Below are 72,089 nucleotides of genomic sequence, written 5' to 3' on the forward strand. Positions count from 1 at the left end.
CAGAAGGACATCTATGGAGAGGATGCAGCAGCGAATTGGGCAGATCGCCGGCGGCGACCAGGCGAAGTTAGCCAGTTTGAAGGAGATCCTTACTTGGTTTGACAACGAGTGGGAGATTTCAAGGACGGTGAGGGCCATGTGGCAATGTATGCGAAAGAGCGAGAGGGCGGCGACGAGGGCGGTGATGTACTCCCTGGCGGCAGTCACGCCGCAGTCCTTCGAGTTCATCGAGTATCTCCTCTGGGCGATGGAGCAGACAGATTCGCCCGACCCAAAAATCAGACGGAGGGTGCAGTGCCAGCCGGAGCCACAGGAGTATTCGTTCTCCCACCTCAAGAGGAGACCGGATGGTGCGACATCGCTTCCCCGCCATTCTCCACGGTTCCCTCGCCGCTCGCCTCATTTCAACAGCGGCGGTAGGACTTAAGGTAAGCTTCACACTAACCTAGTTTTCCATCTGCTCATGCTTACAATCAGTGTGACGGCTAATGAAAATCATGCTTACAATCAGTCTTCGAGAACTACGCCAATCACCCTAAAATAGCTCTGGACCAAAAAAGTTGTGACACTGTGTATGAATAAAGAAAAATAGATTGGTGCTTCTTTCAGAAAGTACTCCCTAGAAAAGGGCCAATATAAGCTACTAGTATTTGATTAGAGGATTTGCTGTCGAGAAAGATCCATCCACAGAGAGCGCCACCCATCCCACTGGTGGTGGATGCCAATTCTTAGATGGAGCATGGTTGGTGTCGGTAATTTTTAATTGGCACCTTGCACTCTGCATATATGCCAGATCCATCCGTACATTTGTGCAGTTCCACCAAAATGCAGCTGAATAACCCTGTTTGCACAGATAATGAAAAAGCATGATTACATTATAGTGGCACTAGTTGATGAAACATACACTAATAAATAGAAGAAAATTCATTTTATTAATGAGAAAATATTGCGATAGTATCACAGTATGCCATGCTGCGAGGGCGAGATGGGCCCTGCGACCCCTCATACGGTAGGCCTCATACTGGAAATCGACCCAATTCTGCCCGATACACCTTCTGCCAGTGATGAACATCAGCGTATAGCGGTAGTACAAGGAGGGGCCTTGAGACATTCCAATCTCTATTTTTGTGCAGATCAACTAAAATTAAGCACCCTAGTTTGCAGAAACACTTAAACATTAACAACGGGACTAGTTGATGAAACATATACTAACAAAGAGAAGCATTTTCTTTATTTACATTAGAAATCAAATGATACAGAGGACACTCGGTCTATTTTAACTGTATTATTACTTCATTTTATTAGTGGCACTAGGGTCGAGTAGGTGGCAAGCGAGGTGTACCGTGCGTCGCAAGGATGGAGGCCGGGGGTGCTTAGACTGGGATACTAAAGCTGGCTCTTTCTATCCCTATCTCCCCCTGATGTTTTTGTGGTAGCATTTGGATTTTAATCCAAACTTGGTCAAGCTGGTGCTGCGGCCCCCTACCTGCCTAGCTTATGTGGCGAACTTGTCTCCTGCTAGTACTCAGTACATTCTAGTAGTAGTTGCATAATTGCCCGTTTACACTGAGATGTTGTCGGATAATGGTTCTCTATGGTTGGGTTTCTTTAATGAAATTGGAGGAAACCCCCTCTTTCGATATATAAAAAAAATCAGTGTCACTAGCGGTGCCGAAACATTGCCTCAAATTAAATGTGCCACTAGATTAAGGTGCAAAATAATAACATTACTGCTATATCATGGCAGTGCCAAAACATTAGCACAAGAGCAGAGTCAACATGCAGGACCTTTGGCAAATGGTCAGACCAAAAAGGAACATACCTCGTGATGGGAACCATATCTGCAGTCAACGCCGTCGTAGAAGGGATGACACCAGTCACCAACATGGATGATTCAATTCATGGGACCTTTTTGTGCAGTTCACCTAAAATGAAGCAATGTCCCATGAGCTAGCAGATTCTTCTTCATTAGTTGCAATAAAATTGAGCAACATCAAGGTTGGTCGTGAAGCTCACGGAATGTTCAACCATAATTTGGATATCATTTGTGCAGATCAAGCGTGAAATGTATATCTCTGTTTGCACAAAAAGGTGGAAAGGAGGGTGACTAACAAGTGATGAAACATACATCAAATGAAAATAAGCATGTTCCTTATCTGAATGGCAATCCTACAATGACAGTAGCATTTTCTATAGTAGCAACATTGCTAGATATTAGTGTGGGCAATAGGATTAACTATGAAAACCGTTAAATACGACATTACTTTAATGGTGCCATTGCTTCATTTTACCAGCAACATTACATTAACAACTGCTAAAGAGTTGGTATTTGGGCACGTGAGAGTAGGCGGACCAGGACAGTTGCATTTCTAACAAAAAGAAGCAACTTATATTAATGGGAAATTTAGCAGGACATGAAAAACAGTGCTAGTGATTCATATTACTAGAGGCATTACATTGAAAACAACATTGGTTTAACGTGTCCGTACTTTTAACAGTGGGACTACTACATTTTACCAGTGGCATTACAGACTGCTACATTTCACCAGTGGCATTACATAAGAGGGTCTTGGGGCAACAAACATCAGAACAGGATACCTGGGTTGGTCCCATTTTTGTTCGGTATAGCCACCTTATACTGTGTGAGGCTAGCAAATCTAGTGCTGGACATACTCTGTTGACTTGTCCCCCAGTCCCCACTTCCTTTCCTTTTTCAACCAATAGATTAGTTTATACTATGTTTCCCTTTATTTCCCTATTAGACCAAGAGACCAGTTGGATAACCAGTCTCTGCTACTTTTCGCCCCCATTATTTCCTCTTCGACCAAGTCCTAGATTCAGGTTAAAAAATCCCCACCCGCACCCCCTTTCTTCCCTGTTTGAACCAAGTAGTACTAGATTTGACTGCATGAAGTAGTTTTAACTCTTAAACATAAAAATTTAGGTGGCTTTAGAAAAGCCGATCGATCCTATCTACGAGGGGGCCTGAGAAATAGTAAAAGATACAAATGCAGCGACGTCAGGAGCTGGGGCAGTAGAGCGAGGCCGATTTCGAAGGAAGTTATCCTAAGGGTCACCGGGATGTCGCTAGGTGGGCGGCGGGAGGCCGGATCTGCCCACACTACGGCAGCGAGGAAGAAGGGGTCGGAGGCCCTCCCTAGCCGGCGCCACGTGGGAGAGAACAGTAAGGCACACTGATCGGGACGCGCCGACAGTGGGTAAGAGTCGTCCCCGAGGATGACCGCGTGAATGTTGCACCTTCTCACCTTCCCCGGCGGAGGGGATCCGGCCGGATCTGTGACCAGTGATGAGCAAAGAGAGAGAGAGAGAGTGTGGCCACCTCTGTCGTGTTTAGATCTGGAGAGGACGAGAGAGTGTGAAGAGAGCAACACTAGCAAGCAATCGCGGAGGCTCCTGCCTATATAGTGGAGTAGTTTTCGTTTATCTACCGTAGCCGGTTTAACCTCGTCAATGCCTGTCGAGAAGTCTTCATGCACGTGCCCAGGAGGCGCAGTTGTCGTCATTTTGATCTGAAGCACCGGATTAACATATAACACGAAAAAATACCACATGACAAGAAACCATAATCTCACTGCCCCAATGAGACAACATGAATCCCGACGGACAAACTAGACGAGGATCAAAGCTCAAATTAGAGACAAACTCATAGAAAAGGGGTTAATCGATAGATGTCCTAATTAACATAGCCGGCTTGAACTAGATGGCAACCGAGTAGTCTTCGTGCATGAGCCCCCAATGACCAGCACCTTGAAGGAACACAATTATCGCTGTTTAACCCTCGCAGTGATCCGAAGCACATGACACCTAATATTGTGAGATGATAAGAAACCTTTTTTTAGATTTCTCATCAGAACTACAACCCTGTACAAGACAGCCTGCATGATATGTAGATGATAGCCAATCCAGCTGTCTCCTGGAGTTTGGTCACATGCATGGATGAACCGATCTCCCGTGTCGTGTAGGGATCGTCCATGCACCGACGTGTTTACATCACTGCTCCAGTACTATTGCTCGTCTCTCTCTTCTATTAACTCAGCCGACTTGCGGGGGACAGGGGAGTGTGCCTATGGTCGGTTCTCAATTGCGGTCCCACATGTGTGTGCAAACGCAATATGACACGCATTCCATTCGGAGAGCGGCGTGCCAGACCAACCAACAATCTGGGGTGCGATGCGAACGCGACGGGCGTGCTGTATACATGTGTACCGCCGTTTTCTTGAGGCTTTGCTCCATGGCGCAATCCATGGATACAAAATTATATTTAAAAGTTGAGGACGGGGCTTTTCCCACACGGTAGGCGGGGCAGTTCCGCCTAGTTGGTTCGACAGAGAGGTAAGAAGATGAGGGAGTAGGCTATTGCAAACGCAGGGATGTGTGATTTGACGGCTCATTATTGCTAGACATGTGGGGCCCTATGATTTGACTTGCCATTATCATTATTACCGCGGCGCTACGACCGGCGTGACTCTCCCGATTCCTGACCACCTCCATGGTATAAAGGTGCCAAGTACTAGTACTCCTTAATCCTTGGCAAATGCAGTAAATACTACGAAGAAAGAGATAGAGAGAAGTAAAAAAATACTCTTTAGCCAACCTTATAGCTAACCTTGTTATATGAGTGACTAAGTGATGACTATGTATGACATGCCAACATCAGATAGCCGAACGCACCTGGATAGAGGAAGTAGTTTCATGCATGCGAAGTAGGGAAAAAATGCTCATATATAGCAGTTTGAGATCTCCAAGGGCGCGACCGCGCGAGCAAGGCGACGGTCGTGGTAGGCGCGACCATGATACGGGCTTTTGACAGCCCTTGGATCTGAGATCGAACGGTCGCATGCTAAGTTGCTGAAAATTTACAGAATAACCCTCCAAGATAGGATATTCACCCATAGGTCTAGAATCACGCCATGCAATCGTTCGATCTCAGATCCAAGGGCTCTCAGAAGCCCGTATCATGGGAGCATGGAAAGCTTCGTATCACCTGTAATTTTCCCAACGCTTGACGTGCGAACACGCAGATGCATGAAGCCATTTAATTGGGCGTCTAGTAGACATGACATCTAATTGGGCCCCCATAGTACTGTGCATGAATCCATTTATCCACCGGGCAAGCCAGTACCATGCCGTTCGCACGACCCACTCAAGTATTTTTATAATCGGAAAACATCGAGCAGTTCGCTCCTACTGGTCCTCGGTCGTCCTTTAACGGTAGTTCGCTCCTAGTCGTCCCGTCCTTTCACATTACAGCCGTTCCACTAATCCTAACCCTCCTCCCAAATCCATGGTGTCCCAAATCTCCATGATCGGCGGTGAGTACAAGGTTAGAACCATCACCGGCGATGAGTACGACGTCATCTACACCCGTTCTTCCGCGACGGTGAAAGTATGCCTTGCTCGCTTCAGACGCATGTTCGAAAAGTCAAATGGTGATGAGTGGGTCGCTGGGCTAGATGTTGAGTATACCATAGTCCTGGGAAAAGAGAAGAATCTAAAGGAGGAAGATAGGAAGAAGCCTGCCGTGATCCAGGTTTGTGTGCATAACTTGTGCTTAGTCTACCACATATGCCATGCCGATGTTGAGTGCCAGGATTTTAAGAACTTCCACGCGGGCCGCAAAGTCAAATTTGTTACTGTAGACTTTATGAACGATAGAAGAGTCCTGAGTCGAATAGGCCTCGTTGTAGGCCAGCCCTTCGACCTCCAGAAGAATGGGCTGGTGCCCTCCCGTCAGCCTTCAATGCTGACCGTGGCAGGAGCCATGGTTGATCCTTCGTACCGTAAACTAATGCAACCTCCGGCCAAGTTTCATCTTACATGGCAGTGGAATGTACTAGATAGAGACCACATCCAGTACGCTGCAATGGATGCCTACCTTTGTTTCAATATCTACAAGGGGTGGATGAAGAGCGAGAGCCAAGTGTGCGGTTCAAGCAAAGAAGTATCGGCCAAGAGGAAGAGGGACAAGGACGAAGTCGATAGCACGTGGACGAGGAGTCTGAGTAAGGTGGAAGTGTCATTGCTCATGGTGGTTCTAACGCAGTGTCTACCGGATTAGTTGCTTAGTTTAATTTCAGGGTGCTTAGTTTTATTTGAGGGGTGTGTTGTGCTGAGCCCCCAACAGAACTATGTTATGTTCCTTCTCATTACTTTAACTCTTCAGTATGTACATACTAGTATTTCTTACAGTTCATCTTGTAGTTGGAGTACTACCACTCGTTTCTTCACATTATATATGTAAAATATATATGGCCAACATCATATAGCCAGCAGTTGGCTATACTATTAACCACGCTCTATGCATGCCACATATGCAAAACAATTAAATGAGATATGTAATTCTAAAAAAACTGAAATGAGATAAGTTTACCCAAAGCATGAAGGAGTTTAGTTGTCACAGAATTAAATAGGTATGCTAATTTCTTTAATAGACTTTAGCACCCCATCTAAGCACGTACTAGCTTTTTTAATAGTCTATATGCATAATTTGGCGACGAGCGCTCTCTATATGTACAACCTTTTTTCTTTAATTTCATCTTGTTAGTTTTGCTTCATGGCGCAATCCATCGATACTACTACTATACAAAAGTATACATTTAAAAGGCTGGAGGGCAGGGCAGTCTCGCTTGGTCGGTTTCACGAGAGGCGAGGGCCTTTGTGATTTGACGGCTCATTACTGCAAGAAGGCGGGGCCTTGTGATTTGACTGCTCATATAAATGTTGCCGACGACCGGAGGAGGATCAAAGAACTGTGCGGTATACTCAAGTTTTCCACTGGAGTACTAGTATGACGGCGGAGCACGAAACACGGCAGCCCAGTGCAATACGGCGATAAAAAATGATCTAATTTGCTAGTCATCGATCCCAGGACACCGCTCATCATTAGCATTTTTCTATTCATGCCTCGCAGAGAACATGACACGTGCGGCGAAACACCCGAAGCAAAAGAAGAAACACAACAGCAAAAGAAGAAGGAAGATTATCCCCCCTAAAAAAGAAGGAAGACGCACACACAAGTCTGGGGCGCTGCTCTCTACTACATGAAGGTTTGCTGGCCGAGGAGTCGTCTACTTCTTCATCGCCTCCATGACCTCCATCTCCTCGCGCATCTCCTCTGCCATCTTCTTCATTCTGTCCATGACGCGGGATTTCTCGACGCGAGCCTTCATCATCTGTTCCACGGCCGCATTACGTACCTTGACAGCATCCGGGTGCTCGATGCGGAGCTTCGCCAACTCCTCCTTCTGTTCCATGACGAGGGCGTGCAGCATCTTCACCGAGGAACTACTCTTCTCATGTAGCTTCTTCCAACCGACATTCTCCTCCTTCAGCAGGCCGAGCTCATGGCAGAGCTTCACCTTGTCCTCCTGAAGTTGCAGGATTTCATCGGCCGCCTTCTTACCTAAGGCAATGCTCTTCAGCAGCATCACCAAGCCGGCGGTTAACTCCTCCTTCTTATTGAGCTCAGCGGGCATGTCGTCGAGGCTCTCCTTCAGCAGCTCCACCAAGCCGTCTATGAACTCCTCCTGCTTATTGAGATGATCGGGCATGTCCTCGAGGGATAACGACTCCAACACCACTAGCTCGGCATGTTCGCCTCCGCGTCTAGGGTGCTCCTGGGAGCCCCATCCTGCCCGTGAGAGATCTTTCGAGGTCTCCGTGAGGCAGTGAGCCCTCTTTTTTTCTGCGGCCTTGGTCGCCGCTCCCTTATTACGATTAGTTCTTGACCTAGAGCTCTGCACACCGGCCATGGCAAGGACGGACGAACAAGAAAGACTTATGAGGAGGAAGGTAGAGTGATTTTCGGCTAGGTAGTTCCCTTTTTATAACCTAGTACTAGCACTAGTACTAAAATCTGTATAGTGGGAACACGTTCAGGTTTGATATGTACTAGGTGTGAGCAGGTTTGCACTTAATTATAGCATGGCAGTACTACTTTGGAATGTGATGGGAACAAGCTAAAGATTAATTGATGGTTTTGGTTTCAAGGCCTGAAACGGCTCCCGGTGAGTTTCCTGGAACACAAATTTCAAGTACTACTGCTCAAATCCGGTCGCACAAGTCAGTGATGTAACTGGTCGTACATGTCAGACCAAGCCGATGCGTGTCCCTTCAGTGAGACGCGGGTCCGACCGACCGTCTGTTGGTGCGATCGACCGTAATTATTACGCGATGGAGACTTCTGGTTGTGGCTTCGGGTGATTGTCACGACCAAGCATTCAAAAACTAGTGATAAATCAATTACCATATTTTTTCAAACGACCAAGTATTTTCACAGGAATACAATACATATAGATGGTGTGATTGTCATGGTTGCAAACCGCCATGGCGCCGGAAGTTCACTGCTGCAGCAACCGGGTAGGTCACTGCATCGCTGGCGGGGAAGGAGGGCAGCTCACCTCGCCTACGATGCATGCCCGGCAGCGCCGCCGTAGCTAGTCCCGCGATTTGGCTTCTCCTACCGCCCACTTGAACAGTTGCACCAGCTGCTCATGCCATTCCGCAGGCATGCGCGTTCTTTCCTTCGCAGTCGACTCCGTGAATATGATCTCTGCCATTAGCCCCAGCTCAAAATCAATGCGACGCTGCCAGATGCTTAGATCCCTCAGCATCTCTCCCCTGAGATCGACTTGCGTCTCTACCTTGTGCTTCGCCAGGCGCAACTCCTTCGAACTTATGTCCAATCGATGCGACGCTTCCTCGATCCGATTTGCCCTTGCTGCCCACCACGTGAAATGCAGCCCTCGCATGCCTTCCAGCGCCACCGATCTGTGATTCTAGAGCAATGGATCCCCTCTGAAACACATGTGGGTTTCGCTCAAAGGCGGTAGTGTTGCGGGCCGCAGCAAGAGGGCAGCCCGCGGGATCCTGGGATCTAAGCGGTTATCCATGGCGGAATCCTCCATGGCGGGGTCTAGTGGACGAGGTGGGGAGGCGAGCGTAGGTGCCGGGAGAGCCCTACGAGGCTAAGATAAAGATAATACTACTCCACTCCGTCCATATTTAAATACAAAGTCCACCAATAGTTACCCATGCAAAAATTGATCATCCTGCCTGTGTCCTGGTTTATTGGCCCCTTTTTTATTTTGTGCCAATTTTTGACCAAAAAATTAACTAAGAAACTATTAATGCATGTCACCAAAAATTATATCATTGGAATCACATTTGAGCATAGTTTTCGATGACATTAATTTTTATGACATGAATAAATATTGTGTTACTTAAAATTATGGTCAAAAACTGGCACAAAATATGAAGGAGACCAATGGAAGTAGCAACCCATGATTTAACTACTCGCATGCATGCAGTGGAGTAGTAATGTCTTTCTCAACTATTTCCTCCCTCACGTCCACTCAATTTGCATGCACTGTATTAGTTGACCATCAATGAAGTGAACGACTTTACACGCGTCAAATTATCACATGGGGTGGATCTTCGTACAAAAATGCGTCCCACCGTGTACCCGCATGTCTGTCCGAGGGAATGAGTGCGTGCGTTCACATCTTCGCTTCATGCATGTACTGCCAGTGTGCGTGAGAGAGGACGAGTACATTCTTCTGGAACCAGTAGCACGTCACTGTGATCAATCCACACAAGGAGGTCGCGACAACGCCTCCACATGTGCCACGTGGCCTCATGGATGCCCCCACATCATTTTAATCAGAATATATTAACTGAAAAAGGGAGAGACACTGTGTAGCGTGCCATTGGAATTCTAGCTTACGTGTTTTGCATTCATACTGGAAGTACTAGTAAGGTACATGTACATTGCATGCATGAGATTTGGCAACCAAATTATGAATAAATACCACACTATATCATGTAGGGTTTGAGTCATATATGCATGATGTAGACGTTCGTTTAATTCTTATAGTTCACCTCATTCAAAATCAATTAGTTTTTATAAAAAAGTTAATCTATTTTATGATTCATGGAATTGTGCGTTGTAAAGCATAAAGTAAAAACAAATAATGGCAATTCAACTAGAAAAAAGTTTGGGCAATTATGATATGGAAGATTCTAGAACAAAGGAGAAGTACTTGTGTTTTGAGGTTTGTGCATTATGCTTAAGTTCAACCGTGGAGTCTTCTAGATTGTACATGTGGTAGAATCTGGTGGAATGTAGATGATATCCGATGGCCAGTAGTGCTCGGATTTGCCATCTCTGCACCGTCTGATTGGCTTCATCCAACGACCATCTTTCAATTTTATTCGCACTCAATATAGGGGTATAGATATGGATATAGATATAGATATAGATATAGAAGTATAGATATAGGCTAGTGGCACATCATCTAAAGCCTTTCTACATGCTCATTTTTTGTACAAGTGTGCTCCACCGTGCACCCGCGCGTTTGTATGTGGGAACGAGTGCCTGTGTGCACCTCTTCTCTTTCGCACATGTAGTCCGTGTGTGTGAGAGATACTAAGATATGGTGAGGAAATATGTGTCAATGCAATTTGTGTGAAGGAGAGTCCTATATACATACATGTATGTGCATGGGGCCGGGGTGATATACGAGAAGGGAGGGGAGGTGTCGACCGCGCGAGATATCGATAGAGATAGATAGAGGGAAGAGCTCTACGAGCGTACAAGCACTGGGATATGAGGGGGTGGGGTGCTGGAAGATGGTGCGAGGGGCCAATTGGAGGGAGACTATGAAGGATTGCACAAGTGCGAGATCGATATTTAAAGAGAGGGGGCGAGAACGTGCACAGTTGCGCGCAGTGGCGGAGCCATGAAAAATTACTGAGCTAGGGGGCCAAGCATTGCTAATCCTTTACGGGGAGGACCAATTCATGAACTTAAACCATTTTACCAACAATTAATCTACTGATCACATTCATATTAGCCTCAGTATATAGTGATGTTAGGGGAGGCAGGGCCCTTGCTGCCCCTGTCTTCGCCACTGTGCACGCGTCTGAGAGATGAAGCGGAAGGCATGGATGATGAGAGGGGGACGATGGATAGATAATGTGGGTGTATCAGCTATGTAATCCTATATAGAGAGGTATAGATTGATCGATGTGTATGTGGGAAAGAGGGTGAGACCTGACTAGATATATAGATCGATCGGTTTGTGTGGAAAACTGGGAAATACCTAGCTATATATATACACACATAGAGGAACATCGATCGTTGCGCATGCATGTGAGAGATAATGAATGCCCGAAGTGATGAAGAGGGGGAGGTGTGTGTGTGTGCATGCATGGGAGACCGACCTGAAGAAAAAGATTGCATGTGTGCGATGGATAATGCCGAGTGGTAGTGTGTGTGCATGCATGCACGAGAGAAAGTTAGTGGTACAATTATAAAGAGAACACGATTGTGTGGGTATAAAAGACTAGGTGAGGTCATAATCAATGTAAAGTTGAATTCAAATATTTGAATAAGAGATCATGATGTTTGAAACCCATGCTTGCATGAATATAATTGAGATATGCGTGGAGCGGTTTGGAAGTATACACATTGAACAAGGTCAGACTAATTTAAATTTGAGATACCAATGGCAGGCATCGTTTGGCCACATTGCGTCCTTGCATGGACACACCATTCAAATTGGAGATGATGGGCGGCTTTCGCATCACATATCTATACCCCTATATAGTGTGCGAATAACTTTGAAACATGGTCGTTGGATGAAGCCAATCTGACGGTGCAGAGATGGCAAATCCGAGCACTACTGGCTGTCGGATATCATCTACATTCCACCAGATTTTGCCACATGTACAATCTAGAAGACTCCATGGTTGAACTTAAGCATAATGCACAAACCTCAAAACACAAGCACTTCTCCTTTGTTCTAGAATTTTCCGTATCATAATTGCCCAATTTTTTTTCTAGATGAATTGCCATTTTTTTACTTTATGCCTTACAATGCACAATTCCATGAATGTTAAAATAGATTAGCTTTTTTATAAAAAACTTATTGATTTTGAATGAGATGAACTATAAGAATTAAACGAACATCTACATCATGCATATATGACTCAAAGCTTACATGCTATAATGTGATATTTATTCATAATTTGGTTGTCAAATCTCATGCATGCAATGCACGTGTACCTTACTAGTCTAAATGGTCTGTGTGTGTGTGTGTGTGTGTTGTGCGTGGTAAACACATTGTACGTAGTATCACACATGGTTTAGATTCCGAACATCTAGCTAGAGCATACATGTACTATGATTTGAATTAAACATAAAATGGATACATATATTTGAATTCGAGATCGTATGTACATGTAGTTCATATTTATATGGGAATTTACTACTCCTATATTCATGTCATGTGTTGTGAAGATAATATTTAGATGGTTGTATAACTAACCCGAGTACAATCCCATTCAAACAGGGAAAACGTATTCAAATTTAGTCCATATGCTACACAACACGTATTGTTTTTTTATTGCTGAGGGAAGTGCAAATTGATTTGGTACTATACACGTTAAGTTTGTTGTCCCAATTTTTTTGTTTTTTGTTGTTGTATTTGAATGCATTTCTAGTAATATAGTAAAAAAGGGACATGGCTCTCTCTAGTGAGGTGTGGATTGTCTTTTTTGTACACGTTAAGCTTGCTCTGCCAAAATTGCAAGCCGCGCCTTGTTATGCCGAAATTTCAAGCTAGCATCTCTGTCTATCATGCTGCGAAACTCCCGCCTCTTCAACCCGTGCCTTGTTACCCCGAAATTTTAAGATATCTATTTGTCTTGCTGTGCGCCGAAAACTCCCTCCATCTCAACCCGCGCCTCGCTATCCCAAAATTACAACGCGCGCAGAAACTCCCACCTCCTGCGAAATCCGACACGCGAAATGCCCGTGATTCCCCTGAACCGAAAGAACCGCCTATCTCAAATCGGTGGGGGTACTTTTGTAACTTTCCCCACAATTTGGACAAGCGCGTCCCTAAGCCATGGTTCCCCCTCCCATCCCATCCGCCCCCATTCGTACACTGAGGCCGTGAAAACCTGCGAAGCCCCACACCCTCCTCCGTCCGCCACCCAGCCGGACCCTCTTCCCCGACGACGTCATCCACAGCAACACCTCGACGTCCCTCATCCATCGCACCGGATGAGGATCCGTCATTGATCACGTCGTCCCGCCAGTTCAGCCACCCCGTCCTCCACCTCCAAGGAGCTGCCCCAACGTTCCCTCGTCTTTCGTGCCACCTCCATTCCCACATCGTTGTCTTCACTACACCACCGGAAGAGCAGCATCATCATCGATTCCTCGGATGAAGCTGAGCCCTAATCGGTGCCACCAAAGAGGTTCTACACTAATCGCTGCATTTTCTTCTTGAATCAATCTCACGGTGGTGCCGGCGCTTGGTCTCGAGCCGACATGGTGCGGCTCTATCTACGGCGGCGTCGCTGGCCACTTCCTCCATGGCGTCGCTCCCTCGGCGGCGACGTCCACATCAGTAAGAGCTGCTGCTAGTTTGGCTCTCGCTCGCGCTGCTGCTCTGCTCTTGCTCTCGGTCCCCTACATGGTCTACTCTTGCTCTTGCTCACGCTACTACTCTCGCTCTTGCTCTTGCTCGCGCTGCTGCTCTACTCTTGCTCGCGCTGCTGCTGCACGAGCAGAACGCGCTGCTGCTCCGGGCGCTGCTGCTGCTATTGCTTTTCTGCCACTAGTGCATTCAGTTTCGATAGTAAAATTTAGTTTCGACAACGCAATTCAGTTTCAACAGTAAAATCCAGTTTCGATAGTTAAATTCAGTTTCAACAGTTAAGTTCAGAGATGAGCGGCTGATGTATTTTACATCTACCACTTTGTGGTTATGTATTTTACATCATCTATAGGAGATGCTATTAGAATTCCACACACGTTAACATTGTCTCCCTTGTCTTGCTTCAGCCTCGCCGTCGTACAACTCACCGGAGCTGCTCCAACGACAAAACCCTCCATCACAGTGGAGCCGTACCCCCGGCTCCATATCCAGACGCCTAAGATCTTCTTCCCCTCCTCCGACAGCCAAATCAGCCGGAGCATCCTCACCGACCAAGCCAATCATGCTGAGATCGACATGGCTTCGCTAAAGAGGTTGTACACTTGTTGCATCGCTTTTTTACTCTACATGCTATATATATTGTCCACTGATCACACGTAGTAACGTGAAATATGATTAGTTTCTCCTACTATATGACAAGCAGTGAGGTACCAGGCAACTTAGTTATCCATGATGGACTCTGTTGAACGCCATCATTATTTATTTTTGTGCGTTTGAGTTGTGCATTTGTAGATGGACCTAGGAGTTGAGCTAGTAGGGCAGTGGCCTGGGTCCAAAGTAGTAGAAGTAGCACAAAAACATTTTTTGAGTGTAGGCTTTTCCCTGTTCAAGCCTGCCTACTAGAATCGCCAGTGCTTGAAAGGAAAAGTGAAGTAAAAACATAGGAATTGGAAAGTTTCGTATGGTACTACTATTCATGCATTTGGTACAAAGGAATGGAGCAAAGGAAAATTGTAGGATTTGTTCCTTTAGTATCTCATTGAAAGAAAAACCATAGGAATTTTAATATCCACTTGTCCTCCTTTTCAAATTCCTATTCATGAAGCACAAGACTAAGAGATAGTAGCATAATAGCATTATAACCGTACATTTTCTTGTGGTTTGACATAATCTCACCATGCTTCTTTGCATCCTGTGATCTTCCAATTCTTGTGAACCAAACACCCAGATTGGCAGAAATCCTGTGTTTTCAAATTCTCTGTTTTGCACGTGCATTCGTATTGTATTCCCGTGTATTTCCTATCCCTGCATTGTTAGAATCCTCCAATTCAAACAAGCCCTTACAGAATTACTTCTGTTACATATATGTGTCAAAGAAAACCCTGTGTGGTTTGTCCCGCTCCTGCTGCGCTGTGGTCCACCCCAACTCAGCTGCTCCAACGACGGACGGGTTCACCACAGCAGGGATCCGCCCTCCAGACCATCTTTCGCTGCCTCAGATCTTCTTCCCCGCCGCCGGCAGCCATGACCACTGCATTATCATCATCAACTGGGCAGATGACCTTGAGGACTACACGGGTCCACAAGAGAGGTCGCACTCTTTCATGTCTGCTTATGTTATGCATTGCTTAATATGATGACATGCTACTTTATTGTCTTGTTCACCGATTAGACTCCGAGTCAGGTCTAAACTAATGCTCAAACTTGAGTTTTTAAATGGTTGTGGGTACATATTGGGGCAGCAATCAATACTATCTATCTACTATCTGATTAATCTCGGGTGTCTACTATGAGTTTCATGTTGGGTGGAAACAAACATGAAAGGAGCCATTATTTGTATTTTTTAACTGAAGCTATGATTTGCCTGCTATCATTGGTTTTGGGTCTGTCCACAGTTTGCTACCATCACTCTGAATTTGTGCATGCACTCCTTACATAATCTCATTATGTTTTATTCCTATGCATGCCAGTTATTGTACACAATGGTACTGAACATGTAGAGCAAAAGAGACGAGCCTTGCGTGGCAATAAAATTTCATGCATACATCGCTCCATGGTCGGTGCAAAAGCAACCCCCATTCCAGACTATAATCAAGAGGAAGATAACTGTTCAGAGGGGGATTCAGAGGGAGCATACCACTCCTATTTACCCCTGAGGTCTTTTGCTCTAACTTGGCATGCTCATGTTGGTCATATCATGCATATGGTGCCTCTCATTGCTTACTTTATACATAAAATATGTCATCTGCTTAGTTTAGACATGCATTATGTGAATGCCATCTGTTTAGTTTCTATATCATATATGTGAATCATGCAATGCCATCTTGTTTAGCCAGGCATCATATATGTGAATTTTGCAATGCCATCCTGGTTAGCCAGTCATCTTATATGTGAATTATATCATGCCATCCTTTTTTAATTACGTATTAAATTTGTCAACAATTTTTTGTACATTTACTCTTCCTGTGCATCAGCCATTCGACACGGTCATGGAAAAAATCTGGAGTGAAAACAAGGTCTTCAGAGCAGACAATGCTATCTGAAGAAGCGCATGTCTTGCTGGTTACAGATAGCTCCTCAGAGGAGGATTCAGACACAGATGACCAGTCGTATTCCCCCCCCCCCGAGGTGCATGCTCTAACTTGGCAGGGTTATATTTATCATATCGTGCATATGGTGTCTTGAATTGTCATGTCATTTGCTTAGTTTAGACATGCTTTGTGTGAATGCCACCTGTTTAGTGTCTAATTACCATATACGTGAATTTTGCAATGCCATCTTGTTGCAAGACATTATATATGTGAATTATGCCATGCTATATTGTTGCGAGGCATATGTATGTGAATTATGCAATGCCATGTGTTGGCACGCGAAATCGCCGCGCAACACCAAGATAACCGTCGTACTTTCGTGACGACGAACGATTGCTTTCCGAGGAAAGCAACAAAGGTCCCTCGCTTTCGTGGAAGAGAACCGGCCGCTTTTCAGCGCAAAACAGCAAAGATTACCAAACCCTAGGGCTGCTAGGGCTCGGCAGAGAAGAACGATAGAGAAAAAGACATACGTGAAAAAGTAATGTATTTGTTGATAGACCGATTGTTGGGGCTTTTCCAATCGGCCGTGACCTTATATATAAGGCACGCTGGACTTCGACGTATACAAGGCAGTACTTGGCGTATACGAATAGAATTGCAAAATCTAAACCGATTAGAATCTAATCAGGTCATCCTTTGGGCTACCATGTATAGTACTTGACGTGTTGAATCAGCCATCTAACCTGCATGGCGATCTCTCGTGACCGTATGCGCTCCTTGCCTTATCAATAATAAAATATTCCGGCCATGTCGCTATCACACCAGATAATTATGATTAAAAATTCTCCCTTGTGTTGTTGCACCTTCACATCCATGACTTTTGCTCATGCCCAATACTTCTCCTGGCTAGCCACTAATCCAGGCAAAACTTCATATATTTGTCCGGAGTAAGTAGCTTTGCTAGCCTGATTTGCCTCTTCAGCATATGTATTATACTATGATCCAAGACTGCATTTAAAATTAAATAGCAAGTGCAAAATATTTGTGTCAGCCATTAATCTAACCATAGTCATTTAAATTAATTTGGCCCATAAAATACCTAGCAGCCAAATTATATCATCAACACATGCCCCCCTGTTTTTGGTACAGTTGCATTGACCAAAAACACTATGATAATACCTGAGAATGATGTCATTAACTTTACCGGCTATATAATTGCTCAATGTCTAAAGAGCACATTGGGAAATTATTTTTCTTTAGGGCGATATTTGAAATAATATGTCGGCCAAATTTGCTTAGGACGATACTTGGAATAATATACCGGCCACATTACCTCAAGCCTGCTTGGTCATGCTAGAATAGTAGTTTTTTTAATATTTTCCATTGGGAGCCTTTGGCAACTTCTCCTCTGCATGTCGTCTTCGACATCATTGATTTTTCTGGATCAAATAATCGCTTCTTCCCGGCTATCTCTTCCTTCATTTCAAATGCTCGTAGTCGCTGGACACACCGTTTCTGAGTGTGTGTGAGTCCCGTTGGACACCACCGAGGTCTTGGTTTAGTCTCTGGTGCAGCTAACTTAATTCCGTTACCCCCCGAGTCTCTCGGCATGTACTGACGTACTTCTGCTTTTATGGCAAATATTTTATCTCTGGCCGAAACACCTCTCTGGTGATCATGTGCATTACTAGCTTTAAATTTTTGGTCGCGTACATTGCTTAAATCCCAATCAGTGCTAGACTTGAAATTTCTGGACGCTCCTGGGCCACAACCTCCCATGAATAAATCAGCATATGAGCTTGCCGATTTAGACCATTGATTAGTACCTGAGGATACAATGAATTCTTTGTCTGACCGTGCATGCATGCTCTATCCAAAATTAGTTTCCTTTCCAAACTGATTACATCAGCCGGTTTGCTGCAACTTCACACCATCACTATTCTCCTCTGTACCTATGGCTTCAATTTTCCCACTGTCTCTAGTAAATTCATCAACGGATGCATCAACCAACTCACTAGTACGTACAATTTTCTTGTCTACACGTGTCTGCACACAAGACTCCAAATCATCTTGTAAACTAATATCTTTTATTGCACTACTCTTGTTGCAGCCACACTCAGTTTCATCATGTGCTTTTGCATCACTTTTACAATTGATCGGCACCCACTTAAACTTTTGACCACCTATATGAACTTCGCCATCTGCATTGTGTACCGATGACCGTTTCCTTTGGACAACAATTGTATCATGTGCCCTAGCCGCCTCACCGAACCAGGCCTTTTTCTCATGCATGTTTGGTCTGAACATATGCCTCGGTGGAACCAATCCTGGGTGAAAATAAACTGGCCCTGTAGGATATGGCGCCCAAGGATTAATACCCCATGTAGGAAATTGTGGATACATAGGAGGTGCACAGCCCCAACATGTCGGCTCCATTGCAGTATTGGGCTGTTGGTCATATAAATCTCTTTGCCATTGCTCATGACCGCCAGGTCCAGAAGGAGATCTAAACACATTGCTGGTCCTGCGTGAGGTGTACTTTTCCAACAACATGCTAACTGACGGCTTTGGTCTTGGAGCTTGTTTCCTTCTTCCATTGACTTTCCAAACTCCTACTTCTAGATTTTTTGTTTGATCATCCTTGGAGAAGCATTATCATCAACAACATTTTTCTTTCTTGCGGATTCGGTCTGATCTGACCGAATAAGCATTTTCTTACTCTCAAGCTCGACCACATTGATAGGAAAAGCGTCACTATCGAGCTTCATCTTAGAACTTTCTGTAAACATCAATCGTCCTTCATTAATGGCCGATTGCACCTGTTGACGAAGCATGTTACAATCATTAGTAGCATGAGAGAAAGAATTGTGCCACTTGCAATAAGCTCTCCTACCCAACTCTTCTGTAGGTGGAATTACATGACCCTCTCTCACTCTAATTAATTTATTTTGCAGTAACATATCACAAATTCTATCACACTTACTAACATCAAAAGTGTATTTAGTTTCATCTCTTCTAGCATGTGTGGGTTTCAAAGCAGAACATCCAAAGGGTTTTGACTTTGACGCTGGAATCCATTCGGCTACACATATATTAACGTCAACTTCACTAGCCGAATTACTATCATAATCGAAGGCATTACCTACATGATTATCCTTCTCATTATCAACATTATCTTCAAACCGGCTATATTGTTTAATCTCCTTAGTCCGGTTTTCTTGCGCCAAAGCCTTCTGCAAAACTTGATTAACATCTAAAAATTCTTGCCCTTCTAGTTTATCCTTAATATGAGCGAGAAGACCGGAAAAGGCAAGATCGGCTAAATCCTTTTCGGCTATGGTCAAGCTGAAACATCGGTTTTTAACATCCCTAAACCTCCTAATATAATCATGAATGTGCTCATTATATATCTACCTAACCATAGTTAAATCTGAAAGCCGAAGTTCTATTTCACCGCTATAAAAGTACTCATCAAATTTTCCTCCAATTGTGCCCATGTTGAAATAGAATTAGGAGTAGGTGATGTAAACCAAGTAAATGCAATACAGGACAAAGACAACGGAAATAATTTAATCCTATAAACATCCGATGTGCCGATATCACAACATTGGGCTAAAAATTGTCCGATATGCTCGAAAGTGGATCTACCATCTTCCCCTGAAACCTAACAAAGTCAGGAATTCTAAAATCGCCAGGATAAGCCATCGAATCGAAGTAATCAGGGTATGGTTTTTGATATGCACATGCTTTACTCTTAGGTTCTAAACCGAATTCTCTTAGTATACTAGCAAGCTTATCCTTAAAATTATCATTCGGCTGTAGAGAACTAGTTTGTGGAGCAGATGGAACGCTAGCACGTGATGGAAACTCCGGCAAAGAAATTTGAGCTTGTGATGCTTGCAACGGAGACCCATTAAAATATGAATCGGGTACCGGCCCGCACGGAATCCCGGTACTAACAGTCAACAGCGGTGGTGTACTATATTCTACAGTTGGATAAAAAAATTGTTGCAAACTAGAATTAGAACTAGCACTTCGGTTATTGTTGTTGTGATTTTGTGGAACCGAAGTTGAGACAGTAGGAGCAACTACGCTAGGCATAAAATTATTAGCCGAACTGCTCACATAGTTCCGGCCACCTTGATCGCTATTTAAAGGAACATGGGGCTGCACAATGTTATTAGCCGATGCTCTAGGTGTATGAATATTACTAGGAAAGTTAATGAAGCCACTATTCTCAATCGGTCTTTTCTCAGAATAATCATCGTTAATTTGCAGCACTAACGACCGAACATGACTAGGTAAAATATTTTCAAGATCTTTGTGAAGCTGCTCCTTCAATTCTTCAATTCTATTAGCTACTGATTGAGTAATTGTGTGTGTCGTAGTTTTCACATCAGAATCATACTTGGTAGCTACGCACACATCAATTAGATGAGAAATTTCTTCGGTTGGCTTTTTTACCTCGGTGTTGATCAAATCTGAAGGGTTCGGCACATGTACCTTCTTGACGATGCCGATCCTTGTCTTGCAGTATCCAGTCAACTTCAATTTTAGTTGCTCGGCCATCTCTTTCTTAAGCTCTTTTTCAAGCTCCTGGCGATCATCTTCTGATAGATCGTTGAGTGTGACGGCGATGACGTTCTCCGGGTCGATGTCGCTCCTGTTCCTGAACTCGGTACTCATCGTGTGCCTCTTCTTCTTCCCGTCCCAGCGTGGTCGCCAATTGTGTTGGCACGCGAAATCGCCGCGCAACACCAAGATAACCGTCGTACTTTCGTGATGACGAACGATTGCTTTCCGAGCAAAGCAACAAAGATCCCTCGCTTTCGTGGAAGAGAACCGGCCGCTTTTCAGCGCAAAACGGCAAAGATTACCAAACCCTAGGGCTGCTAGGGCTCGGCAGAGAAGAACGATAGATAAAAAGACATACGTGAAAATGTAATGTATTTGTTGATAGATCGATTGTTGGGGCTTTTCCAATCGGCCGTGACCTTATATATAAGGCACGCTGGACTTCGACGTATACAAGGCAGTACTTGGCGTATACGAATAGAATTGCAAAATCTAAACCGATTAGAATCTAATCAGGTCATCCTTTGGGCTACCATGTATAGTACTTGACGTGTTGAATCAACCATCTAACCTGCATGGCGACCTCTCGTGGCCATATGTGCTCCTTGCCTTATCAATAATAAAATATTCCGGCCATGTCGCTATCACACCAGATAATTATGATTAATAATTCTCCCTTGTGTTGTTGCACCTTCACGTCCATGACTTTTGCTCATGCCCAATACTTCTCCTGGCTAGCCCCTAATCCAGGCAAAACTTCATATATTTGTCCGGAGTAAATAGCTTTGCTAGCCTGATTTGCCTCTTCAGCATATGTATTGTACTATGATCCAAGCCGGCATTTAAAATTAAATAGCAAGTGCAAAATATTTGTGTCAGCCATTAATCTAACCATAGTCATTTAAATTAATTTGGCCCATAAAATACCTAGCAGCCAAATTATATCATCAACACCATGCTGTTTAGCCAAGCGTCATATATGTGAATTATATCATGCCATCCTTTTTTGTATTACTCATTCCATTTGTCGACAATGTTTGTATATTCAACTGCTCTTCCTGTGCATCAGCCATTTGAATTGGTGATGGAGAAATCTGGAGCGAAAACAAGGTCTTTAGAGCAGACAATGCTACCTGTTGAAGTAGATATCTTGCTGGTTATAGATAGATCCTCAAAGGAGGATTTAGAGGCAGATGACCACTCCTATTTTCCCCCTGAGGTGTATGCTCAAACTTGGCAGGGTTATATTACTCATATCATGCATATGTTGTCTTGCAATGCTTAGTTTTTACATCATATACACAATATTGATTGCCATCTCCTTAGTTGACACATCATATATGCGATTGCCCTCTACTCACTTGCTTAGTATATAAATCATATATTTGAATTATATCATGCCATGATGTTTACATAGACAGCATGTATTTGAATTATGGCATGCCAACCCATTTTCTAAAGACAAAATATAATTATATCATCTCATCATGTTTACATAGTCATCATATTTTGAATTATGTCATTCTATCCGTGAATTATATCATGCCATCATGTTTCCATCGACGGCATGTTTGTGAATTATGGCATGCCAACCACTTTAATAGACACATCGTATAGTTATGTCATGTCATCCTGTTTACATAGTCATCATATTTTGAAGTATGTCATTCTATCCTGTTTAGTTAGCCATCATATATGTGAAATTGTGTCATGTTATCCTGTTTAATTAGCCATCATATATGTGAAATTATGTCATGCTATCCTGTTTGGTTAGACAACATAAATGTGAATTATTTCATGCCCGGTTTTCTTCCCTACTATCCATTGCACCTATCTATCTTATAATGTCTGTACATTCAATTACTTTTCTTGTTTATCAGCCATTTGAATTGGAGGGGCTGATGGACGTATCCGTGGGACTAAAAACATGGTCTTCAGAAAAGATCGTGCTACCCGTCGGTGCAAATAGAACCACGGTTGTACTTGCCCAAGAACCAGCCCCACCACACATAATCCAGACTCACGCTGATTGTACCCCTACCCAGTTGCACAGAGAACCAGCTACACCCCTTCTAACCCCAACCCCAGCAGATAGTAACCCAGTTCCAGTTGACACAACACCGTCTTCACCGCAGAGCACCCAAACACGAGCAGTTAGTAAGGCGGCTGCAGTGCCCAAAGCACGAGGACCACCACTCCGAACCCCAAGTCAACGCTTAAAGCAGAAGAAGAATTGTTCTCAGGTCAGGTTCCGTAGCTATGGTTCATACTCCTTTGCTCTTGCATCACGCTATTTACTCATACCAACTAATTTCAAATTTGAAGGATGCAATTGAAACTGCAATGGCGCAACGGGTATATTTTAAACCTGTTTATTTAATATATTTGTTGTTGTAACTTGCTCTATGTTGGTTTTAGTTTCAATTGAATAAACAGTTACATTCTCATGCCATGCGCATTACAAGGGTTGTTATTTCTGTGTAGTTTCCCACACTTATATTCTGTCTATGCTGCTTTGTCTTAAACAGAGATGATTTGAACTGTCTCTATCTTGATTTGGCAACATAAATTAGAATGATATAGACCATACATTGACCATACTACATAGATATATGTTTGTTTCATGCTGTTACCATGTCGACCTTACTACTGAACTGGTTTACCAAAATGAGTTTCATATACAACATGGTAAACCTGTGATCTGTCGGCTTGTTTCTATTTTAGAACATGGACAAAATATTGGACAAGAGTACCCCATTATGCAATGGTAAAGGAAGTAATGCAGATAAGGTTCAAGATAGTGAGACATCCCTGTTGGTCTCCAAGAAAGCTGATAAAAACTATATTGAAGACACTGAGACAACCCCAAAGTCCTGTCTTGATGTAGTGTTCGAGTTACTGGCCACTACTGCTGGCACCAGCTCTTCGAACTCGCTGCCTGAATCAATTCGGCTTCTTGAGTCTCAACTTCAAGTTGAAAGACATCGATTAGATGTGCTGCGATAGGAAGCCAAACGACTGAGGAAGTCCCTACAGAATTCAGATGCATACTTTCTGGTGCAACAGCAAGCGCTGGAGGATTTAAGCGCCAAACAAGAGAAAGCTAATAAGCTTGCTAAGCATCTTGCCAGCATGGTGGATACCCAGGATATTGTTTCTTGAGCTCTTGTGAAGTGGTTTCAGTGCTGGACTTGTTTTGCTGCGGCATTTATTTGCACGGGACGCCAACTTGGACAACCAGTGTATGTAATATGCTGCTTTGTTCCCCATATTTGCACTGGTGGCAAACTTTGATGCCCAGTGGATGTAATATGTGTAATAGCCATGATAGCCTAGCGTAAGTTGCTTGCTTATTTATGTCCTTGTTGTCTTGTTTATTTGTTTGCTTGTAGTCAGTGCAGTTCTTTTTCCGCGGTTTGCTAGTGGCCGCAATGTCACACCCTGTTTTTCATGCCACTACACTTAAGCTATTAGTCATGCTAAAATATGGTTTGACAAAAACTTTTGAGTGATTTGGACTATGCTTGATCTAGTTTTCTGTTTTCTGTTTGCAAGTGCTCTAAAAATCAAATAAATCCTCCAACTCTTATACTTCATCCCCTTGCCCCAAACTTCTGCCCAATGATCATGCCATGTGTATAGAATAGTATAGTATTTTCTTACAAAAATAATTTGGCCAAATAGTATTTTCAAAAATTAGTTTTCCAAAAACCCCTGAATTGAGATTTGCACTGCAAGTACTTGATTTGGGGTGTGAAAAATATTTCAAAGAGTATATTTGAAACCTATTAGATATAGGACTCCCATAAACCACAAAAATATAATTTTAAAAGCAATTTTCCTATATTACTTAAAGGCTTTTTCTTTAGGCCAGAAATGGTCTTTAATAGGTTAAAATTATTTTAAAGCTTCAAAAATATTTGAAAAAATCAGGGAAACTCAGTGGACATATATTTTCCATATATAAGAGTTTCAACACATGGTCATGTTAAAAATATTGGGCAAAACCCTCCAAAACCATTTCTGTCCATTTCAAGTATTTGAAATATTTCTACAAAAATATTTTCCAATAAATCCAGGAAAATTCTAGCAAGTCACATATGCATAATATGATGTCCTTGCAAAGTTTCAGCTCAATACAAACTATTTTGGTTCAACAAAGCACTACCAGACACACTTGGCCGGGCCCACATTGCCTAAAAAATGGCCATGACGGCCACACACGTGCTCTGGAGCGTGCTACAGTGCGCTCCCGCACTGTAGCTGCACCCTGCCCGATGCCCCCGGCGACCTCGGCCCTCCTCCTCATGTCTCCCGAGGCCGCCTCGACGTCCACGACACGCTACGGGGTCGGGCCCCTCCTCTCTCTATCTCTCTCCCCTAGCTGCCCCGAGGGCGACAGAGTGCCGCCCAGCTCCGCCACTCGCTGGCCTCGCTCGGGACCCGCCTCGAGCTCGACCCGCTCCTTCTCTTCCTTCCCAGTGCCCTAAACCACCCCCACGAGCACCATTGACCCCTCCTCGCTCACTCCGCTTAAATTCGGACCATCCCTTGCCCCTCCCCTCCACCCAACCACTCCCGAGCATCGCCACCACCATCGTGGAGCTTTCCCGCGCTATTTCCTCTCCTCCCCATGGTCGTACCATCAAGCTCAAACACCACCGCCGGCTTTTCCTGCCATGGCCGATGCTGTACTCATATCTGTCTGCCCCCGCGGTCATGGAGAACCTCGACGGATGCGACACGACCTCCTGAACCTGCCGGTGTGCCGGGCATCGCCGGAGGTGGCCTGTGCCGCCGGAGCCCACGCCCACAAGCGCTCGGCCCTGCCTCCCCTGCCTCGCCTCTGTTCGAGCAGGAGGTGGGGGACGAACCCGACAGGTCGGCCCCGCGCGTCAGCGGCACAGTGGGGCGGACGCATGAGTTAAGTGGACACGGTTTCTTAGGGGGGCGTCTCCCCTCAGCGGAATCGTACTCTGAGAGTGCGCCTTCGACGTGGCCCTTCCTCCACGCAGCGGAGCCACTGGGCCGGCCCAGTGGCTATCCTTCGCCCGATGCGTGTATTAGGTATAAGCCTAAACATTTTATTTTTATTTTTCAGTAAGCTTCTAAAATCCATAATCAATTCATTAGACCTCCGAATTTGATGATTCAAATTTCTAGTAGTTCCTAAATTCATGCTCTATCACATGACGCAATTTGCACATATTTTCAGAATCATTTTCTTCACAAAATATTTACGAAATGTCATTTTCCATTTTTGTGATAAACTTTAGAAAATCACAGAGAGCCCATTTTTTATCCAAATTCCATGATTCAAATTCCTAGATACTTATAAGTTCAAAACTTAGTTTTTGAACATTTTTCGCAATACTTTCTATGCCACATGAAATATTGGTCCATTTCTCCATGTATAGCCAAGTTTACAAATTCATAGAAAAATCATTTGAACTCCAAATCTAGTGAAACCAACTCCTAGGTGCTTCTAAAATTATTCCTTGTTAAATGGGTGTCTGTGCACATTTTTCAAAATAATGTTTTTGTACACTTCTTGCAAATCCACAAATCCCTTGATTCCATCATGTTGAAATGTTGAGAGATATCCATTCATCAAATCCCAATGAAACCACTTTGGTCACTCCTCATATGACCAAGGGTATCCTAGAAAAGTCTAACTCACATTTTTAGAGCACTTTTATTTTTGCATTGTTGTGTTGCTTATTGTGATTTGTTCCGACGTTAGTTGACGAATTAGACGGAGTACTTGGAGAAGGACCAAAAGATTTCAAGACTCTGATGAACTAGGCAAGCAGCCCTTTGACCATACCGTGAAACCTTTTTATGCATGTCATATAGCACTTGTTGTTGTTGCATCGGAATCTTGATGAGAGGGTACCACTTTGGTGGGTTACTCCGTTGCTTTTCTCGTTTGATACTTGCATGATGCATGGCCCTACCTTTCTATGAGGGTTATGTGAGTGGGTGTAGTTAGGATGCTAAGTAGCTGCTACGCAAATGGGGTGGGTATATGCATGGTGAAGGAAACCAAGTTGTTCTCAAAGACTTTTCAAAAAACCCGTCGGGTGCCACTAATGCCCGAGGGAGATGGTGAGCTAGGTTACCACTAGATAAAGAAGTGGTGTACCGGAGCAAGTTGTGTGGGAGTGTTTTCGAAAATGGATTAGATTTAGGATTTGTTAACTGTCCCTACCTTACATGTGCAACAACTCTACCCTTATACGGGAAAGGGCATTATTGATTACCTAGGCCAATAATAGCATGGTTCCCACATTACTAGTGACGGGGGTGACATGAGGTCAATCTCGGGACGGGGTCGTGCCAGGTAGGGCGGCCATGACTATTTTTATAGGGCACCGGACACACCGTTGGTACCCCGTGCTTGTGGTATGTGATGAATATGGGAGCGAGGTTCCACAATTTGAAGATGTGAAATGTTGGGCACGGGGGTTAATACCAATCGAGTGGACTCTATGTTAGTGTCGTCTAGGGAAAGATAGTGATCGGGTGCTTACCCCGGGTACTTGAGGTACCGCGGGTCGTGGATGACACGGAAGTTCCCCGGATCTTGTGGGTAAAGTGTGCAACCTCTGCAGAGTGTAAAACTATTCAAATGGCCGTGTCCACGGTCAAGGACAGTTGGGCGGTGCTGCTTAAACTACGTCCAGAGTTTTACAAACCGCGTGTGTGTGTTGATGAAACTATTTGGGTTAAGTCAGATGACTTGACACGATGATCAAGTTGGATTGGTGTCCAACTCTGCTTGTGTTGATATCTGTAACTTGTCCATACGGATATCTGTACTCCCATGATGCATACTTTATAGGTTGATAGATCATGTCATTGCACTCAAAACTGGCTTTCAGCAAACTACCTACTTAGTGATAAATCGTTGCATTATTGTGCGTTGTTCCAATCATGGGTTGCTTGCAAGTACATTCAAAGTACTCATTGGCTTGCCACTGGTTATTTAATTGGCCGGGCATGGAAGAACAGGAGTTCGAATAAGAGTTCTTTGGAGACGAACATGCGAACTAGGACGTTTCCCAGTCAGAATGCCTATAGGGTTAAGGCAGATGGCATGGGTTCTACTTGTCGACGAAGATTTCCGCTGCTTAAGTTTATTTGGTAGTTAGCCCTGGTGGCTTTTATCTATGTAAGACTTGACCATAATGGTTGTAATTTGTGTAAGACGGCATGTATGGATGTAAGACTCTTGTTATTCAGCTTCTGTGTGTTCAGTGAGCATTGATCTCTGGGATCACTCTACACGTGCATACGGTGATCACGACTTATGAGTCGGGGTCCCCACAGAGCTGGTATCAGAGCCATCCTTACTGTAGGAAGCCTTAGCTAGCATGGTCGTTAGTTAGGTTAAAACTATTTTCAAAACTATTACTAACTTTGAAAAACTATCTACACTTCTCTTCCCTTCTGAGTTTTTCAAAAACTAAGATATATTTTCCTTATTGATCTCTTCCCCTTCAAAACTTTTGCAAATGGTCGCTAGTACCTTTAAGCCCCTGACCACTGGATTCCCTGTAATCCTTGTGGGTAACCGAGAAGGAAGACGTCTTGCCAGGCATTCACCCACACCTTCTGAACACGAGCTTGGCGACACCACGACAAGATGGAAAATACCTTCTCAATATTTGAGGAAACCAAGACTCGGAAGATGGTGACACCTTTAAATTTTCCCTAGGATGATGCAACCTTGTCCTATGACGATCAGGGTGTAAGATATGCAGGATCATGATATACATCGCTAATAGAGCAATCATGTCCTTACCGTTGTTGTATCGGCAACCACCGGTGGATGAGAACCTCACCATTTGGTCCGCCTCACTATAGTGAGCAGGAAAATGGTTCTCTTCATCCCCCGCTCTTGGTGTCAATTTTGTCATCAACGTAACCGACATGTTGGACCTCTACTATGCCTTGTTAATGTGATTGCATAAAGGATTACCTACTTGGTACCATCGACGCCTTAGAAGACAAAAAGGGATCGTCATGATTAAGAAGACAACAGAAGACCGAGTCAATGCCTGCTACAAGGAGCCACCTTCACCCCATCACTTTAATAGGCGAGAAGTTGTTGAAGAATCTTTAGGCTCAACCCGGATTGTTTCATCGAACAACTGCAAGAGACGTAGCAACATCTGAGGAAAACCCAGAAGACTGCACGAGGCACGGAGCAAAGCACGACTACATCCGAGAACCCCTAGGGTAGGATGAGTCGTGTACCCCCTATGCGCAGTCGAGTCCATATGATGGTTCGAATAGAACCATGATTGTGTGTTACTTGTTTTTATTTGTTTGTTTTTTGATATTAGTCGCCCTTTTTGCCCTAGGCAACAAGTACGCGTCTATATCACCTTCCTTATCTTAATGCTTGTGTTTGGCCCTTTTTGCACCTGTTTGTTTACACTTGCACCATAAACCCCCTTTAGGCATCCCCCTTCTATGCTCCTTCTCCCTCTCATCTCTGAAGACCAGCAAGACAAAATGCACCAAGGATTCCACCTCGGCAAGCAACTGGCACTGAAGACTTTTGCTACAGCCTCCTCGACCAAGTGCAATCCCGTAGTATTACCCCTCATGACTGGAAACCCATCCCTAGACCCTTCGAGACTTCATGAGATAACTCATCTCGAATCCTTAATCATGTGCTTAACCCACAAAATTGCAAGAGAACCAGTTAAGCCTCCGTAACCTCGCTCAACATTGGGTTCATTATAGAACTAGTGGACATAGTGAATGAGCACATTATCATCTTAATATAGCACAAGAACTGACGATGCCATAGGGAAGACCAATTTGAGGATATAGGAATAGAGGACAAATGACTTCATGAGCTTGTATCAGTGACCTTGAGGAATTATCTGAGACTTTGGTAGATCATGAGGCTTTCATGTTGGTAGATGAACTTGGTGGGATCATGTTGATGGAGTAGCATAACTTTAATTACCCTTGAATAAACTGGATTTAGTAGGACAATTATGATCGCAAGCTGGAATTCTTGGAAGTATATGGATTTAACTTAGCCATGGGATATTGATAGGAGACAGTTGATATTACGTAAATAACTTGAGGGAAACATGTAGGAATTCTCATTGGACATGAGATTTGGATTTAAATAGGTGATCCTAGTGGAGTATAGGTGGTGTGTAAGTCTACTTGGTTCGGAGTAAATTGGATTTAGACTGATGATGTCGATCATGATACCATGTTTCTTGGAGGACAATAAACTAGGAGATTGGATTAATTGTCGGAGTTGATTTAGGGATCTATATAAGCTTGACCTTGGAGTTTACTTGACCATGATAATGGAATTTGGTGGAATGACTATAGTAAGGTAGCCCTTTCAAGTATTTGGGGATTATAGGGACTTTAGGAGATCGCATGGAACACCCTGGACATTGGATTTGTAGAATTAATGGATTATGTAGTGATTTATAGAAGTTAATGGGCTGTTGGATTTGATTCATAGGAAGGAAATAAGATCTTGGAGTGGCATACGACGTGTTTCTTTAGGATAGAGGTGCACTAACATGGACCTTGTACCAACAGACTGAGCACTTGGATTGTGGTAATTAAATTCAAGCTTAGCAGCTTGTATGCTCTACCCATGGATTTTTAGGGGTAGCCATACATATGAGTTCGGGGATCGTAGACATATATGATTTTGTTAGACCTCCTCTCGGGAGCCATGAGGATATGAATCACATGAGTGATGATTGGAGTTAGCTTATTCGAGATGATTCTTTTGGTAATATGATGTGATTTGTTTGAAGGACTAGGTAGAACTATTGGCATCTCAGAAACTGTGCTTAAGGATAAGATGATAAACGTTCACCCACACACTAGAATCCTTGAAACCCTTAAACCCTACCAAGCCACAACATGGTTGGATCATGACCTTGAGTCTTGACTCAAGATCGAGAACACCTTGGACCATACTCAACCGTGACCACCACCAATACCCCCATCCTACTTTATGCACCTCATGAACAAAGTCTTCGTGGAGTACTTGGACAAGTTGGTTGTCATCTTTATTTTGGTAACATACTTGTCTACCCGAAGACAGAAGAAGAATCGCTGAGCTGGTCAAGGAACATCTGAAGATCGCCATGCCCAAAAGGAAGAACTACACCAACCACCATCGTCAAGAAGTAAACCTCTGCGTCGAAGACCAGGCATATCTGCAAGCCACATCTCTCAATGGAACCAAGCATTTCCATGTCAAAGGGAAGCTCACACCAAGATATATCGACCCCCTCGAAGATCGCCGCAAGACGAAGTGTAGACGGCTACCAGCTGGAGCTACCACCCGAGTCACCCACTGTGCACAACATTTTTACACACAGCACCACTCCGAAAATGTTTCTAACTCCCTAACTAGCCCGATCTCTACAAGGACATCGATCACCGAGCCATTGACCTCCAGCCCAATATGACTTACGCGAGAGACCCTAATTGCAATCTGGATCAAGCAGGATGTCATACACGAAGCCATGCCATCGAGTACTTAAAGGTCCAATGGAGCACCACTCAGAAGCAGGAGCAGTATGAGGACGTGAAGACTACCCTAGATCTAAGTTTCCGTATTCCTTTCCACGCCTAGTTTGGGAATCTTGGGAACCAGATTCTTGTAAGGGGGGTAGGTCTGTCACACCCTGTTTTCCATGCCACTACACTTAAGCTATTAGTCATGCTAAAATATGGTTTGACAAAAACTTTTGAGTGATTTGGACTATGCTTGATCTAGTTTTCTGTTTTCTGTTTGCAAGTGCTCTAAAAATCAAATAAATCCTCCAACTCTTATACTTCATCCCCTTGCCCCAAACTTCTGCCCAATGATCATTCCATGTGTATAGAACAGTATAGTATTTTCTTACAAAAATAATTTGGCCAAATAGTATTTTCAAAAATTAGTTTTCCAAAAACCCCTGAATTGAGATTTGCACTGCAAGTACTTGATTTGGGGTGTGAAAAATATTTCCAAGAGTATATTTGAAACCTATTAGATATAGGACTCCCATAAACCACAAAAATATAATTTTAAAAGTAATTTTCCAATTTTATTTAAAGGCTTTTTCTTTAGGCCAGAAATGGTCTTTAATAGGTTAAAATTATTTTAAAGCTTTAAAAATATTTGAGAAAAATCAGGGAAACTAAGTGGAGATATATTTTCCATATATAAGAGTTTCAACACATGGTCATGTTAAAAATATTGGGCAAAACCCTCCAAAACCATTTTTGTCCATTTCAAGTATTTGAAATATTTCTACAAGAATTTTTTTCCAATAAATACAGGAAAATTCTAGCAAGTCACATATGCATAATATAATGACCTTGCAAAGTTTCAGCTCAATCCAGACTATTTTGGTTCACCAAAGTGCCCCAAAACCATCTCTGTCTAGATTCAAGTTTGAAGAACTTTACATTGCCAACTTATTCCAAATGCCCCCAAACTTTGTGGTCATGCTCAAAAGCCCAAATGATGACACTACACCAAGTGGTGCATCAAGGGGAATGGTTTTGCATGACTAGATCTTGGTAAATGCATTTATGTTGATTTCTAGGGTTTACAAAAGTTGCATTGGCAACTTTGCCCAAATGAGATAAAAATTGGTGGAAGGCCCTAATTATATGTTCCATTTCACCATGTGGATTCTCATGAAAAACAGAGTTCATTTGCTCACCCAAACAAGCATCAAACACCTTCTGCCACTTTACCAAAATTCCATTTTTGACCTCTTTCACTAATCTCCATGGGCTCAACTTTGTACCATAGCTGATCCCGACCCTCTTCTACCTCCAGTAACTATGGCTGCATCTCAGCTCGATGATTAAGGGGTGAAACCACCTCATTTACCCCTCTAGACAGCCCATTTCCATCACTCTCTCAACCCCACTCTTCTCCTACTTGCCATCCATGGCATCCAAGGCCCCTCCCCACTTCTTTACTGCCCCTAGCACTACCAGACACACTTGGCCGCGCCCACATTGCCTAAAAATGGCCATGCCGGACACACACGCGCTCTGGAGCGCGCTACAGTGCGCTCCACATTGTAGCCGCACCCTGCCCGATGCCCCCGACGACCTCGGCCCTCCCCCTCATGTCTCCTGAGGCCGCCTCGACGTCCACGACACGCTACGAGGTCGGGACCCTCCTCTCTCTCTCCCCTGGCCGCCCCGAGGGCGACAGAGCGCCGCCAGCTCCGCCACTCGCTGGCCTCGCTCGGGACCCGCCTCGAGTTCGCCCCGCTCCTTCTCTTCCTTCCCAGTGCCCTAAACCACCCCCCACAGGAGCACCACTAACCCCTCCTCGCTCACTCCCTCGACCTCCAGAGACATCGCCGCGGCCGCCCATGCACCCCGTCCACGGTGAGCCATGGGCCGGCTATATAAAGCCTCCCCGGGTCTCTCCCTCATATACAGTCACTCTTTCCCCTCCCCTCGTCCCCCTGGACCGACCCATTTCTCCTATCCTCCTCTCCATAGCCCTCCATGGCCGGAGCAGTGCCGCCGACCTCCGCTTATATTCAGACCATCCCTTGCCCCTCCCCTCCACCCAACCACTCCCGAGCATCGCCACCACCGTCGTGGAGCTTTCCAGCGCTATTTCCTCTCCTCCCCATGGCCGTACCATCGAGCTCAAACACCATCACCGGCTTTGCCCGCCATGGCCGATGTTGTGCTCACATCCGTCTGCCCCCGCGGTCATGGCGAACTTCGACGGATGCGGCACGACCTCCTGAACCCGCCGGTGAGCCGGGCATCGCCGGAGGAGGCCTGTGCCGCCAGAGCCCACGCCCGCAAGCGCTCGACCCTGCCTCCCCTGCCTCGCCTCTGTTCGAGCGGGAGGTGGGGGACGAACCCGACAGGTCGGCCCCGCGCGTCAGCCGCACAGTGGGGCGGGCGCATGAGTTAAGTGGACACGGTTTCTTAGGGTCCGTTTCCCCTCAGCGGAATTGTACTCTGAGAGTGCGCCTTCGACGTGGCCCTTCCCGCACGCAGCTGAGCCACTGGGCCAGCCCAGTGGCTATCCTTCGCCCGATGCGTGTATTAGGTATAAGCCTAAACATTTTCTTTTTCTTTTTCAGTAAGCTTCTAAAATACTTAATCAATTCATTAGACCTCCGAATTTGATGATTCAAATTTCTAGTAGTTCCTAAATTCTTGCTCTATCACATGATGCAATTTGCACATTTTTCCAGAAGCATTTCCTTCACAAAATATTTATGAAATCTCGTTTTCCATTTCTGTGATAAACTTTAGAAAATCACAGAGAGCCCATTTTTTATCCAAATTCCTAGATACTTATAAGTTCAAAACTTAGTTTATGTACATTTTTCCCAATACTTTCTATGCCACATGAAATATTGGTCCATTTCTCCATGTATAGCCAAGTTTACAAATTCATAGAAAAATCATTTGAACTCCAAATCCAGTGAAACCAACTCCTAGGTGCTTCTAAAATTATTCCTTGTTAAATGGTTGTCTTTGCTCATTTTTCAAACTAATGTTTCTGTACACTTCTTGCAAATCCACAAATCCCTTGATTCCATCATATTGAAATGTTCAGAGATATCCATTCATCAAATCCCAATGAAACCACTTTGGTCACTCCTCATATGACCAAGGGTATCCTAGAAAAGTCCAACTCACATTTTTAGAGAAATTTTATTTTTGCATTGTTGTGTTGCTTATTGTGATTTGTTCCGACGTTAGTTGACAAATTAGACGGAGTACTTGGAGAAGGACCAGAAGATTTCAAGACTCTGATGAACTAGGCAAGCAGCCCTTTGACCATACCGTGAAACCTTTTTATGCATGTCATATAGCACTTGTTGTTGTTGCATCGGAATCTTGACGAGAGGGTACCACTTTGGTGGGTTACTCCGTTGCTTTTCTCATTGATACTTGCATGATGCATGGCCCTACCTTTCTATGAGGGTTATGCGAGTGGGTGTAGTTAGGATGCTAAGTAGCTGCTACGCAAATGGGATGAGTATATGCATGGTGAAGGAAACCAAGTTGTTCTCAAAGACTTTTCAAAAACCCCGTCGGGTGCCACTAATGCCCGAGGGAGATGGTGAGCTAGGTTACCACTTGATAAAGAAGTGGTGTACCGGAGCAAGTTGTGTGGGAGTGTTTCCGAAAACAGATTAGATTTAAGATTTATCGATTGTCCAAACCTTACATGCGCAACCACTCTACCCTTATATGGGAAAGGGCATTATTGATTACCTAGGTCGATACTAGCATGGTGCCCACATTACTAGCGACGGGGGTGACATGAGGTCACTCTCGGGACGGGGTCGTGCCAGCTAGGGCGGCCATGACTATTTTTACAGGGCACCGGACACACCGTTGGTACCCCGTGCTTGTGGTATGTGATGAATATGGGAGCGAGGCTCCACAATTTTAAGATGTGAAATGTTGGGCACGGGGGTTAATACCAATCGAGTGGACTCGATGTTAGTGTCGTCTAGTGAAAGATAGTGATCGGGTGCTTACCCCGGGTACTTGAGGTACCGCGGGTCGGGGATGACACGGAAGTTCCCCGGATCTTGTGGGTAAAGTGTGCAACCTCTGCAGAGTGTAAAACTATTCGAATAGCCGTGTCCACGGTCAAGGACAGTTGGGCGGTGCTACTTAAACTACGTCCAGAGTTTTACAAACCGCGCGTGTGTGTGTTGATGAAACTATTTAGGTTAAGTCAGATGACTTGACACGATGACCAAGTTGGATTGGTGTCCAACTCTGCTTATGTTGATATTTGTAACTTGTCCATACGGATGTGTTTACTCCCATGATGCATACTTTATAGGTTGATAGATCATGTCATTGCACTCAAAAACTGGCTTTCTGCAAACTACCTACTTAGTGCTATATCATTGCATTATTGTGCCTTGTTCCAATCATGGGTTGCTTGCGAGTACATTCAAAGTACTCATTGGCTTGCCACTGGTTATTTAATTGGCCAGGCATGGAAGAATAGGAGTTCGAAGAAGAGTTCTTTGGAGACGAACATGCGAACTAGGACGTTTCCCAGTCAGAATGCTTGTAGGGTTAAGGCAGATGGCATGGGTTCTACTTGTCGACGAAGATTTCCGTTGCTTAAGTTTATTTGGTATTCAGCCCTTGTGGCTTTATCTCTGTAAGACTTGACCATAATGGTCGTAATTTGTGTAAGACGGTATGTATGGATGTAAGACACTTGTTATTCAGCTTCTGTGTGTTCAGTGAGCATTGATCTCTGTGATCACTGTACACGTGCATTCGGTGATCACGACTTATGAGTCGGCGTCCCCACACGCAATAACCTATTTTTTAAAACTTGGCCACAATAACCATGGGCTACATATTTACTGTAGTGACCATGGGCCTCCTAAGGGCCGTAGAAACAATGGGCCCTCTACGGGCCGTAGAAACATTGGTCCTTCTACGGGCCGTAGAAACAATGGGCCTTCTACGGTCGTAGAATCAGTGGGCCTTCTACGGGCCGTAGAAACAATGGGCCTTCTACGGGTCATAGAATCAGTGGGCCTTCTACGGGCCGTATGATCGATTGGCCAAACATGGGCCAATAACGGACCACATTATGGGCCGTAAACGGGCTAGAGTTGGAATCATCCTTTCATGGACCGACCATAACGGTCCTTGTTAATCAGCCGTATTTGATGACGCTATGAAAATGGCCCAACGGATTAACCGGCCACAAATGGGCCGACTTTAACAACTGGCTGAATTTGGCCCACAACCAAAACAGGCCAGTAACGGACCATAAGTAATCGAATGCTGCAAATCAGCCCAAGAATCAATGGGCCCTGAGAAGGCCGAAAGATAACACGGGCTGGAAATGGCCCAATGGAATAATGGGCCGTTAATGGGTATAAGGCGATACACTGTTCATTACGGGCCAGTTTCACCACGGGTCGTTAATGGGCCAAGAGTTACAAAGGGCCTCATATGGATCGAAAGACATCGTGGGCCATACATGGGCCGGAAGTTTTCAATGGGATGGAATCATATTGGACGGCCCAGATGACGCTATTGGGCCTAATTCGGATAGGCCATAATGGGTCGTGAGTTAGCGGGCTGTAAATGGGCTATATGCGAACATGCCGCTAGCAGGCTTTAAGTGGGCTGGTCGTTACCTTTTGACCAGGTCAAACGGGCCAGCCTTTTGACCTGAATGGGCCACTGTTGGGCCGAGCCACGTGTCGACGTATCATAGGCATGTCCCGTCCATTCGCTGGATGACAACCGTCCCAACGCTGGGCCGACACGTGGATCCGCGGGCGAATGAGAATTTTACACGTGGACAATCCTCATTGGTCCGGGCTGTTAACGGGTTATCGGATCCAAACTGGAACCCGATAGCTTAACGGCGACCCGTTACGGTGGATGCCACGTGTCGGTTACCCTTGACGAAAGCACTTCCATGACGCGCCATTTATCGTCATGGAAGTGGACACTTCCGTGATGATAATTTTGGTATTGTCATGGACCACTTCTACGACAACACAGGTTGACTATCTTGATTCTGTCATAATCGTCATGGATGTAGATGCATGACAGAAAACGTGACCTACTATGACAAACACGTATCATCACGAAAGTGTATTTTTTGTAGTGTAAGGCACTCGGGAGGAATACGCACCTACTGCGCGCCCGTAGTCGAATGGTCAGGCTGAGAGGGCGAATGGTCTTATCCTTCAGGGGTTGAAGCCGCGACTCATGCGTGACCTCGAGCATGCAACTAGAGCCTGGGTGACCGAACTGTCGCCTGTCCTGTGGGGTTTAAGGACGACTCCTAACCGGTCCACTGACCACACCCCTTTCTTCATGGTGTATGGAGCCGAAGCTGTTCTGTCAAGTGATCTTCTCCACAACTCACCCCGAGTAGAACTCTATTCAGAAGCTGAGGCGGAGTAGGCGTGGCAGGATGCTGTTGACCTTTTGGAAGAAGAACGAGAGATGGACTTGATACGGCCGACTGTTTATCAGCAAGACCTTCATCGATTCCACGCTAGGAACGTCAACAGTCGAGCATTTCAAGAGGGAGATCTTGTGCTCCGAGTGGATCAGCAACGACCACACAAACTTGCCCCTGCGTGGGAAGGCCCCTTCATCGTCACCAAAGTGCTACATAACGGAGCCTACCACCTCTACAGCCTCGCAAAGAAGATCGACGACCGCGTGCCTGGAACGCTGATCTTCTTCGTCGATTCTATACTTGACGATCGGATTGTCAAGATGTAATAAGAGTACTTTTAGATTGTTTATCAAAGACATGACTCATGCAGTCCTATGATGATTTCACTCACACAAATGTTTGTTCAAAACCCCCAGTGGGTGGCTTAGTTGTGAACCAATTTTCGCCTAAGTTAAAAATTACTCTAAGTGAGAGCATCCCTCCCACTCGGGGGCTTAGCCGCGAGCCAGTCCTCTCCTAAGTTAAAAACTACTTCGAGTGAGAGCATCCCTCCCGCTTGGGGGCTTAGGTGCGAGCCAGTCCTCGCCTAAGTTAAAAACTACTCCGAGTGAGAGCATCCCTCCCACTCAGGGGCTCAGCCGCGAGCCAGTCCTCGCCTAAGTTAAAAACTACTCTGAGTGAGAGCATCCCTCCCACTCGGGGGCTTAGCCACGAGCCAGTCCTCGCCAAAGTTGAAAACTACTATGAGTGAGAGCATCCCTCCCACTTGGGGGCTTAGCGGCGAGCCAGTCCTCGCCTAAGTTAAAAAATTACTCCGAGTGAGAGCATCCCTCCCACTCGGGGGCTTAGCCGCGAGCCAGTCCTCGCCTAAGTTAAAAAATTACTCCGAGTGAGAGCATCTCTCCCGCTCGGGGTCTTAGCCGCGAGCCAGTCCTCACGTAAGTTAAAAACTACTCCGAGTGAGAGCATCCCTCCCACTCGGGGGCTTAGCCGCGAGCCAATCCTCGCCTAAGTTAAAAAATTACTCCGAGTGAGAGCATCCCTCCCATTCGAGGTCTTAGCCACGAGCCAGTCCTCGCCTAAGTTAAAAAATTACTCCGAGTGAGAGCATCCCTCCCACTTTGGGGCTTAGCCGCGGGCCAGTCCTCGCTTAAGTTAAAAAATTACTCCGAGTGAGATCATCCCTCCCACTCGGGGGGTTAGCCGCGAGCCAGTCCTCGTCTAAGTTATAAACTACTCTGAGTGAGAGAAACCCTCCCACTCAGGGGCTTAGCCGCGAGCCAGTCCTCGCCTAAGTGAGAAAAAATACTCTGAGTGACAGCATCTCTCCCACTCGGGGGCTTAGCCGCGAGCCAGTCCTCGCCTAAGTTAAAAACTACTCTGAGTGAGAGCATCCCTCCCACTTGGGGGCTTAGCCGCGAGCCAGTCCTCGCCTAAGTTAAAAACTACTCCGAGTGAAGCGTCACTCCCACTCGGAGGCTTAGCTGAAAACCAGCCGATCCATGCAAGAAGCTTTAAAGCAATACTCAAATAAACACATAACCTCAAGTTCTCAAGCACAGATAAAGTTAAGCCCGAACGAGTTTTAACGATTACAAAATCACTCGGCATACCGAGGCAAATAAGTTCGAATCATAAAGTTTTTTCTTCACATGCCGGGGACTCGCTGGCTCGACGAAGGTGTCCAGGTCAATACCGTCACCTATCCGAGTGGCTGCCTCGATGAAAGTCTCCATAAAGTCTTCAAACTTGAGCTTCTTTGTATTGACCACTTGGAGAGCCTTCAGCCTGTCTTCCTTGGCATCTTTGCAATGGACACGAACGAGTGAGAGTGCCACATCAGCTCCACAACAGGAGGCAGACTTCTTCCATGCTTGCACTCGGCCAGGGATTTCATCAAGTCGAATCATCATCGACTCGAGATCACTCTGAAGCGTATCCTCCGGCCACAGTTCTTTGTCTATCTTTGCCAGCACGGCCCTCAGACGAGTGATATACTCTCAAACACCATTGAGGCGAGCTTCGAGTCGCAGCATGTTCAGAGACACTGCGTCCTTGACGAGTGACTTGGTGGGGTCAAGATCCGTCTCGATCTGATCGGTCTCCTCCCCGAAGTCCCAGCTGAATTCTGTACGAAGAAGGAAGAAAAGTTTGGTTATGCACTTGCGATCAAGATTCAGAAAAATTCACTCGGGCGGAAAGAGGTACCTTCAAGCATGCCATACATCTTCTTTGCAAAACCCCCCAGATATTTCTCCAGCGCGTCCCTCTTCTCAGTAAGCTGGTCCACTTTGTCAGTCAGAGCAGTCTTCTCTAGATCTAAAGCACTCGCCCGATCTTCGATCTTCTTGGCCCACTCGGCTCGTTCTTTCTTTAGCTCTTCAACATTAGTCTTCAGAGAGCATTTCCCTCCTCCAACTTTCCGACTGAAGCTAGCTTTGCCTCAGCGACTTCAGTCTTCTCCTTAGCCACCTTCTATGCGCCCGCGAGTTCTTCGTCCTTCTTTTCCGGGGCCTGCTTCATGGTGTCTAAAGAAACAACATTCCTGACTCGTGCTTGACATTGATGGTTCTCACTACGCACGTCTGTTCGAGTAAAACTACTCGACTCAAAGGACAAAAGAAAAGAACAACAGTGCATTCAGTCGGCAGGATTTACCTCCCATGGTCTTCGCCTCCGTCTGAGCACGCTCCAAGTTTCTTTTGGTCACTTGAAAGTCCTATTGGAGTTGGATATTCTCCTTCTCCAGGATGGCATACTGAGCCTCGAGCTCACAAGTTTCTGAGATCAATGAAGAGATGAATCAGTCAATGATGATAAAGAGTTTCAAATATTCCTCCACTTCCGAGTGGAGAAGAGAAAATCCAGTTGCTATAAATAAACAATTCTAAGACCCCCGCCGAATCAAACATTCGACAAGGGCCTCGGGGACTACACCCAGTGGGTGCACTCAGCGTGCCCCCACTGGATCCATTTCCACTTGGCTTCAGCCCGGCTGGCCCGAGTGAAGAAAGAGGGAAAAAAGACATGTTCACTAAGACCCCTGACGAATCGAACATTCGACGGCGGTCTCGGCGACTACACTCAGTGGGTGCACTCAACGTGCCCCCACTGGATCCGTTTCCACTTGACACGGCCTGACCGACCCAAGTGAAGAGCTGCAGGCAAAAGCGTTCTAAGACCCCCGCCGAATCAGACATTTGACGGCGGTCTCGGGGACTACACCCAGTGGGTGCACTCAGCGTGCCCCCACTGGATCAATTTCCCACTCGGCACGGCCTAACCGGTCCGAGTGGAAGAACTATAGAATGAAAAACTACAGAGTGAATACCGACATTCTGAGTCAAACGAAAACACCTAGTGGGTGTATAGAGTCAAGATGGACAAGAAGTAACTCAACCAGAAACCAACTTACAATCGCACTTACTCGGACATTCGCCTGGAAAGCTGTACTGGCATTATAAGCCAACTTGCTGCCTTCATGCACCTCCTTGAGATGCTGCATCATCAGATCGGCTTGAATCATGGCTTCCTTGTTGGCCCCAGTTTGGTCTTCAGGCACATGATGTAGAACGAATACATTCGACACGGGAGTCGGCGATGCAGCTGGAGGGATCAGCACTTGAGGTTAGCCAGTCAGACCTGATGTAGGGACAGTCAAGACCAAAAGCGAAGTAGTAGATAGAGGAGCAGTGAAAATTGCACCAGTTTGAGACAAACCGCCTTGTTCTTGGGGCACAACATTGGGGGGCGCACGAGACGTTTGGCCCGATGGCACTCTCCGAGTGAAGCTATGAGGAGTGGTCGAGGTCACGCCTTCGCCACCTGCGTTCTTCTGAGGCTCGTCTTCGTCGCCGTCAGCAAGCTGGATGATATCTGCGGGCTCTGCAGTCACTCAACAACAACAACTCAGTCAACTATCGAATAAACCAATGAAACTAAGAAGAGTGGATATCTGCCATACCTCATCGAGAAGCGGCCGCGTCCGCATTGTCCATCTCCACAGGGTCATCATCAACTTGCATGGGTGACGTTACCGAAGTAGCAGATCTTACACAATTCTCACTCGGTCAACAAAAGCATGAAGTTCTGTAACGGTAAGAAGAGATGAAAAGAACACTCACGTTGAAGCAATGGGCACAGCGACCTTTATTCTGGCCGGGGCCTTCCGAGGCTTCAGTGGAACAATCTTGGCTTGCTTCATGGTTTTCTCAGTCAGATCTGGAGTTGTCATCCGAGTGTGCTTCGGATTCCTTACATTCGACGCTGAGGCCTTGCTCTGGCTAGCAATCGGGTCTTGGTTTGCCTTGGTGCAACACTTAGTGCGGGAAGGCGACTCGACATCTTCGCTGTCATCAGAGTCATCACTGTCGTCCCCACTATCATTGGCATAATCAATATCAGCACTCCCTCCCTCGCTCTCTACTCCTTCAGCGAGCTGTTCCCCGTTCGGCACGGGTGAGTACATCTTCGTGAATGCCTGCAAGACACAAGTTTCAAAGTCAGTCGGCTCTCAATACATTGGCATATTGGAAACAAAAAGAAATCACTCGACAAGTTATGTCTCACCTCCCCTGGAGGATGCTCGGCATCGAAAGGCAGAACCCACTTGGATCCACGCGGGTTGTCACAAGCTCCGGTGATGCTCCTGAGCCATTGCATCACAGTCTCTTCCTTCACTTCCTCTGGATGAGTCCGAGCAGTGCCGTCTGTGCCCGAATACAGCCACATCGGGTGGTCGCGTGCTTGCAGGGGTTGGATCCGTCGACTGAGGAACACCTACAACATATCCAGACCTGTCACCCCACCTCAGATCAACTCAACTACATCTTCTACCAAGATCCCCACCTCAGCTTTCTCCTCCTCGTCCATAGTCAGCGAGCGAGGAGCACTGAGTCTCTCGGACGAGAAAGGGGGAAGGCCAGTCGACGAACCAGGAGTCAGAACGTCAGTGGAGTAGAACCAGGTCGACTGCCAACCCCTAACCGACTCGGGAAAGGTCATGGAAGGGAAGGCACTTCTACCCCTCACCTGGACACCTAAACCCCAACACAGCTGGATCACGTGGGTCCACGCATCACTCGGATTCGCTTTCTTGACCGAATGAGAGCGGCATGTGAAGATGTGTTTGAACAACCCCCAGTGGGGTTTACAACCCAGGAAGTTTTCTCACATCGAGACGAAGGCAGCCAGGTGTGATCTGGCATTCGAAGGAAGGTGGTGGATTTGCGCACCGTAGAAATTCAGGGAACCACAATAAAATGGATGAGGGGGCAAAGAAAAACCTCTCTCCATGTGGGTGAGGAGGAGGACCCCCTCTCCGGGGCGCGGCGCAGGTTCGACCTCCCCCTCTGGCAGCCTCCAAGATCTAGGGAGCAGCAGGCCGTCGGACGCGAGGCCGTCGAGGGCATCCAGTCACCCTGGATCCAACCCGGCGGCAGAGTGGGCCGGGAGCTCGACGCCTTCTTCCCCTTGGCCGCCTTCTTGGCGCACTCCAGCTTCGCCGTCTTGTCCTTCGCCATCTCCATGGTGGTCGTCAGAACCGAGCGGGGTGGCGCAGGGGCAGAAGAGGTGGGGAGGCAAGGTGAAAGGGGGAAAGAGAGGAGAGCACTGTTGCACGCTCGGCTGTGTCGCTCTTTATATCCGCACACCCGAGTCACTAAACCGTGGGACCGCAAGATCTCAGCACATCCCACAACCGGCATCTGCACGATACGTGGCGATAAAGGGGGAGCAATAATCGAGGAGTCCCTCCCCACTTGCCCCACTCATCGCGCCGTAGCCGGTCCGCGTGCTTCTCCAAAATTTCATATCTCGTGGAATCCGGGCCTGACAGAACGACCGATCACGTCAAAGGATCACCATGCTTATTCGGGTCCGACCTGACGCGTGGGATCACTCGGTCACATTTCAAACCAGAATTGATCGGGGCAGTTGCTAAAGATTTAAAGCAGTGCAGATGTTTGCTGGACTCAGAGGCACCCCCGGAGCACTGAGTCTAATCGGAGCCCGCACCGATCCTTTTTTTCACTCGAACCCCGATCCATTTGGGGGCTAATGATGATGACATGTAGCTAGGATAGGGTCCTAGGCCTGACTTGCCTACGCCACCCAAGGACACCACATATAAGAATCTAAGATCTATAAAGTTAGAAAGGAAGCGTCGACTGGAATGACCGCAGCATGCAAGTCACTCGAAACAAGATCCACTCGGTTACTCCTGCACCACACGACCGCCCCTATTCACTCGGAGCACCTGATTTCACTCGAAGGCAGAAGGCCTAGAGTCACTCCGGGATGAAAACGGTCAGGCGATAAGTTCGTCGCTATAAAGATCATCAAGTGTAGGCGTTACTAGTAACGTTCGCACCTTTACTGTCTCATTGAACCCTTGAGTAACGGAGGTGGATGAGGGGTCAGCGGACTCTATATAAGCCGCCCCTCCCCTCCTTCACAAGGGTTCGCACCCCCTGTAACTCAACACTCCATACAACAAAGCTCCCGCAGCTCTGAGATGTAGGGCTATTACCTCCTCTGAGAGGGGCCTGAACTCGTAAATCCAAGTGTACAATCTCGCCGTAGCTAGGCTCTGCCCTCTCCTTCGTACCCCTAAACTCTACTGTCAGATCTGTTTCCATGACACGAAGGAAAACCAGCGACAGCAAGGCTACCCCAAGAGTTTCTCATACCTGGCCCTCACCGGCTTGTGCCTGGGTGTCACGCGAAGAGACTAGGCAGCAAGGGCCTTGGTGGGGTGACATGCGCGGAAGCAGGCCCGCGAGCCAGAGCCCGACCCCTTGGTTCTTTCAGTGCTGTTGGGACTAACCCGAGCACATGCACCGTGTCCAGCCCCCGCTCGCGTGAGGCTCAGGAGGAAGTCGCGAGTGATGCCGCTGAAGGGTTGAGCGGCAGCCATGACAGGCACGGGTCGTTCTGAGGTTGACGCGGCCCGTGGGGCTCCCTTAGTTGTTTATCGACCAATACGGAGCATGGGGCTTCACTACAAAAAAATACACTTTCGTGATGATACGTGTTTGTCACAGTAGGTCACGTTTTTTGTCATGCATGTACATCCATGATGATTTTATGACAGAATCAAGATAGTCATACCTATGCTGTCGTAGAAGTGTTCCATGACAATACCAAAATTATCATCACGGAAGTGGCCACTTCCATGACAATAAATGGCACGTCATAGAAGTGCTTTCGTCAAGGGTAACCGACACGTGCCATCCACCATAACGGGTCGCCATTAGGCTATCGGGTTTCGGTTTGGATCCGATAATATGTTAACAGCCCGGACCAATGGGGATTTTCCATGTGTAAAATCATCATTGGCTGGAGGAAACACGTGTCGGCTCCTCGGTGGGCCAGATGTCATCCGTCCAATGGAGGAGACATGCCTATGATACGTCGACACGTGGCAGGGCCCAACAGAGGCCCATATAGGTTAAAAAGGCCAGCCTAGTCAAAGGCTCGTAGTATTTACTCAGGTACTAGTGGGCTAGCCCAATAACAACCTGTTTAAAGATGGATGGCCCATTTACGGCCCGAAGCCAGATCTGGCCCGTTAATTGTTCACCAAATATTTGGGCCCAATTATGGCCCAGTGACATTTTGGGCTGTTAGAGGCCCGATGTAGACATGGGCCCATTTCAGCCCATTGTGTCTTTCGGCCTGGGAATGGCCCGTGCTGCCAATGGGCCATATATGGTCCGACGCGACATCCGGCCCTCTAACGGCCCGTGATAAAGGTGGCAACAGTTCAGCCCAACGTGACTTTGGGCCTGTTAAAGGCCTGTCATATAATTCGGTCTGTTGATTCCTCTACTAAGCTTTCGGCCTCTTAAAGGCCCATGATATCAGTGGGCCAACTAAGGCCCGAGATATGTTTCGGCCTGGTAATGGCACGTCATATAACTGGGCCAAAAAAAGGCCCGGTCTACATTTCAGCCTGCTGTAGGCCCGTCGATGACTAGTGAAAATTGAGGCCCAACATGCATTTCGGCCTGCTAAAGGCCCATGCTTTCTTCTGGGCCGTAACAGGCAAGCAGAATATTCAGCCTGTTAATGGCCCAAAGCTACATGGGCCCAATTAAGCGTTGGGTCCACTAAAGGCCCAACTAAACTTTGGGCCGAATATAGGCCCGTTTAAGTTGTGGGACTGGCGCAAAGTGTGAAGGCTCCAATGGCCTTTCAGGCCCAAGAAAGTTGCAGGACGGCCCAATTGTGACCCGCTAAAAAGCAGGCCCATTAGAGGCGAATGTTTAGGCCCGGTCGACTACATCAGATTTTCTCCATTTTTTCAGATAGCGAATGATGGCAGTAACTAGTAGGAATTAAGAACAAACATACTATATACAATAAAGAAATTACGGCATAGTAACTTAGAATAAACCTACACTATACAATAAATGATTTATGGTATATTACATCCACTGGGCATCGAAGTTCGCCACCAGTGATCATAAAGCGCAACGAAGAAACAGATTACAAAACTGGGCGCCATTGAAGCGTAACAAAATAATAGTGAACCAAGACCACTTCCAAGACAGTTCAAGAAAGGTTAGCCTTGCACGGGAACTGCTGCGCAAGCTGCTGAGCAAGGCTATGAGACCGGCCTAGCAAGTTGCAGAATGCCTTTCTGCTAGAACTTGGGACTGAACAAGTTGAACTGATTTAGACAGCGAATTCTGCAAGCTTGTCTGACTGCTAGTCTCAAGTAACTTGAACACTGCATCAAGACAAGACTTTGGGGTTGTCTCGCTATCTTCAAGATGTTTTGCCTTCTTTGCTACAATATATGTTGGGTTGTCTCACAGCCTTCAGCAGACTTGTGCATGCCATCAGGCATATCACCCTAAAACAAGCAGAGAGATGACATGTTTTGCACGTGTATAAACAAAGATGATAACTATGTTGTCAATTCCATCCAATTTCAAATTAGAAAATAAAGAGTAAGTTCAAAATATCAATAGCATAATTTGGCACTATTCATAATGCGGGGAGCTTCACCACACTACTGTATTACCATGCCAACATAACAAGCATAGATGAAGGGCAAAGACAATCATTGTATCTATTTTGGTTAATGTGCATGGCATGTTGTTCATATCATCAGCCACATCAATAGCATACAACAGGAGATGACAAGGTGCAAACATGGGCTTCTTCACCACACACTGGATTATAGATCCACAAAAACAAGCATACATGTAAGGAGTATTGAGTAATGCGCATGGTATGAATAAGGAATTTGGTTTTACAAGTAAAACTTGGAACTTACGGTTGTTGCGAACATGCATTTTGATAGAAACAACAAGCTAAACAGCAGTAAACGATAGGGAGTATGAACAAATTAAACAGTAGTTGAGGATAAAGGCTTTAGAAGGACTGACTTACATTAACAGTTAACACCGGCTTTATAATGCCCTTCTCCATGTCAAGGGAAGGATAACTCAAGAATTTCAGCACAGAATCTTCTTCATAAGCATTGCCTGTACTCTAAATTTTGTAGAGAGTAATTATAGATATGATAATACTGGAAGGGATAGAGGATAATGAAGATAAGATGCAGATTGATGCTACATAATCAACTACCAATCCCTGGAATTACAAGCGTTACAGGACAAAATGTACTGACAAGAGCAATGGGCTACACTTCTGCACTGGCATTGTCTGTGTATTCAACTTTTTGGTAAGACTAAATATAGATCTGATATTTTTTAGTAAATGGTGGGCGAGGGAGATAAGATGCAGAATGCTACACAATGAATCAATTAATCCCTCTTCCCATAATATAAGAGTTTTTTGAACATTGGTGTACTGTACAAAACGTTCTTATATTATGGGACGGAGGGAGTAGGTATTAATGTAAGTATAGTGATAGACGACGTTCAGTCCTTACTAGAGGACTGCAGAGCTAAACCTCTTCAAAAGCATTGGGTTGATTCTAAATTTATGTAAGAGTCCATACGGATCTTATAATGTCCACCAAATGGACGATAACAAGGCTAACATGTGCAGTGATGCTACATAATCAAACGGCTATGAAAGTAAGTATGGTCATACAGGGCAAGAGGTACTCACAAGAGAAATGCAGTGTGTAGTATAGTTGCGAGATTCTGTGGTCCCTTGAGAATGAATGTTCTTCTACAAATAGTTTTCGTACAAGTGAGACGGTAAGGCACATGCAGAAATGTAGTTCAAATTTTGATGTGATATCATAGACAGTACCTTACGCTGCAGACGAGACCAATGTGTAACAAGATTATTCCAATCACTGTCTGATAAATGTAGCACCGGAGACTTCACAGAAATCTCATTTAGAGGCTTGCCATCGAAGTGCGCTTGCCTTAGGTAGGAACGATACTTCATCAACGAGTGCTTGAAAAGCGCAACGAACCCTTGCTTGTCTTGACTATCCAGTTTGGTCCTCGCCTATTTAAAAGAATGAAATCTTGTGTCTTCTGTCAGCAGAAACATATGCAATAATTACCATGAGTAACATTAGTACATTACTTACACGTAAGTTGCGGAGGAAGACTGGAAATTGTTCTGTGTCTGTGGTATAATCTTTCCACGAAGGAAAGATGCGCACAAAGTTCCTGGCACCAATATAAGCTTCGTCTTCTAAACTGGGAAGAAATGGAATAGGGGTCCTATTGCTGTAATTGGGGCTCTCTCTCTCATTTGAAAAGGGATTTGAGAACTAGATTTGGTGTACTCTTTGCTGGAATGGGGGTTTTGCATCGTAGAGCTGGTGTTATGTCAACTAGCATCATCATACTATTTGCTGCAGTTGGGGTCTGCTGAGTTGGGGCATCAGAGATGACCAGTGTAGTAGGCTAGAGTCTGCTAGAGTTGGGGCCGTGTTTTGTGGGTCAGGTGATATTGCAATTACACCTAATGGGCTATTTGATTTATCAGGTGTCACTACCTTTTCCAAATACTTTGCTCATGCTCATCCGCGATCAGCAATCGCCCTCTTCCTTTTGAACGTCTAATACACAAGAACAACATTTGAATGGATAAATATGGTATGATGACAGATGGAATATGTACTGAAAATGGATAGGCAGGGTGTATTCACATACACGATGTGTAAACTAAGCTAATGGCAGTGCAACAAAGTAGAAGCAATGCAAAGCATCAGTTGCAAGATATGTGCGACCAATATAACCTTGGAAAGTTAGAGCAAGCACCTTAATGGGTGAATAAGATAGGGCATATGCCTCTGACTCCTCCACTAGGGAGTTACATTGACTTAGGTCTCCCACTAGCTCAGAATCACTGTTAGGATCATATTCTAAGAAGGAATCTGTAGGTGGAGAGCGTTTGCATTGCATTGCAACCAGACTTGATTTCAGTACCTTAATGCCAAGTTTGACAGCCATAGCATGGTTCTGCTTTATTCTTTTCATGCGCGCCAGCTCATAATCATTATAATGCTGTTCAGTATATGAGATTCATGAAAACATAAAAAATAGTCAGATTATCTATGGAATGCATTGCGGATTCAACTCGAAGAGTGTCTCCCTATAAACCCCTGCATATGCAAAGTTCACCCCCAACCGTGCTGACCAGACCACACACAGAAATACAAACCTCTTATGTCTCTATAACAGGCAGACACACATTTCAAAACTGAAGTAGGAACATTAGAATCATATCAAATTCGTATTTGAACAAATAAACTAAGGAATTATGAGTGTCATAATGTTTAGTTTCAAGGGTGGAGTGCTGGTAGTGCGACACAAAGCAAGTAGGCAGATTGTATTCCATGTAAAAGATCGTAGTCTATGTAAAAGGTGGAAATGACACTTTCTTTCTATACAATGCAGTGTTCGTTGCCCACACATGATGGAAGAGATCACACAGAGAAATACTATTCACTCATGTCTGCGGTTCCAGTATTTTGAAAGAGGGTGGTCCACCCTAAAAGAATGTTGACAACAAACATGACAAGGCAATCATAGAGGTAGTGAATCAATCATTACTTGTGAGCTTACTAGGACAAGTATGCAGAATTGTAACTTCAGTAAGAGACCGTCCAAAATCTAAACAAGAAGTTGGTCTAGCACTTATTGTTTGCAACTAATCGACGTGAATAATTGGATATCTTATCAAATGAGTAAGAAAGACAAGTAAAATTGTCAACAAACCTGGCCTGCAGTAGTAATCTGGGTCAATATCACTATGACCAACAATCCAAAATGACTAGTGTCTGTTCCTAGGGCCCCAATTTTGAAACCCTGTGAACTTTACAGGTACTAAACATTACTGAAATACATCTGAACCATTAAGTGTAGGTAGCACTCAGTATGCAACAAACCCTAATGATAGTCCTGCCTCATGAGTAATGAATCAATTAGAAAATGGGTGATGAGGAGTGGTTGCTTAGTGTTGAGGACATATCTCAGGATAAATCGGGTTGGCTTTGTGCCTGCTGCACGCCTGAGCCCTGAACGGACTGGGAAGGTAGGCACGGCGGCGCGCCCAGGCAGCGGTGACGCTGTTGGGCGAGTGGCTCCTGACCTCCTGTTAGTATGGCGTCTCCTCCTAGAGTCATGCAGTCCGGGGACGGCAAGTCGCCGGTGAGGCAGGCGGCTGGTGGCGAGTAGAGATCGGAAGCGCAGCAGAACAGAGGGGAATCGGGGCCTGGGCTGACCCAAAATCCCAGGGTGGGCCGGGGCCCACTGTGGGCACCCTATAGATACACACTCGAGCGGCGTACATGCATTTGCGAAACTAAATTAGGAACATTTAGCTTACCAATTAAACGACTCTATTTTAATAATATCATATTGGTATTTGAACAGCTAAGCTTGTTTAGCTTGATGGGTGGAGCAGTGCTATTATGACACGAAGCACGTATGCTGATCGTATAGTGATCATAAAAGGGGGAAGCCCTGAGCATTTTTTTAGCAAAAGAGGGTTTCCCCTCCGATTTTTATTAAAGAAACCACCATGGAACCAACATGATCAATTAAACCCTAAGCATGATCAATTAAACCCTATTATGACTGTGCCATGGTAGATTTAAAGCTGCAAACCGCAGAAAGGCTATTTAGCATCCATTGTATGCTTCGAACTAAGAACTAAATTCTAAGAGCTGGAAAGAAAGTACAGTAACCAAGTTATGATCTATTTTCTGGTTGAGATCAAAAAGTTGAGCAGATATGAAGTACCACCTCTCTTGCGGCGCCATGTAGGCATTGGGGGTGCGATGGCTGTCGGTGGCGTTGAAGCAGATCTGCGACAGTAGACGGGTGCATCGAGGGATAAGTCCCATTGCGATGGACGAGAAGGTCGTGTGAGCGGCCCCGGCAAAGAGGACGACGACGCCGATGAAGCGAGAGGACGCGATGCAAGGCTCCTGGTTCGTCACCATGGATGAGAAACGTCCATCTCTAGTAGTGGACGGTGCTGTCTTGGTAGGCGCTCTGGCATGGTGGAGGACGGTGTCGACGGATGGGGTGGAGGACGGCGGCGATGGATGGGGTGGCGAATGGAGGAGGCTGGTGTGGGGATGGTGTTCTAGCGCGGATGGTGTATAAATGGGAAATGGAGGGAGAGGGACGGGGAACCATGTTTTTGGGACGCGCCTGTGTGAAATATGGGAAAGTTACAAACTTAGCCCCCGTTTAAAATTTGGATGTCTCGTCGGTTGGGGATAGGACGGTAATCTCGCATCTCCCCAATATTTGCCCAGAGCGATTTCGGGTGAGGAGAGGGTGTTTTGGCACCACTGTTGGTGCCCACGATGTATGAACGGGGCTGACAGGTAGGGCGGTTGTGTCAGTCTGAGTAAAGTTACAAACCTGCCCCTATTGAAAATATTTGCCTACATCGATTTCGGCTGAGTCAAGTTTGTTTTGCCGCCCACGTGTATGAATGGGGAAATGGAGGGAGAGGCAGAGGTCTTTCGGATGAGCTTGAATCAAATGTGTTTTGCCGCCCATGTTTGGTGCCCACCGTGTCGGAATGGGCTCAGAGGCGGTCGTGTCATGTCTAATTAAAGTTACTAACCTACCCCTATTGAGAGCAGTGGAAATCGTGCAGATTAGGATGTTAGTGTAAGGGGTAGACAGTAATTCCCATCTCCCAAACACTGGCTTCGGGCAGCCGACGTGGGAGTGGACATTTTGCCGCTTCTTTCAAATTTTGGGACAATAAGCATCCACGTATACCCTGGCAACTAAATTCGAATCCATTTTGTATTCCTATACGAATCTTTATAAATCATTCTATGTGTTTTTATGTACCTTCAAAAGCACGACAAAGATGTATTCCACTATCATATATGAATATGATTTACAAATGCCGATACTCGAATTCAGAAGCTACAATCCAGTTTAAGGTGAATTCGGATATTTGAAACCACTTTATGTCCAACTCAAGTGTCACACGCATCATAATGTGTACTCCCATTTAGATATGTACACAAGCGATGTCTCAAGATTCAAAATACTGAGTCAATCAACCAATAGTGTACAAAACTAACAGACATATAAACACTTATAGAGTATATGGATCAATAATAACAACTAACATACATAAGCCAGGCCGCTGTACTTTTTTTGCTAGAAGAGCATCCTTTTTTAGTGAAGCTAGTATAGCATCTTGGCCCTTTCAGATGCGTGCCACTTAAGGACCATCTATACTACTATTATTGCTGAATGCACATTCAGCCCGATTGGCATATTTGTAGGCCTGGCACAACAATCAAAATGAAATGTCTCAGAGTCTTATCAATTAATACAGACTTGTGCTAAAAAAATTACAAACCAAAAAACAAAAAACAATTATTACATGATCTCTAAAACAAATGGTTTGATCAATTACATGAACAAACAACACAATGGTTATTCAACGATGGAAAGAACATTTCACCTATGATTTAGCAAGTGGGGATTTATTTTCCTTTTTCCTTCAGGACCTTAACAATGCGGTCAGTCTTAGCTTGCTTCGTTTTGAAATCCACCAAATATTTAATGGTTGTCTTGAGTACTTCTTGTGATTGTGTTGTTTGCTTCCTCAACATGTCAACTTCATCTCTAAGTGCAAAAGCAGAATCTCTTTCTACCAATAGTTTAGCCTCTAGAGCATCAGCAGTTGGCAATTCATGATGTACGATTGGTCCGGTGCCACTGCTGTGGGATGATACAACGTCCATGGGGATCTCGCTCTTTGATCTTGGGCTAACCTATTTTGCCATTAAAGTTCCGATTGGATTTCGAAAAATTGAAGTTAGCAAAACATCTCAACTGGGAGTTATAACAGAAAACTAGTTAAACAAACAAGGAATTAAAGAGTTTCAATTGGATGCTAAAAAGTAGCTATTAACATCATTGTAATCGGTTGCCGCAGCAAAGCAGTTAAACAAACAAGTTTTGCAAAAGGTACCTGTTGTGGCATTGGATTTTCTCTTGGATCCTGAAAAGTTGAGTAGCGAGTAACGTGATTAGAGCAACCGGTTGCAGCAGCAAAGCAGTTAAACAAACAAGTTTTGCAAAAGGAACCTGTTGTGGCATTGGAGTTTCTCTTGGATCCTGAAAAGTTGAGTAGTCAGTAACTTGATTAGAGAAACAAGTTACAATGTCAAACCTGTTACACAAATATATTTTTGAAAATGTACCTGTTGTGCAATTGGACTTCCAATTGGATCCTGAAAACTTGAAGTTGGTAAGATGATTACAGCAACAAGTTACAACAGCAAACCAGGTAAACAAGGAAGTTTCTGAAAACATACCTGTTGTGCCAACTTGGATGTTAGCAATCATAAATAAAGTGTTGCAAGAGCCATAAGAAACTAACATCAAACTAGTAAAACTAACCATTTTTGGCAATGTATTTAATTACACATGGACTAGTAAAACTAACAAGTTCTTGGCAACGTGTTAAAGTAACAAGTCGGTATCGTTTACCAGCAACACAGACATCTGTAAATTTCTTTGATGTAAGCAAAATGATTCCAACACACACACACACATATATAAGTTAAAAAGACGGTGTCCCTCATATAAAACTGACAGTTGTCTATCTATGAACATGCAAACATTACTAGTGCTACAAGTGATAACAGCAAACCATTTAAACAAACAGGGTATCAGAACGTAAATTACACGTGAATTCTGCTACACCCTGGAAGTACATATGACCAGCTATCTACGTGCTTAAGTAGCTATTTAAGTTCATGCAACCAGGTAATTCTTAACAGTAAGTATCAAACACATAGATAGGCGCAGTCTATAATAGGATTAATAGGCTATGGCATTATGTAATCAGTAGCAAACTAAATTAAGCCAAGCAATGTAATTGAACAATTTTGCAATAAGTGGCTAACTAAAATTCCGAGAAGCAGGCAACTGAACTTACGCTAGCTCTTTGTACAGGCACACTTCAACTTCTTTTTTGCTTACAAGATTCTACTAAGGAGTCCATGACATTAATTTCTTGGATACGCAGTCCCAATACTTCTTTCTTCCCACACTGCATTGGTAAGTCGAATGGTTAATCTGATATGATGGTGCGTCCTTGATATGTTATATGAGGACGGTTGTCAGACTAGTTGTAGCCACACACATCACACTCGCTTTTACTGTATATTTCATGCGATTACATTTGGCATATCGAGATCTAAGCAATCTACAATAGGATGAAAAGACTGGCATCCTTCACATTATTGGCAAACTCAGTTCATAGAAACAAGCAATTCAACCATTCTATGGGTAAATCAAAAGCGCCACTGGAATATTTTTCACTACCCCAATCATACACGCAAAAAGGGGTGACGCCACCATAGGGGCTGGTATGGGCGGCCGACTCAGGTGGCTGGAAAGTGTGCACCTAGTTTGAGCTGTCCAGGTCAGCCCAGGCTAGTTTTGTTCATCCCAACGCACGAGCAGGCAATGTAAAAAATGAAGAAAAACGTTTCAATTTGGATGGGCCAATAACGTAAGTTCAAGGAAGGCCCTATAGCAGGCTCACGGCCCAAACGAGCGCCTCCCATATCGATCGACAGCAGGAAAATTCCCAATTCGTGCGCTCCAGCCTCTAGTCTAGTTCTCTCCTAACCTAGCCGCCGCTGGACAGACTGACACAGCACTTCCTCGCGCCCTCGTTGGACGCCGGTCGCCGGGCTTCAAGCGAATGGAAGGACAAGAAGATGAAGATCCAACCGTGGGTGTATCCTACGTGGGAGGCAGCGGCGGCAGCATGGGCATGGCATCTTGCTTGCGTAAACAGACAGTTGCAGCTTGCAAGAGCAGCATGCGCAATGAGCAGGTACATCACATCCCTGATTATATCTAATTCAACTGTTCAATTTCTGGCCAATAGTTAAACCTGACGGTGTTGTAAAACTACTTATATGTAGGGAATCAATGAGAAAATGTAACCAATTTCTGCTTATTTTATAACTCCCCAATCAATACTGAACTGATTGAACGTGATGTATCTAATCAAGTTTCCGGTGCAAACATACAAGCTCATGTTGTTCTTGAGCCTGAAGTGTCTAATGAACAGACTGCTAATGAAGGATTTGATGCAAACATTTTACATGCTCCTGGTGATGAACATATAGTGTCTAACGAGGGATCTAATGCAAGTATTTTGCAAGCTCCCATTGAAGGATTTAGTGTCTAATGATGACCTGCTATGTTGAGAGAGACATAGAGATTTGTAGGCATTGATGACAAGCAAATTATAGTACATTTTCATGGCTTGAGGAAACATCGAGGCCATCTACCAGAAAGTCCCCGTATCATGACAGCGTATCATAAATACTTTTATAATCTGTTGTTTGAAACTATTGGCATAATTGTGCAGGATAGATATATTGATATGCAGTTTTCGCATTGGTTATTGGTGCGATTACACTTCAATATTTTTAGCCAGAGAACAAATAATTCAAGCAGGTACAGACCATGTTAGTAGTCCTTGTACACCATGTTGCATTTTGTGTTTTTTGGTGCTTACATCTTTTAGTGTTTTATAATCTGGAACTACTTTGGATCATTAGCTGGTTTTCAAAGTGCATGTAGCTTCACATTTCTCAAGATATGTTGATTTCTGGAGTGCAAGTGCCTTCGTATTTTTAAGTTAAATTTCGCCCCTGGTAACTTGAATTTGTGGATCCGCCACTGTGCAAAAATCACGAAGGCCAGTACGAATTAAATGAAACGAAGGGACTTACGCTAGCTCGTTGTACAGGCTCACTGCAACTCTGCTTGCGCTTGGAATGTTCCATGTACAAGTCCATGTTACCACTTGCTTGGATGTGCAGGCCTTGTGCTCCTTGCATCCCCCTCTACATTTTTTACACGATGAATGGTTGATCAAATAAGAGGAATAGACCTTGCTGTTGTACCAGAGGACAGATACTTACAAGGTTACACAGGTGTGCAGGATGTGTACTAGATCCCGTAGCGTCGTCATGCTTTGCTAAAAAATGTTTTTGCTTGTTTCAGATGATATCTCCAGAAGAAATAAGAGGTAAATTCAGAGTTGCTTAGGCGAGTAAGCTAAGAGAGCAGTGAAAGGATATGCAAACATCATTGGAACAGTGCACAAGGGAGTGATATGTGGATACCTAGTCCGGGCTGGCGTTTGGGCATGCTTGCCTAGCTGGAGTGCGGGTCACTTCAGAGCCGTTGTGGGTGATGCGCTGGCTGGCTGCGCATGGATGCAGATCTTGAGTGGCAGCGGAGCACTACGATGCGGTGGACGAGACCGTTGGTGAAGCCCCAACGGCCTCGGTGGGGGGCGGAGGTGCGACAATGTGCTCGGTGAAGTAGCCCCGGTGAGGTGGGAGACGGCGCCGGTGAAGCGCACCTGATGCGGTGGAAGTCTGTGTCTGTGAGGCACGTCAGTTGCGGTAGCCGACATTGTCGGTGGACCACCCGGTGCGGTTTACAAGGGCATAGATGAGGTAGCTCCGGTGCGGTGGTGAAGCACGACCATCATCTTCGTTGTCGTCGTCTGGCACAGAGGTGGGGAAAGAGACGAGATGAGGGGCGATTCGAACTTTGCTTGGGTTGGCCCCGAATTAGGGATTTGAGTGCTCTGGGCGCGGAAGGGGACGGTGGAGAAGGGAGATTTTGCAGGGCTGGAATTGGGGCCGCCAGATATTTCAATCCGAAACATGGAAGCGCGAACTTATTTTGTCGTCATTCTTTTTTGGGGGGTGAGGGGGGGAGGGGGTGGGTGGCTGGGTGCTAGCGTCCATACGACACAAACGACCACCACGACACGACCCCTGGTCTGCCTGGTGCGCCTACATTTGAGAATGCAAATGAATCTTCTTTCATTTGCAAAAATCTGTATGTATTACCATGCCCTTGTTTTCCTTGCAAATAATTAGTCATTCGAAACGAGATACTATAAATTAATTAATGAGGAGTTATTTGAATTAGAGTGTGTGTCACATAGCGATCTCCAATTCTAACGTGGATTTCGCATTTCAAGGTATACTTTTTTAATACAAATTCATATGTATATGACGAACACCATGGTAGTGAGAAAACTTTGGATGGATTAAAACATATGACCTACAAAATAGCACAACGATCGAGTCAATGTCAACTTTTCCAGACCTAGTATGGCACGAATTCAAAATAATTACCCATATGCATGGTCCTCAATTCAAATCTTACAATGTACACTAAATTGAAACGTCAATATTAAGTATCGTACTATCTACATTCAAATGTTGTTTTTAGCCCCACCCCCCCCGCAAAACACGCTACATACTTCCTGTATCGATCAATCTTCCTGTCCTAACCACCTTAGGAAGCAATCGGTTTCCGACACACGTCCATTCTTTCTCTCCATGTTTCGATCTCTAACTCTCTCAACTACACAACCCACTTTTTCCACTCTATTACCAAATGTATCTACCTCACACACCCGCCATTGCACTCCACGTCGAGCTCTCTTTCTCTCTATCTCTCTCCCCTCCCACCCTCTCTCGCTAGATACATGCATTGCCTATCTAGCCCCCCACTCATGCGCACGCACGCACGTTGTCTATCTAGGTCACTCTCTTGAGACCGTCTCACTATTTCTTCCACACGGTGGGCCACACCCGCTCAATCTCGCTCTCTTTATCTAAGTCTCGATTAACCTCGCTTTCTTCCACACACAAATGATATATCTCCCTGTTCGGGCCTCGATCGACACACTCTATACTCTCTCACGCAAGTTGTCTATCTAGGTCAGTCCATCCAAGCCGCCCCCACTCTTTCGACCTCATGGCGGGCCACTTTCTCTCTCTCTCTCTCTCTGTTTCTCTCTCTCTCTCTCTCTTTGTATGTCTCGATTGACCTCGCTATTTCTCGGACACAAACGATATATCTCCATGTTTGAGCCCAATTCGACATATTCATATTGTATACTCTCTCACGCACATTGTCTATCTAGGTCACTCTCTCCAACCGTCTCACTCTTTCGATCACAAGACGACCCACACTTGCTCAATCTTTCTCGCTTTATATATGTAATCAATTGACCTTTCTTCCTCCCACGCACGAAATATATCTACATGTTTGTGACTGGATCATCTCTCAAGCTCTATCTTACAGCCCCCACCCTTCCCAAAAGCTCAATCGGACAATATCTCTCCAGAGCATATATATCTTTTCAACGAATGCCGGACCACACTCACTTTGTCTCTCTATCTATTCGTGTCTCGATTAACCTCGCTTTCTCACGCTGTATCTTCCACACATTGAAGCTACCTCTCCATCCCTCGCAAAGCCGGAGCTATTTACATTGCAAGGGGGACTCCAACCTAGGATTAATTTGCGAAGGCATTTATTCCGGTGGGTTTAGATTATATTTTTGTAGCATTCGGCCCACAACTACTCCAAACACCGTTGCAGCCCCCGCACCTCCCCCAATTGATTTCCCTCTGCCTCGGTCATCGCTCTCTCGCATGTCCTTTCTCACCTTCAACGTCGCACCATGGTATTTTTGCAAAAAAACTCTGTTGTTCTCTTTAATTATTACAAATAAGCTACAAAACTACACACCGATATTCCACCTGTAATGGAACAAATTTCGACCCATAAATTAAAGTGCTACAAACTACACACCGAGGGGCCCACATGTCATGGAACAAATTTGGACCCATATATAAATTAAAAATTAAGAAGGACGAGGATCGAACATGCGACCAGGGCCTTCAAGCCGCACGTCAATAGGCAACATAGTACATCAACGTTTGTTGTACCCCCCTTTGTTGATATAATGTTTTTATATTACCACAGCCTATTAATGGATAACATGTTTTAATATTATTTTTAGTACATTAGTGGGACCGGCTCGTTAGCACGTACTATTCCCCTTCACTTCCCGATGGGTTCCATGTCTGCTCTCTCTCTCCTCCCCTTCTACGTTTAGACGCACGAGCAAACACGAAGAACTCGCGGGCGATGTTGCCGTTGACCATATCTGGATGCGTTCACAAGTTATGGCACCAGTTTCACGTACTAGTAGTACTAGTCCATGTGTACGTGCAATGCACGTTAATTTGGAAGTATATTAAGTGCATGCGGATATTAAGTACGATATTATTTGCGTGTTATTATGTGATTAGCACTATTTTTGGCATGAAATTAACTGCACACTAAACGTGTTGAGCGCTCGACATTGAAGCAGTCTAGGTCGTTGGATTGACATGATTTGATGGCCGAGATTAATTGGATCTGCCCCTTTGGTATAGATGGTACAGATATAGATTATACATGTAACAAGTTTAGGAACAAAAGTGACCTTGACGGACAAGTTATCTAGTACTATTTATCTACTACTCCGTAATAATTAAATGCGTTGATAAATAGATGTATCGCCTAGTGCTCGAACAAGGGGACTGGTCGCACCCTACAAGTATTTGGAATTGACTTCCCTAAGAAAATATTTGGAATTGACGTGGTATTTAACATGAAATGTTTGCGATGAGAAGGAATACATGTGGCTTGATGACGTTTTATATTTAATTTGATATGGCTCTAGCAAACCATTCAATCGATCAAACCATAGATTTCATTCAGTCTGACTCCGACTTAACATTCATACGACGAATGATCTAAAATAAACAGAAATGATAAACGTTCGAATTTTAAGCATGGAAATCCGAACATTTTTCATGGCAAATTTTGATTACATGGCGGCGGCGGGGGCGTCTTGCGGTGGGAAGCGGCTCCTCTTCTGTGCTCTGTGTCATCGGGTCACTGACCGACGGCGACGGCAGCCTCCGTTGTTGGCGTAGTCCTGGACGTTGGCGCTAGCTTCAAGGAAGGCCAGAATGTTCTGGACTTTGGTCTCCAGGAGCGAGTCAACTGGCGGGAGGAGGCGACTGGCATTGGTGCAAGGAAGCAGTCAACGGCGGCCATCCATGCCGCTGAGGGGGGCACTGGCACCCACGCGGGGACATGCGCTGGCAACGGCACGGTGGAGATATTCGTGTGCATGGGCACACGCGTTAGTGCACGCGCAGGCGCATGTGCTGGCAGGTGCACGGGCGCGTGAAAGTCGGCGAGGACCTCGTGGAACCCTGTGGCATCAAGCTCGGCGACAATGTGCGGCTCCGAGCCCATCAATGTCACGTGGATGTGCGCTGGCGCAGTCAGGGCGACGGGAGCCGGAATGGGAGCGGGGATAGGCGCGGCGTCTTCCCGCAAGGCCAGTTCAAGCTCGTCCAAAGCGCCTTATGTTCTTGAGACTCCAGCTGGGTGTCTTCCTTAGGAAACTAGAAGACTAAGGGCAGACCATCGTGATGCGGCATGGCGTATGGTTAGGTCAGGCTGGTTGGAGGTGGACGACAGGAGAATCGGAGAGGAAGAGAGAAGATTGTAGTGATACCTGGTAGTGCAGGGGTGATTTAAACGGCAGCGCTGGCGCCATTAAAAGTGGGGACAGTTGGGACGAAGGTGGGCAACGGAGCCTGGTCAAAGGGCTCGCCCCCTGGTGAGCTTGCGCAGCGGCCTGCTCGCACGCCTCCCGGTCAGCCGGCGCGGCGCTCCGCTCGCACGCCTCCAGTTGACTCACATGCTTACTCGGACAACACCTGCCGATGAGGAGCGGGACTCGTGGTGGCACGTAAACGCCCACGGTTTGAATAGTGAAAGCGTTCGCCTTAACGTGGCAGGTCTTTGTTCCAAAATACCTTGGCTCTTCATTTGTTCAACTTCTCATAAGCAGCTTGTCTCAAATTCAACGACAAAAATTACGACAACATATTTGTGCCATATCACGAGACCATGCTCAGTTTCATGAATTTCCGGTCACTTTTGGATTTTTTGAAATTTAAAATCCAGGATTTGAAGCAATATCATAACCTGCATCATGGAATAAATTTTCAAGCGATACATCTTTACTGTTGTAGATGTTAATATTTCTTAAGAAAGGTTTTGGTCAAACATTTTAATTAGTTAGACTACAGACAAGTTATATATGCAGAGTAAGAGGATAATCCCTCTGTACCAGTGCATTGCCTGATATATTAACTGAAGTACTAGGCACGAACAAACGGGGCTCAATTCTGTGCTCATCCTGGTGTAGTACTCCTATTAGTACTAGGCAATGGAGTTGACTGGTGACCTTGGGTTAGCGGCGACCGAGGGAATTGAACCGTGCTCGGCACGGTAGGTAACGTTGTCTAGTTACTAAAGCATCCCTCCATTGTTCATCAGTAGTCATTATGGACCGAGGACATGAGGGGAATTTCATAGGGCTGGAATTCTGGCCACCAAATATTTCGACTCGAAACGCGGAGGGTCGACTGGTTGGGGTTGGCTAATGTGCGTACCACGCACGCCACCAGAAGGAGACGAGCCCGGTTTTTTAGGATCAACACGAGCCCGGGTCTGGCCGGTATGCTGTTGGGTGCTACCATTCGAGAATACAAAAGGAATCTTTTAGATTGCCGAACAAATCTATATGTATTACAATGCCCGTATTTTCCTTGCAAGTAGTAATCTCAACGTGGTAATTGATTTATGATGAGTTCTTGAATTAGAGTGAGTTTGTGATATAGTGATCTCAATGTGGATTTCACATTTCATGGTATCCCTAGTAAGTTCTTCATTGCAAATTCAAATTTAAAAGATGAACGGTATGGTGGTGAGAAAACTTTGTATGTATCAAGCATATGACCACACACACACGAATACAAAAACAATCCAGTAAGTATAGTGCATCTATTTTTCCAAACCATGCATGTATGACACGAATTCAAAAATACTCTCTCTGGTCCTAAATATTTGTCTTTTAGAGATTTCAACAAGTAACTACATACGGGGCAAAGTGATTGAATCTACACTCTAAAATATGTCTATATACATCTGTATGTGGCAGTCCATTTGAAATCTCTAAAAAGACTAATATTTAGGAACGAAGGGAGTAAAATGTAAGACAAGCATGGTCCTCAATTCAATATTTAAAATGAACAGGAAACTGAAACATGAATATTAAGTCTAGTACTACATACATGCAAATGTTGTGTTTAGGCAGAGCTATGTAGATTGTCAGAGGTTAACCCCTCAACCTTAGATAAAATTGTGAAGTGATACGTCTCCAACGTATCTATAATTTATGAAGTATTCATGCTATTATATTATCCATATTAGATGTTTTATATGCATTTATATGCTATTTTATATGATTTTTGGGAATAACCTATTAACCTAGAGCCCAGTGCAAGTTTCTGTTTTTTCCTTGTTTTTGAGTTCTACAGAAAAGGAATACCAAACGGAGTCCAATTGACGTGCCAATTTTTGACGATTTTTTATGGACCAGAAGAAGCCCACGGAGCATCGGAGAGGGACCAGAAGAGTCCCGAGCCGTCCACAAGGGTGGAGGGCGCGCCCTACCCCCTGGGCACGCCCCCCTATCTCGTGGACGACTCGGAGACCCCCCTGACGTATAACCGATGCCAAAAATTCCTATAAATACAGAAACCCCCAGAAAATAACCTTGATCAAAAGTTCCGCCGCCGCAAGGCTCTGTAGCCACGAGAAATCAATGTAGGCCCTCTCTGGCACCCTGCCGAGGGGGCCATCATCACCGGAGGCCATGGAGGAGGATCCCGGAGGGGCCATTATCGCCATGAAGGACAAGATCCAGAGGGAGAACCTCTCCCCATCCAGGGGGAGGCCATGGAGGAGGAAGCACAAGGGGTTGAACCTCTCCTCCTCTCTCTCGGTGGCGCCGGAGTGCCATCGGGAGGGGAATCATCGCCGCGGTGATCGTCTTCATCAACATCACCATCCTCATCTCCTTTACGCGGTCCACTCTCCCGCACCCCGCTGTAATCCCTACTTGAACATGGTGCTTTATGCCACATGTTATGATCCAGTGATGTGTTGCCATCTTATGATGTTTTGAGTAGATATCTTTTGTCCTTGGGTTGATTAATGATCTAGATTGGTAGGAGTTGTATGTTTTATTTTGGTGCTGTCCTATTGTGTCCCCCGTGTCGCGCAAGCGTGAGGGATTCCCGCTGTAGGGGATTGCAAATACGTTCACGATTCGCTTATAGTGGGTTGCTTGAGTGACAGAAGCATAAACCTGAGTAAGGGGGTTGTTGCATATGGGATAAAGGGGACTAGATGCTTTAATGCTATGGTTGGGTTTTACCTTAATGATCTTTAGTAGTTGCGGATGCTTGCTAGAGTTCCAATCATAAGTGCATATGATCCAAAAAGAGAAAGTATGTTAGCTTATGCCTCTCCCTCATATGAAATTGCAATGACGACTACCGGTCTTATTAACAATTGCCTAGGACAATTCCGCACACCAATCCATGATTATTCCACACTCGCTATTTATAATATTTAGTAATATATTCTAACTTTATGGTAATAGCACCTACTTTTATATTTTAGCTCTCCGATACCATGCAAAGTTATCCTTTTCATACCCACAACGTAGTTTTATTTCTCGTTTCTAGTTGGAAGCAAACGTTCGGTGTACTTAGAGTCGTATCAGTGGCAGATAGGGCTTGAGAGAATATTGATCTTACCTTTAGCTCCATGTGGGTTCGACACTCCATACTTATCACTTCCACCATTGGGAATTGCTACGATGATTCCCTGCACTTGGGGATTATCAAGCTCTTTTCTGGCGCCGTTGCCGGGGAGCAATAGCGTGGGGTTGATATTCTCGTGTGTGCTTGTTTGCTTTCTTCACTAAGTAGATTTTGTTTTTCCTTTTTGTTTCTGTTTAGTTCTGGGTGAAACATACAAAAAATTAAAAGAATGAAAATACAAAAAAAATTACTTGCCTCTCATGCCTAATAAGTTTTTCAATAAGAGAAGTGATTGGAAGGTTATGCATTGGAGAAGTGAGGGTCGACCTTGAACACTTGTGTTCATGCTCATGGAAACAATGTAAAAAAATTCATGGAAGCTTCTCTGAAAATAATTATCCCCTTGTATATATCTATTGTATTATAAAAATAATGTGCCAAGCTTCGGTTTTAGGATGATTAGATTGCGTGTTTACTATGTGCAGTACAAAAAACAGAAACTTTGGCTATAGCGCATGAATTTACATTTTTTACTGGAAAGTCAAATGGGTCTGAAAATTTTTGCACATTACTTCTGTACAAATTGTTTGATATTTTTTTTGAAGTTTTTGGAGTTACAGAAGTTTACTAAACTTCCGGATTACTACAGACTGTCCTGTTTTTGACAGATTCTGTTTTCTATGTGTTGTTCGCTTATTTTGATGAATCTATGGGTAGTATCGGGTGGTATGAACCATGGTGAAGTTGGAATACAGTAGATAAAGTGCTAATATGGAATTGGAATGAGTTTGCAATAGTACCTAAAGGTAGTGATTTGCTTTATTATACTAACGGATCTCACAAAGTTTTTGTTAAAGTTTTGTGTGGATGAACTGTTCGAAGATCGAGGAGCTATTAATATGAGAAGAATAAAGAGAGGCAAGAGTTCAAGCTTGGGGATGCCCAAGGCACCCCAAGTAAATATTTCAAGGATACTCAAGCATCTAAGCTTGGGAATGCCCCGGTTGGCATCCCATCTTTCTTCTTCAATAATTATCGGTATACCTTGGTATTTGTTTTGTTCACATGATTTGTGTCCTTTGTGTTTTTGTTTTTCCTTTAAGAACCATGCTAGTATGAGATATCCCTTCATTGATTTATAGAATACTTCATGTGCTTCACTTATATCTTTTAAGTATGATCTTATAGAATTGCTCTTTGTGCTTCACTTAAATCTTTTGAGTATGGTTTTATAGAATGCTTGGTGTGCTTCACTTATATATTTTGAGCCTGGATATTGGTTAGTCTATATTAATTGTAGAATGCTCCATGAACTTCACTTATATATTTTGGAGTTTGAATAATACTATAATATAAATTGGGGTTGGAAGAGTGTCAACTTTAGGAATTAGTGATCCCACTATTCCGAATGAGAAGAATTTTGCTTATGTGGAGAGTAGATGAGAAGAATTTTGCTTATGTGGAGAGTAGATGAGAAGAATTTTGCTTATGTGGAGAGTAGAAAAATTTCTATTCTTGTAGATCATGAAAAGAATGCTTTATGTGCTGGTTATATTGTAGAATTCATTCATGATGCTACTGAAAAATTATTATGAGGGAGGAATACATGCTTGTAGGAGTTGCAATAATATCAAGTTTCCTCTCTATGTGCTTAAAGTTTTGAAGTTATACTTGTTTTGCCTTCCTATGCTAGTTGATTCTTGTTCCTATAAATTGTGTGCTCACAAAATCCCTAGGCATAGGAAGTGGGTTAGATTCAAATGTGCTAGTCATATTCTTCATGATGCTCTCTTTATGTTTCAATTCTTATCTTTTATGTGAGCATCATTGAAATCATCATGCCTAGCTAAAAGGCATTAAAGAAAAGCGCTTGTTGGGAGAACCCAATATTTACCCTTACTGTTTTGTGTGTTTGCATGATTAAGATACTGTAGTAATCATGTTTTATAGCTTTTGTTTCAATAAAGTGCCAAGTAAGACCTTTGGGAAGACTTGGGTGAAAGTTAATGTGATCTTGCTGTAAAAAACAGAAACTTTGCGCTCACGAGATTTGCTGTCTTTTTTACAGAAGAGTGCTTTTGAGTTGATTATTCTTGCAGAGGATTAATAGACAAATTCCTCACGTCCACAAATTTATTTCATAATTTTTGGAGTAGCACAAGTATGGTTGCTGTTCAGATCATTACAGACTGTTCTGTTTCTGAAAGATTCTGTTTTCATTGCATAGTTTGCTTGTTTTCTAGTTTCTATGGCTTATATCTCTCAATATAAATTGTAGAAATGATATGGTACAGTAGGTATTGTGTGAGAACAATTATGAACCTTGTCATTGACAGTGCCAAAGTGAATGGTTTACTCTTTATCATACTAACCCATCTCACGAAGTTCTATTAAGTTTTGTGTGATTGAAGTTTTCAAGCTTTGGGTGAGATATCAATATGAGGAGAATAAGGAGTGGAGAGACCCTAAGCTTGGGTATGCCCAAGGCACCCCAAGGTAATATTCAAGGAAGACTCATGCGCCTAAGCTTGGGGATGCCCCGGAAGGCATCCCCTCTTTCGTCTTCAAAACTATCGGTATACCTTAACTCGGAGCTATATTTTTATTCATCACATGATATGTGTTTTTCTTGGAGCGTATTTTCAATTTTACTTTCTGTTTGAATAAAATCATTGGATCTGAAATCTTGAATGAAAAATAATCCTCCCATGGCTAGTTGATTATTTGACTACTCAGTGTTCTTCACTTATATCTTTTGGAGTAGTTTGTCATTTACTCACGTGCTTCACGTATATCCTATGAGTAAATGGTTCAATGAATTGAATATCATAAATCTGAATTTATATACGTTTCATATGCTTATAACATGGGGTGTAATGACTTCACACATAATAAGTATATGTAGTAAACTTATTGAAAGTTAGCAAATGCCGAATTGGTCACTTGAACAATTCATGAAAGAATATTGAAGGAAGAAAGATTTCACATATAAATATACTATCTTGGACATCTTTTGCAATTGTGAGCACTCATTAAAATATGACATGCTAAAAAGTTGATGTTGGACAAGGAAGACAACTTAATGGGTTATGTTTTCCTATATCCGAAACGTTATATTGTCTTGGATCATCCAACATGTTGAGCTTTCCTTTCCCTCTCATGCTAGCCAAATTCTTTGCACCAAGTAGAGATACTACTTGTGCTTCCAAACATTCCTTAACCTAGTTTTGCCATGAGAGTCCACCATACCTACCTATGGATTGAGTAAGATCCCTCAAGTAAGTTGTCATCGGTGCATGCAATAAAAAATTGCTCCTTAAATATGTATGATCTATTAGTGCGAAGAAAATAAGCTTTGTACGAACTTGTGATATGGAAGAAATAAAAGCGATGGACTGCGTAATAAAGGTCTTTATCACAAGCGGCAATATAAAGTGACGTTCTTTTGCATTAAGATTTTGTGCATCCAACCACAAAAGCGCATGACAACCTCTGCTTCCCTCTGCAAAGGGCCTATCTTTTACTTTTATCTTCTACCCTTATACAAGAGTCATGGTGATCATCACCTTTCCCTTTTACACTTTTTCCTTTGGCAAGCACTTTGTGTTGGAGTGATCCGGATATATATATCCACTTGGATGTAGGTTTTCATAAAGTATTACTGTTGACATTACCCTTGAGGTAAAAGGTTGGGAGGCGAAACTATAAGCCCCTATCTTTCTCTGTATCCGATTAAAACTTTGAACCCACAAATATCACGTGAGTGTTAGCAATTGTGAAAGATTAAATTATAGTTGAGTATGTGGAGTTTGCTGAATCAAAGCTCTTACATAGACCCTTCCCGAAAATAAGATGAATTGCAATTGTTTGATGACTAAGAGCACGGTTTGTTTGTTTTCAAGAAAGTTTATGATCTATACTTTAACATGTGAGTAGCTTGTTACTTGATCATGAGAAGTTTTATGAGTTGAGCTACTGTTATGATATATAATGATGCTAGAAAAGGTGATTGAAATTATCATTGATCAAACTTGTGCACCTGCTAGCATTCACACTTCATAACGTATTTCTTTTATCATTTACCTACTCAAGGACGAGCAGGAATTAAGCTTGGGGATGCTGATACGTCTCCAATGTATCTATAATTTATGAAGTATTCATGCTATTATATTATCCATCTTAGATGTTTTATATGCATTTATATGCTATTTTATATGATTTTTGGGACTAACCTATTAACCTAGAGCCCAGTGCCAGTTTCTATTTTTTTCCTTGTTTTTGAGCTTTATAGAAAAGGAATACCAAACGGAGTCCAATTGACGTGCCAATTTTTGACGATTTTTTATGGACCAGAAGAAGCCCACGGGGCATCGGAGATGGACTAGAAGAGTCTCGAGCCGTCCCCGAGGGTGGAGGGCGTGCCCTACCACCCTGGACGCGCCCCCTATATCGTGGACGACTCGGAGACCCCCCTGACATGAAACCGACGCCAAAAATTCCTATAAATACAGAAACCCCTAGAAAATAACCTAGATCAAAAGTCCCGCCGCCGCAAGCCTCTGTAGCCACGAGAAATCAATCTAGGCCCTCTCTGGCACCCTTCCGGAGGCGGCCATCATCACCGGAGGCCATGGAGGAGGATTCCGGAGGGGCCATCATCGCCATGAAGGCCAAGATGGAAGAACCTCTCCCCATCCAGGGGGGAGGCCATGGAAGAGGAAGCACAAGGGGGAGAACCTCTCCTCCTCTCTCTCGGTGGCGCCGGAGTGCCATCGGGAGGGGAATCATCGCAGCGGTGATCGTCTTCATCAACATCACCATCCTCATCTCTTTTACGCGGTCCACTCTCCCGCACCATGCTGTAATCCCAACTTGAACATGGTGCTTTATGCCACATATTATGATCCAATGATGTGTTGCCATCTTATGATGTTTTGAGTAGATATCTTTTGTCCTTGGGTTGATTGATGATCTAGATTGGTACGAGTTGTATGTTTTATTTTGGTGCTGTCCTATTGTGCCCTCCGTGTCGCGCGAGCGTGAGGGATTCCCATTGTAGGGTGTCGCAATATGTTCATGATTCTCTTATAGTCGGTTGCTTGAGCGACAAAAGCATAAACCCGAGTAAGGGGGTTGTTGCGTATGGGATAAAGGGGACTTGATGCTTTAATGCTATGGTTGGGTTTTACCTTAATGATCTTTAGTAGTTGCAGATGCTTGCTAGAGTTCCAATCATAAGTGGATATGATTGAAGAAGAGAAAGTACGTTAGCTTATGCCTCTCCCTCATATGAAATTGCAATGACGACTACCGGTCTTATTAACAATTGCTTAGGACAATTCCGCACACCAATCCATCATTATTCCACACTTGCTATTTACAATATTTAGTAATATATTCCAACTTTATGATAACAGCACCTACTTTTATATTTTAGCTCTCCGATACCATGCAAAGTTATCCTCTTCATACCCACAACATAGTTTTATTTCTCGTTTCTAGTTGGAAGCAAACATTCGGTGTACGTAGAGTTGTATCAGTGGCAGATAGGGCTTGAGAGAATATTGATCTTACCTTTAGCTCCTTGTGAGTTCGACACTCCATACTTATCACTTCCACCATTGGGAATTGCTATGATGATTCCCTGCACTTGGGGATTATCATGTAGCTCTATTTAGGATTGTTTAGATTATATTTTTTGAACATTATATTTGTCCCCACCCTCCCAAACACCGATTGGTTGTGCACCCCCCTCCCCGGGAGAATATCATGTGCCCCCACACCTTAGATGCTATATGCTGATACGAGTTGCTTCTTGTATATCTAAGATATAGCAGCTCACATGATGTCTTAATATTTTTACAGGAAACCTCAATGAGTTTGAGAATTGCACACAATTTGTACAAAAACTACTCAGATGCCCTTGGATCCCATATCCAACGACCTCGAAGCTCGTATCACCGTAGCATCTAAGATGAAGGAGGACCTCATATTCTCCTGTATGTAAGAATATCATGTGCTACCACACCTTAGATTCTTTGGTGATACAAGCTCTTCAGAGCCGTTGGATCTGTGATTGAACAACTCCTTGGTGGTTCAAGTGTTTTTTTGCAGAAAAGCCCCCAAAGAGTTCGGCCACTGCCTATAAGCACAAAGACTGCTCAGATGCCATTGGATCTCAGATTTAATGACCTCGAAGCTCGTATCACCGTAGCATCCAAGCTGCGAGAGCACCTGATGTTTTCTTGCACGGGAGAATATGAGGTGCTCCCGCACCATAGATTCTATGGTGATACGAGTTCCGGAAGATCTAATGGCTCACAGTAGGTGGTTTGAATATTTTTGCAATATACGCCTAAGAGAGTTTGGGAATTGCGCAGAAAGTACAAGTACTATGCATGTGGCATCTGATCATAGATCATACGACCTAGATGCTCGTATCACCGTAGCGGCTAATTAAGCTACGGGGAGCGCCTAATATGAGCAACTGGGAGCTGTTGGATCCAAGATGCAGTGGCACACACGAGGCCTGAATGTTTTATTTGCAAAAAACCCTTGGAGAGTTTAGAAATTGCGCATAATTACAAAGACTACTCCCAAGCCATTGGATCTCACTTCCAACGACGTAAAAACTCGTATCACAATAGCATCTAAGCCGCGGGGTGGATGTGATATTCTATATCGCTGTCATTTTTGTTCCTAAACTTGCAAAATACATGTAACTCGTGCCGTTACTTGTCTAACCGCGCAAAGTGTTTGTGTAAAAAAACATCCTACACTGAAATATCGGAACAACACACGGGGGTCCCACTTGTCATTTAACAAATTTGGACCTAAAACTAAGAAAACTAAAAGACGAGATTCGAACTGGCAACTTGGACTACAAAGCGTAAGTCGATAGAACAACAACGGTTGTTGGCTTTGTCCCATAACATGATTCTATACAATATTACGTTGAGTAGAGTAGAGGGAGTGGCTCGTCAACACGTGCATGACCGTTGACTCACTTACTGGTGGGTCCCATGTCTGCGATCTCTCTCTCCTCTCCATCGTCTAACCTTTAGACGCACGGGCACACACTAAGAGCGGCGCGAGCTTGCCGTGGTGTTATTATAACTAAAAAGAAATCTTGGAAAACAGAAGAATCGCCTAGAACAAGAGACATTGTGGCTGGTCGAGACGGAGCTAACCACACCTATCCTCCGTGCCACATTAGCATGATGAAATTGTGTGGCTAGTGGGGTGTTTTCGACCGACTGGCTGGGTCCCGAGGTCGAACCATAGGTTGTACGTCTTATACAGTATATTTTTACACGCACATTTTTCCTCCGTGCCGAGATGTGGCACACCCTACCGCGCGGTTTCGGGGTCCTCCCGGGTGGTGCACGCATATTTTCTTCCTTGCCGAGACGTGGGACGCCCTACCACACGTCTTCTGGGTCCTCCTCGATCATCGCACCGAAGCAAGTAAATGAGTCGTCAAATCACGAAAGACCACCTTTCCCGCCGAGTACATCAGTGAAGCACGGTGGCTAGCTAGTTGGGCTAGTGCGACCGATTAGCTAGGCCGCCGCCACATTTGTTTTTTCACCCCTTTTTTTATCTCCTTGCTGGTAGGTAAATTTAAATATCCACTGTGGCATTGCTCTGGTCTTTGGGTTCGGCAGGCGCGGCAGGATTTTTATTTTTTTGATTGACGGGAGCAGGCGCGGCAGCAATTAGTCACGATGACTCCGCCTGTAAAACCCACTGCTCCCTGATGTGAAAAGTCGTCGACTGGTGTTTTCCCATGGCGAAAACCAAAAGATCCACCCTTCTCCTCGGCTGGCTCCCTCCGCCTTCCCGTAGATTGCATTGCCTTTCAGCCGTTTCGCCCCTTTGCTTCCTCTCCCCATTGCTTCTACCTGGTTCCATGGCGGTGCACCGGATCATGGAGTCTGAGGTGAGGCACCTGACACAGGAGCTCCAGCCAAAGATGCGGGAGCTCAGGGCCAAGGACGTGGAGCTCCGTGAGCTCAAGGAGGAGAGGAGTGCCATGCTCCTCCTTTATGTGCGGGAGTTCACGGAGCTTCAAAAGCGGCAGCGTCCACCACAAAGATGCTCGAGGCATTGGCGGCGTTGCTGCAGAAAGCAGGAGATATGATAGGCGGTCATGCGAACCGGCTGGAGCGCGAGTGGGCTGATCATGACGAGGTCCAGGACCGCGTCAACCACTTGGTAGACCATGTTGCCACGCACATGTTGCGGATGCGCGATGCCTACCGTCGTGCCAGCGCGACCATGCCGGGCGTTGGGCTAAACCCGTTCGACCACCCCGTCGACTTCAATGATCTGCGGCTTCCTAAACTGGTCTCCTTCTTCACCTATATCTTCGAGGAGCTGAGCAGTCTCCGCGCGATGGTGGGGGCAGAGCTGGACAAGCAAGGGTTGCGGGCTGCCGTCGCCGTTGCCGGGAGAATCCTCTCAGGGCTCCGTCACCGAAATCCATTCGTTCCATTAGACACCGTCTT

Source organism: Aegilops tauschii, chromosome 7 (genome assembly GCF_002575655.3).
Source record: "Aegilops tauschii subsp. strangulata cultivar AL8/78 chromosome 7, Aet v6.0, whole genome shotgun sequence".
NCBI lineage: Eukaryota > Viridiplantae > Streptophyta > Magnoliopsida > Poales > Poaceae > Aegilops > Aegilops tauschii.